This window comes from Xenopus tropicalis, chromosome 3 (genome assembly GCF_000004195.4).
Source record: "Xenopus tropicalis strain Nigerian chromosome 3, UCB_Xtro_10.0, whole genome shotgun sequence".
NCBI classification, from domain to species: Eukaryota; Metazoa; Chordata; class Amphibia; order Anura; family Pipidae; genus Xenopus; species Xenopus tropicalis.
The window spans coordinates 71,549,337-71,608,303 of NC_030679.2; the positions used below are offsets into that span (position 1 = coordinate 71,549,337).

The 58,967-nt window shown below is 39.2% G+C and overlaps 1 protein-coding gene across 1 annotated transcript; it reads left to right on the plus strand.

Annotated features, from left to right (window-relative positions):
- The first annotated feature begins 1,296 nt into the window (after nucleotides 1–1,296).
- Nucleotides 1,297–40,862, plus strand: mapk11 (mitogen-activated protein kinase 11). The gene is given in 12 exon segments (NM_001105284.1): nucleotides 1,297–1,420; nucleotides 16,336–16,465; nucleotides 18,394–18,452; nucleotides 19,763–19,874; nucleotides 23,998–24,027; nucleotides 25,632–25,679; nucleotides 25,780–25,894; nucleotides 26,704–26,775; nucleotides 29,046–29,125; nucleotides 30,694–30,772; nucleotides 31,831–32,004; nucleotides 39,325–40,862. Coding segments are annotated over 12 exon segments (1,086 nt in total). The 5' UTR covers nucleotides 1,297–1,307; the 3' UTR covers nucleotides 39,399–40,862.
- Nucleotides 40,863–58,967: the final 18,105 nt, after the last annotated feature.

The following is a 58,967-nucleotide window of genomic DNA, read 5'->3' on the forward strand; positions in this document are numbered from 1 at the left end:
TTCAGTCTTAGGTGGACATTTACTAATCCACGAATGCTCTGAGCGTATTTTCAACGACTTTTTCGTACCTTGCGCAATTTTTTCGTACTTTGCGACAAAATTTGTGCAACAAAATCATATTGTCGCACCGAGTACGAAAGTTCCGGATTCATTCAAGCTTCAGTATCGTGACTTTCCTTGGGCCAGGTTGGAGCTGCAGAGTGCCATTGGGAGGCTTCCAAAATCATGCACAGAAGGATCAAAGTCGGTTTACAATCATTCGGTACAAAAATGTTGTGACTTTTGGATCGCCAATACGATATTATTGTGACTAATACAATTTTTTCGTAAGCATTTTCGTGATATTTGCGATCTTAAGAAATTAGCGTATCTGATCCGAATTTTTCCCATTCAGGATTCAAACTTGTGATTTCATGAATGTGCCCCTTAGGGGTTGATTTACTAATCCACGAATCCGAATCCCGAATGGCAAAAATCAGATTGGAAACGAACATTTTGCGATTTTTCGTAAATTGTCGCAACTTTTTCGTAGCCATTACAACTTGCTCGTATATTGTCGCGACTTTTTCGTATTGAGCGCTCGTAAACGGCGGGCAAACCTTTGCGACTTTGAATGATTTTGGAAGCCTCCCATTGGACTCAATGGCACTCTGCAGCTCCAACCTGGCCCAAGGAAAGTCACGATACTGAAGCTTGAATGAATCCGAAACTTTTGTAGTCGGCACACCGGCTACGAAAAAGTCGCTACAATTTCCGAGCAAGTAGTAATGGCTACGAAAAAGTCGCGACAATTTACGAGCAAGTCGTAATGGCTATGAAAAAGTCGCGACAATTTACGAAAAAAACTCAAAATACCAATCATTACGAAAAAAACGCATTCGGACGCTTTCCGGACCCTTTCCGGACGTTTGTGGATTAGTAAATGTGCCCCTTAGTGTTTGACCTTATCCTATTGTATTAATGTATTGTTCTGCTATACAGTGCTTCATACATAAGTACATAAATACATTTATACAAGCTCTTATTCTGCTTTTAGTAAGTTTAAATATATATATATATATATATATATATATATATATATATAAAACCGTGACAGTCACACTACATTCCCATATTCATTAAGTGAACAATGGGTTGTACTCTCATCATTGTAGCCAGTATGGTGCATTGCCACAGAGTAACAGGGAATTAGGCCCTAGGAGCTCTCTATCAATCCACCTGCTATCCCTCCGGCTCTGGCTCCGCCCTTCTGGCCCGGCTCCTCCTTTCCTCCCAGCAGCGGCTCTGTGTTTGCCGGTCCGGACAAGATGAGCGGGCGCGTTGGATTCTACAAGCAAGAGCTGAACAAAACGGTGTGGGAGGTGCCGGACCGGTACCAGCGCCTTACCCCTGTTGGTTCCGGTGCTTTTGGCTCTGTATGGTAGGTGGCAGCGATGTGAAGCGGGTGGGGATTGGGCCCTGGCACCGTCATACAATGCATCAAACTGTGCGGTACATACTGCCTGCCTCAGCCTAAAGGCGCACTGGCGGGTTTGCTACTGGGCTCTGAGGCAGGCTGTACAGATGTTTTGTCTGACAACTTGTAGGCGTTTGCCCGGGCTGGGGAGAGCTGTAGTTCAGACGCTTCCTGGCCCTGATTATAGGGAAGCAGTGCTGCATATGCGTGCGTGGAGGTGCATACTGCGCCGCACCTTTATATGCTATGGGCCAGGTACCGCTCCGGGAGGATCCCTCGGTGCCGGCTCATCCGTCCTTCGTGCGCTTTCCTATCCGCCCATCTCTGGGGCACTCATCTCTGCTTTCTTCTCCTCTATGTGTCCCTATGCTGTTTACTCTGAGCGGTGGCATGATCCCTAGCTGTGCGGCAGTACTGGATGTACCTAGAGACCCATTTAGTCGCCCAGTCTTTGTTTGTGGCAGTCACGTGAAATGTTTGGAACTTTGGGCTGACAGAGGGAAAGCAAAAGGCAGCTGCTGCTGGAACCTTGGGGCACTGGAATACACACGTATGTTCAGGCTGGTGTAGTAAACAGTGACTCTAACTAATGTTCCCCTGTAGCATTTACAACAAGAAGGAAAGAGAGGGGGGCCAAGTTCTGAAGCTGTTAGTCAGTTAGTGTTTTGGTACATATCCTTATGAGACATGTTCTTGGCTTTTTTTGGTCACTGGGGCACTGGTATGTAGAACCACACGCATCTTTGTGCATGTTCTAAGGCACATTTGCATTCTAGATTAGCTGGTATATTCTGTACAGTGGCCTAACAAAGCTATGAAAAGGTTGCAGTTCTACCAGTCATGCTGGCTGCGTAATTATGATCAAATTATTTTAATTAGCTTATTACACATTCAGTTGAGATTAGTCACCCAACTTCATAAAGAAGCTGATTTGATGTTAAGCATACAGGTAGGTCATACATGGCCAGAAACACCTAAAGGTGGCCCTGAACGTCAGTGGAGGGTTGGAACGATCCTTTGTGTGACCGATGGTCGCACGAAAGATCGAAAATTGCCATGTGTGTGGGCAGCTTTAATCAGCAAGGTTAAAAAAGCTCATTGGAATGAGACTCTATGCCACATGTGTCAAACACAAGGCCCATGGGCCAAATCCGGCCCGACTGGCTGTTTTATGTGGCTCTGTTGACTGTGCCTGACCGTGCAACACCAATTGCCTGACTTTCACCTCTTCAGTCACAGTGGTGTTCCAATAGGCCGCTTTTGTTCTGCCTTGCAGGGTGCGTGGTGTGGAATGACGTAGTATGCACCACACACCCTGCAGGGCAGAACGGACTGGAGTGGTGCAGTCAGGCAATTGGTGTTGCATGGTCAGGCACAGTCACCAGAGGGACTGGAGTGATGCAGTTAGAACACAGCGCAGTCAGGCACAGTCACAGCGCCACTGGGACTGGAGCTGCATGGTCAGGCACAGTCACCACGAGCCACGTAAAACAGGCAAAAGCGTCCGCTTCCACAGCACTGCGACCCCGCGCTGTAAGTTTGCACCTAGTGGGTGAGTCCTGTCACACTGCTCCCACAGTTTGTAATTTAACTGTTTTGCTTACAGTTTGCATTAGCTTGTTATTTTCAGATGATGATTAATACACCAGGATGGCGTGTGATATGGTGTTTCAGGGTGAGGAAGGATTTATCCTTCTACTAAGTATCTTAAAAAATTTGGGCCGTGACTTAAGGTCCCCATACACGGGCCGATTCTAGCTGCTTATATCTGTCCCTTAGACTGATTCGGCAGCTAAACGGCCCGTGTATGGGCACTACCGACGGGATTGACCGACCGATATCTGGCCTGAAATCAGCCAGATCTTGATCGGGCAGGTTTAAAAATTTAGTCGGATTGGGGACTGCATCGGCTCGTTGACGTGGTCCCCAGACCGACTTTGCCTATGCCCGTCATAATTCGATCGTTTGTCCCCAGGGCCAAACGATCGAATTAGCCTGGATTCTCCCAATATCGCCCACCCATAGGTCTACTCCCATCACTGTGATCAAATCGGCTTGATGTCTCCCACCTCAATTCTGTCATATCGGACTGTGGAAGCGGCTGATATGATTATTATTTTTACTTGTTTAGTAATTTCACCAAACTAGCAGATCTTTCAGTGTATGCCCACCTTTAGTCTGCTGGCCAAGCCTGTAAATATACACATACCAGTATCCACTAGTGCCTCCCATGCACTGCTAAAGTGAGACTGAATAACATTTCACCTCAAAAGGGTTATACATTTCACACTCTTAGTGGACCAAAAGTCAGTGGCTCTGGCACCCTAACTAGTAAAATGGGAGCAGCAGATTAAAAGTGTACTCCACCCCATAACTGAATCTTTGCAGAATGAAAGAAAAAATGTAATAATCAACTTCCTACTATACAAGGTTTCAATGGATTTGTAGTTATTTGTTATAGATACAGGATATATTATCCACAATATTGGCAGGGATTTTCCAGATAAGGGGTCTTTCCATAATTTGGGTTACAAATCTATTTATACAGCTTAGGTACCATCAAGTACAAGGTAATATTTTATTATTACATAGAAAAAAAAATAGAATTATTTACGCTATATATGAGATGGCCTTCCTGAAATGTATTTGCAGTTAAAAGAAGTATTTGTCGCTTTCTGTTCTCTGTGTAACAGGAGTCGGCTTTCCTTTTTGTCTTTAAGCAGCTGACTTGCGTCACTGTTTCAGGAGCACAGACATATTTGCAAATGCCTTTAAAACATTGACAGTTTTTGATGAACATTTTTTATAGAAAGTTGCTTAGAATTTTTTCACTGTGCAAAAGACAGTTTTTTGATGCAAGACACCTTTAAGTTATGGGATATATATATACCATATGTAGGTTGGCAAAAGACAATTTTGAAATCGTAACCATCTTTAGGAAATGGCATGCAGGGTATTCCCTGCTGTTTTGTTTCAATTGTTTCCAATGTACCTAGAGAAAATATTCTGAAGTTTGAAAAATGTTATCATAAACCAGTACAGCCAGAATGGCTAGCCAGCAATCCATACAATCCCCTACCAGTTGATTCAAAAGACTTAACAGATGCTCCTTTTAAGATTAAGCAGGCCACGCATGGCTAATAAAAACTGCTGGCTTGTACCGTCTTGATTGAGTCAGCAGTTAATTGTCCCATGTAAAGGGGTGGTCCTGTCTGGTCGGTACCTATCTGAAAATCAGGTTTGGAAATTCAGTCGGGCGATGATTCTGTCCTCTCCTGATTGGTTTCTAAAGGCCCACATTGTGATCTCATTGTTGACGCATGGGCCACATGATTGGATCATCTAAATTTTGGCCACCATATCGAATCAGGTAGACATCCTTCAGTTTGGTGAGGTTGCAAAACAAGCGCATATTGCCATTTATGTCCCGTTTGAATAAACACCTAGCTGAAGGGTACTGGTACAGGAGGAGTTCTAGAGCATTTTGCACACCATTTTTTAATACTAGAAAATACATAATATCCTCCATTTAACTTTTATGCACTTCCCATGAAAGCTGTCTTGGACTCTTGTCATATTGGAGAGGTGCAAGTTGTTCCCTGTGTGCCATTGGCCTAAACTAGCTAAAATTATTGGCCTAAACTAGGTGGAATTGGTAGCCTCATTCTTTATTTTCTTGTCTTTTTTACAGGGAACTTTTTTTTGGGAGAAATACAATGTTCTTTTCCAGTTTTAATAGATGTTGCCCATGAGCTTGGCATTCAGGTGCAATTATTGCTTCAAAACATGCATTAAACATCTATAACTGCAAATACCATTCCTTTGTGCCATAATCACATTGATTATAAATCACATAGATTGTAATCATTATGCTCTTTTTTTCTGATATAAGTCAAGGAGACACAACTCCTAGAAATCAGCACAGTTCTTGTTATCTTGCTAAATGGCCAAACAATCAACTTACAATGACAGAAATAGGAGCCATCAAAGCGAGGACCACATCAATGAGCCGATGAGTTCCTTGATCCGATGGGAAAATCAAGCCTGCCTGATTGTCAGGCAGATGGACCCACATGGCAGAAAAACTGAATTGGTCTGAAGGACCCGATTTGGCAGCTTAAATCTGCCCGTGTATGGCCACCTTAAGGCTACTGGTACACATAATTATCTTTATAGTGTTTCTTCATTGAAAGATCATTTGTGCTAGACCTGCCATATGCATGGATTATAAAGCACTTGTTGGGCTGTCACCAAGTTTTCCCACTGCTGGATATTGTTTCTGTAATGCAGTGACCCTGTGCCTTGTGTTTTGGGAGTGACTGCATGCCTTTTTCACTGCCCTCACAATTGAGTCTTGCATGTTTGATTTACATTGGTCTGTAGTACCTGTGCTACATAAGTGTTTGGTATATCCTGCTTTCCTTACAGGGATTCTGTCTTGATTTTTATGGTGTACTTTTCATTTCTAAATTACACTGTTTACATAGCAAATAATTCACTCTACCATTTAAAATTGTATTCTTGAACCAACAGATGTATTTTTTTTAGTTGTAATATTGGTGTGTAGGTGCCATCTCAGTGCATTGTGCCCGAGTCTGAGCCTTCATATGAAGTCAGTGCTACACATTAGAACTGCTTTCAGATAACTTATTGTTTCTCTTACTCCCATGTAACTGGAGGAGTCCCAAGCTGGAATTGGATTTGGACTAAGGCCAGCCATATTCATTTAAATGTAAAAAAATCTGTTTGCTTTTTTGAAAAAACTGATTTCTATGCAGGATTCTGCTAGAGAAGCTCTATTAACTGATGTGTTTTGGAAAAAAAAAATTTTTCTCATGACAGTATTCCTTTTTGGGCTGGTTTGTCCAGCTAGACTGGATGTGGTTGCATATATGAAAAAAAAAATCACTTAGAGGGGCAATATATCTTGTCTGTAGGCCTCCTGTTGGGCAGCATTATTATACACAGTGTATTGCTAAGCAGGTGCACAGTTACAAATCTTTGAACAGATTTTCAACTAAAAGGAGGGGGTTATCAAGCCACCAGCACTGTAGATGTGCATCTATTTATCCAAGTGATTTTTTTTGTAGCCATTACATCATTTTGTATTCTGTCTTGGACATTGCTGAAATAGTTCCCTTGAAATCAGACAGTAGAATATGTTTTCCCAGTCTGCTAAAAACAGGGAACTAAAAACACTTGTACTTTGTTGAGCATAAGATGTGACAGATGTGTGAATACAGAGAAATGCATTTGTGTATATGCAGATGGTTATAGTTTATTTAGAAATAGCGTTGGATTTGTTACCCGGGTGCCCCGAGGCCACCCCCCTTACGTTGTTTCCTCTCTCGCGCGCATGCACAAACAGCACCTCCCCCACATGCATCCCCACGCAAGCGCAGCGCGGACATTTCATCTCGCATACGGAGCAGTGTGGAGAGGTCCCCATTGCTCCATATGAGAGCAAAATTAGAAATTTTTGGTGCGGCGGGGCGGCATGCCGCCCCTAAATTTGTGCCGCCCTAGGCTCTGGCCTTTGTGGCCTCTCCACAAATCCGGGCCTTGAAATACTTTATTAGTACACTCCCTTAAAGGAGAAGTAAAGGGTTAAAAGAGCGACCCCATAACTAAGAAAGGCCTCATGTCCCTGTAGCTGATCGCTACCTTTTTTTTACCTGGAAAGCCAGTATATTGCCTGCACTATTTGATTTTCAGAAACGCTGTATTTGTTCTATTGCGGCCGCCATGTTGGATATCCAACATGGCGCCGCATAAGGAAACATGCATGTGCAAACCTTCTCCCACCCCCTAGACGCGAGTCGCTCCCGCTTGTGAGATTGAAAGCGCGCTCACAGGGTATGTTAAATGCGCATGCGCTTACTCGGTAGCTGGTCTTAGTGTCCGTGCACGATGCATTCTGGGGGGAGTCTTTACACAGCTCAGCGTTTTTTCTTCCTGTTTGGCTTCTGATCATCTGAACAGGTGACATATGGGGAGACTTAAGGGCACTATTGAGAGAACTGAAGGTATGCCTGCAGCTTGAGATTAACTCTTTACTAGCCTTTCCTTCTCCTTTAGGGCTCTGGCACACGGGGGAGATTAGTCGCCCGCGATTAACTCCCTGTTCGCGGGCGACTAATCTCCCCGAGTTGCCTACCCCTGCCATCCCACCGGCGAACATGTAAGTCGCCGGCGGGATGGCAGACACGGCGGCGCGATTTCGCGCAAATCGCCGAAAAAGACTCGCGAGTCTTCCGGAAATCGCCCCGCCGCGTCTGCCATCCCGCCGGCGACTTACATGTTCGCCGGTGGGATGGCAGGGGTAGGCAACTCGGGGAGATTAGTCGCCCGCGAACAGGGAGTTTTATCGCGGGCGACTAATCTCCCCCGTGTGCCAGAGCCCTTAACCTACCGTATATACTCGAGTATAAGCCGATCCAAATATAAGCCGAGGTACCTAATTTTACCTAAGAAAACTGGAAAAACGTATTGACTCGCGTATAAGCCTGGGAAATGCAGCCGCTACTGCTAAGTTTCAATAATCAAAATAAATACCAATAAAATTACATTAATTGAGGCATCAGTGGGGTATATGTTTTTAAATATTTATTTTAAAGAAAAACAGTAAACTAGCTCTGTAAGTGGAGAAGAGGGTCAACAAAAACAGGCACTGGAGGGTCTGGTTGTAGGTGGCCTAATTTGCACACAAAGGACAGAGGGTGCTAGTCTGGAGGGACCCTTGGCACCTGACTCGAGTATAAGCCGAGGGTGACTTTTTCAGCACATTTTGGGTGCTGAAAAACTAGGCTTATACTCGAGTATATACAGTAACTTGTATTTAGTGTTCAGCAGACAACCCAGTCATGCAAGGTTGTAGCTAGCTTTCCAAATCTCTCTTTTGCTGAAAGAAGTTTTTTTAGCCCATGTGTCATAGGTCTGTAAATCACAGCAGGAGTGAGCTGTTCGCAGCAGGAAACCTGTTTGACATATTTGATGGTTTGTGAGGAATTCACAAACCATCAAATATTTAAAAATGCAGAAAACACCCGCAAAAACAGTAAACATTGCTTATTTAATTGAATTTATTAAAGGAACAGTAACACCAAAAAATGAAAGTGTATAAAAGTAATAACAATATAATGTACTGTTGCCCTGCATTGCTACAACTAGTGTGTTTGCCTCAGAAAGACTACTATAGTTTATATAAGTAAGCTGCTGTGTAGCCATGGGGGCAGCCATTCAAAGGAGAAAAGGCACAGGTTACTTAGCAGATAACAGATAAGCCCCATATAATGGGGATTTATCTGTTATCTGCTAAGTAACCTGTGCCTTTTTTCCAGCTTGAATGGCTGCCCCGATGGCTACACAGCAGTTTATTTATATAGTAGCTTTTCTGTAGCAAAAACACCAGTTTTTTGCAGAGCAACAGCACATTATATTTTAATTACTTTAAAACACTTTAATTTTTTGATGTTAGTGTTCCTTTAAACATCTGGTATAGTTAAATGTTTTTGTTTTTTTAAAAATTATATTAACAGTTCCTCTTTAAGGATTTCTTCATGTAGCCCGAGCAAGTGTCACAATACATTGGAGTAATCTTATAACCCCAGGGCTGGCTAATTGCATTAGCATCGTTGGTTAACATTAGTCAAAAAGCTAAACATAACCATACCATGACTTAGAGGTCTGTACCCATAGTTTTGATTGTGGAGCAGGTCTAAGCCAGCAATGCAGAAAGGAAGTTGAGTGTTTCCCAAGCAAAAAGGTGAGGAAATGCCTCATGCAGCATTCAACAGCCTGTCTTGCCTGTACTTAAAGAAGAACTAATCCTAAAAATTATTATGGCTAAAAATGCCATATTTTATATAGTGAACTTACTGCACCAGCCTAAAGTTTCAGCATCTCGGGTTGCAGCAATGATCCAGGTCTTTACAGTTGTCAAAACTTGGAAAATGTCTGCAACACTAACATGCTCAGTGCCCTCTGGGCAGCTATTGAGAAACTGAGCTTAGGGGTCATCGCAAATTATCGAGGAGAAAATGAGGTTGGCCTGTCATATAAGCTGATGCTACAGGGCTGATTATTACATTCTAATGCAAATTGCACTGGTTTCAGAGCTGCCGTGTAATGTGAATATCAATAAATTACTAATCTTCCATTTATTGTGAAATTTCATTTTGATATACAGTATATTGTGCATGGGTCCCTAAGCTTAGTAACTAGGTAAGAAAATGGGGAGCTACTGGGGCATCTTTGGAGGCACAGATCTTCCCAGCTAAAAGCCGTGGTTGCCTAGGGCTGCTACATAAACATAATGTACAACATTTCTTTACTTAAAGGAATAATGTCATGTTTTTTCAAAACACATCAGTTAATAGAGCTTCTCCAGCATAATCCTACATTGAAATCCGACACAGATTTTTTTTATATTTAATTTTGAAATTTCACATGGGGCTAACCATATTTCTAATTTCCCAGGGTCCCACAACCATGTGGCCTGTGCTCTGATAAACTTCACTCACACTTTACTGCCCCCCAGCAGCCGATCAGCAGGACAATGGAAAGCTAGCAAGATAGCAGCTCCCAGGAGGTATCAGAATAGCCCTCAGTAGTAAGAAATCCAGGTCCTGCTTGGGACTCCTCTAGTTACATGGAAGTAGGAAAAACAATAGGTTACATGAAAGCTGTTCTAATGTGTAGCACTGGATCCTTGTGAAAGCTCAGACTCAATGCACTGAGATGGCTGCCTACACACCAATATTACAACTAAAAAAAAATACATCTGTTGGTTCAAGAATACAATTTTAAATGGTAGAGTGAATTATTTGCTATGTAAACAGTGTAATTTAGAAATGAAAAGTACACCATAAAAATCATAACAGAATCCCTGTAAGGAAAGCAGGATATACCAAACACTTATGTAGCACAGGTACTACAGACCAATGTAAATCAAACATGCAAGACTCAATTGTGAGGGCAGTGAAAAAGGCATGCAGTCACTCCCAAAACACAAGGCACAGGGTCACTGCATTACAGAAACAATATCCAGCAGTGGGAGAACTTGGTGACAACCCAACAAGTGCTTTATAATCCATGCATATGGCAGGTCTAGCACAAATGATCTTTCAATGAAGAAACACTATTAAGGTAATTATGTGTACCAGTAGCCTTAAGGTGGCCATACACGGGCAGATTTAAGCTGCCAATTCGGGTACTTCAGACCAATTCAGTTTTTCTGCCATGTGGGTCCATCTGCCTGACAATCATGCAGGCTTGATTTTACCATTCTAAATGGTAGAGGGAATTGTTTGCTATGTAAACATTGTAATTTAGAAATGAAAAGTACACCATAGAAATCATGACAGGAGTGCATAAACACTATCTGAGCTTCCAGAAATAAATATTTTCTTTCTCTACACAAACATGCCAAATCCCCCCCCCCCCTTAAGCTTACGCAGTAGTGCAACCCTACTTTTGTTGCAATATCAAGTGATCTGGGACCTGAAGTTATCTCTCTGCTTTCCATAGTGGGTGGTGCACTGATTTTCTGGAAAGCAGATGGACTTCAAGTCCAAGATTTTTCACTTCACAAAGGAACAAGGTAAGGTGGGGGTTGCATTACATTGTAATTGTATAGTTGGCCATACATGGGCAGATTTAAGCCTACTATGTGGGTCCTTCAGACTGATTTAGCAGCTGATCTGCTTGTGTATAGGGCCATCTGACAGGTCTTCCTGACCGATACCAAAAATCGTCCAGATGTCGATTAGGCAGGCTTGATTTTTTCGTTGAATCAAGGACGGGGTTGGCTCATTGATGCAGTCCTTGCTCCAACTTCTTATCCCCTGCATAATGTGATCGTCTAGGCCTAGGGCCAAACAATTGTATTACCATGATTGGGGGAAGGACTTGCTTTTTTGGTGACCTCACCAAATGGAAAATTGCTCATGTGAGTATTCTGGGTTTTTTTCAGTCTATAAAATCAGGTATATTGGATTTATTTCAGGCAGGCCAGGTGCTGCTTATGCACCTTTTTGTACATAAGCCCAACTCAATAAGCTTATGTCAAAAAGGGGGTAGTTATATATCCCCTTGTTCAGCATTAATTTAGTGAGTAGTAGCTTTTTGCCTATTGTTTCAATTACAAATTAGCTGTTATTTCTTGGGATAAACTGATTCTTGGGGAAACTGATTTTTTGATGAGGTAATTAAATTACTAGAATGCAACCCCCTTCCTTTCCTCTTTGTAATTATAATTTTGTTAGGAGTCCAAAATTCAGAACATGGAATAGCTTCTGTTTCCTTGTTTGAACCTTTTTGCTTAAAGGAATAGTAATAGTAAATGTAATTAGAATATAATGTACTGCTGCCCTGCACTGTTAAAGCTGGTGTGTTATACAAACAATGTCTTCAGTGATTACTTAACAAGTCCAGTTGCTTTAGATTTATTTATACTAGATATACCATGGCCTGGATGAATGAAAATCTTCATAGTCATATTTATACAAACAAAGCTGCTGTTTAACCATGGGGGTAGCCATTCAAAGGAGAAAAGGCACAGGCACATAGCAAATAACAGATATTCTATAGAGATTATCTGCTATGTAACCTGTGCCTTTTTTCCTGCTTGAATGGCTACCCCCATGGCTACACAGCAGCTTATTTATATAAACTATAGTAGTGTTACTGTAGCAAACACACAACTTTAACCAGATCAGGGCAACAGTACATTATATTTTAATAACTGTAAAACACTTTAATTTTTTCGTGTTACTGTCCCTTTAAGAAATAAAAAATAGATTTTTCATAAATAAAGCAATAGGCAAAAATATTCTGCACAAGCCCTATTCATTGAACTCATGCTGAACAAGGGTGTATGCTACACTTGTAATAGCTATGGCATGCTGTAGTTTTATTATTGCTCTCCATTTGAAAGCTGAAAAGAGGCAGAAGGGGAAGGTAAAAAATTAAGAAACTATAAACAAAAGACAAATAATACTTAAAGGAGAGCTATATCCCCGGGCGCTAAAAGCCCCCTTAACTATTATTGCCTAGACCCCCTCACCTCTCCCTTATTGTGTAGTTTGTAAGTTTACACTCTGTCCCTATCGCTTAACCCCTAGCTAAAAATGCAGAGTAGCTAATCTCCCCGTGTGCCAGAGCCCTAAAGGAGAAAAGGCACAGGTAACTTAGCATATAACAGATAAAACCCCTATTATCTTCTACAGAGCTTATCTGTTATCTGCTATGGACCCTGGGCCTTTTCTCCTTTCTTCCACCCTGAATGACTGTCGCCATGGCTACATGGCAGCTTTGTCTAGGTAAACTATATAGTAGTGTTTCTGTAGCAAGCACACCAGTTTTACCAGTGTGGGCAGCAGTGCATTCTACTTTAATTACTTTAAAACAATTTAATTTTTTGGTGTTTCTGTTCCTTTTAAGGAGAAAAACCAAACCCTGTCTTCTTCCCTTTGTTTTTATGTGCACTGCAAGGCATATGCATAGTTTTGCAAAATCTGCTCTCTGTGTGCTTGTCCAGTGCATGTAAATGCCCAAACATACAAGGGACAGAAGTCATCCCCTGGTGTATATGCACCAGCAGAGAAAACAATCTGCATGGGAAAATTTGTTTTGCCAAAAATGAATACAAATATATTTTCTTGCACATTTGATAGATAATAAGGCAGCACTACAACAGTATCAGCAGCACTTTCTATGCACAATAGGAAGTGGCTAACCACTACTTCCCTAGCCCATGAAAGCTGGTCTCATGGTGGCAGATTTAACAACTTAGACTGACTCAAGATCAGGGGAAATGTCAGGGTTGGGCTCTGACACCTCGTTATAGAGTACTTTTTTGATGTTTGTTAAATCTCACAACACTTGGTAAGGAGATGAACAGTGATTCATAATGTTTAGTTCTCGAGCTATCAAACTACATTATCCGTCATTAAAGAGAGACATATGACATATGCCTTTTTTGCATCATGTCTTTGCATGCTTTTTATCATTTTAGTAGTATTTGCTCAGTGCTTTTACATTTGCATTACCTATCTTAACCCTCATGTTCCTTTATCAGAGGGCTTCCACAGTTGTGCAGCAGTAGTCCATTAGCACTAAAGGAGAACTAAACTCTAAAAAAAAAAAAAGGTAAAAACTAAGTAAGCTTTATCAGAAAGGTCTATGTAAATACAGCCATAAGCACTCACAGAAATGCTGCACTGACTTCTCTGTCAAAAGATTTCTTGTGTCTGTAATTCCTGTGCCAGAGACACGCAGCTCTCTGCTCTCTCCTTCTCCCCCCTCCCTCAAGAATGCTAAGAACTCACTCCCACCCCTTAGGAATGTGGATCTGAGCCAATCAGCAGGAAGCTGACTCATAGTCTAACTAACTGAGCATGTACACTTGGCCTGGGTCTCAGTGCAGGAGCAAGGCATTATGGGAACTTTCTTTACACAGCTCAGCATTTTTTCTTCCTGTTTGGCTTCTGATCATCTGAACAAATGAAATATGGGGGGACTTAAGGGCACTATTGAGAGAACTGAAGGTATGCCTGCAGCTTGAGATTAACTCTTTATTAGCCTGTCCTTCTCCTTTAAATGATAATTAGAAAAACTTATCCAGAAAAACCTCAGGTCCCAAGAATTGTGGATAACAGGTCCCTTACCTGTACCTACAATATATGTTTTGTCAGGAACATTTCGCGCAAATCGCCGAAAAAGCCTCGCGAGTCTTTTTCGTCGATTTCACGAAATCACGCTGCCGCGTGTGCCATCCCACCGGCGACTTACATTGTCGCCGGTGGGATGGCAGGTGAAGCCAACTCGGGGAGATTAGTCGCCCGCGAACAGGGAGTTTTGTCACGGGCGACTAATCTCCCCGTGTGCTAGAGCCCTTAAAAGCTAGCTTGCCCATTGTGTCAATGTGGCTAAATACATACAGATCCTGTTGGATATCCAGCCAACCCATAAATTGGCTAGCTCTGTTTTTACTGAAGGTTTCTAGTTACATTTTAATGTGTTATCATGCACCTATTAAAATGTAAAAATAATTGAGAGAATGTCTTAAAGAATTTCTTGCAATTAACTGGGATAGGTGCATGTAAAGTATTTTGTATGAGGCAATTCTAAAGGATCTGGCTGGCTAGGTATTTTCTGGTGGTCTCCTGCTGGACCAGTGATTTCCAGCAGGCAGCAAATTGCTATATGTGCCATTACTCTGATAGAGTTGAGAGAAACAGGATAGCATGAGACGACAGCTGGAGTGCTTCTGTGTAGGGGGTTTGTAGTCTCTGCCCCCTAAATTTGAATACCTAAATTGGGTAGACCAATAAGTATTTTTGAACAAAGCATCTCCTGTGTATAGGTGTTACCTGAAATACTTTTTCACTAGGAAGTTATAAAATATGAAAAGCATGTAGTCAAAGTGAAATGTGTGTATTACATCTATGTCAAAGGAGAACTATCTGCAATATCATTCTGACTATCTATATGTAAATCTAAAGTTAAGCTGCCCTATTGGAAATGGAGTGGAACTTGGACAAAAAGATCTGTAAATAGCAGCTGGACCTGATCAGCAAAAACATTTTTGTCACTGGCTGCTCCTATGTCTGTACTTTAGGGGAAGTGGCAATTTATATTTTATGTCAAAGTGGGCATAAATATACTTCACTGGCTGCACCATGCCCACCTGAAATTGCTTACCAATGGCTTGCCCAAGATGTATAATATAAAAGTGCTACTGCAGTGTGTAACCTACAGAGAAAATTGCTGTATTCATGACGGTGCCTTAAACTAAGCATATATTGATAATTTCAATCATTTGAAAAGGTCTTCAAATGGGTGGCTCTGTACCTGATCAGGCTGTTTATACACTGGGCCAGACTTAAGCCCTGTGGACCTATGCAGACATCTGTGTGCTGTTGCAGTTGTCATCTGATGGTATTTTCTAACCTGTTTGACAGCTATCCGAATCATTTTGTGGTCCTATATTATATGGAAAGACCCCATACATATGCCGGAAAGCTGGAAACTCGGTCAAGAGGGTCAGAGTAAGCAGCTTTTATCAACCCACGTGTGGCCACCGTACAAACCTCTGAGCCTGTACACACCATCAAGAAGAATGCTGTCAGAATTGTTGCTGTTGCACATTTACTGATGAGAGTAGCTGTTAGCAGTGTAATACAACCCAGACCCAAGTTCTTCAAGACTCACCACCTTTAGAATTGGGGCCCTCCTGCACCCCCATTCATTTTGTTTCTTCAGATATATGGAAATCTGGAGCTCTGAGGCAAAAATACATATACTAATGATATTTATGACCAGCTTCACAAGCAAGTATTGCCATTATGTAGTGTAGTGACCACAGTCTGTGGTCACTATAGGGAAAAATGGACATGCAGCAGATGTAAGCCATAGTATCCATTATATGGGAACCCATTATCCAGAAAGCTCTGAATTACGGGAGGGCCATCTCCCATAGACTCCATTTAAAGAGTATAATTCAAAATGTAAAAACATATTTTCTTTTTCTCTGTAATAATAAAACAAACCTTGTACATGATTCCAACTAAAATATAATTAATCCTTTATTGAAGGAAAAACAATTCTACTGGGTTTATTTAATGTTTACATGATTTTAAGGTATAGCGATCCAAATTACGGAAAGACCCCTTACCTGGAAAACACCAGGTTCTGAGCAATCTGGATAACCGGTCCCTTAGCTGTATGATTATTTTCTAGGTGCACGTATCCCTTTGGCTGCCTATGGGTCTGGTGTAATGCCAAGCCCTCTTTATTATTTGTTTAATTTTGTTATAATGATAACTATTACATTATTTTACTCTAATTTGTTACTTTCTGTGTATTTATTCCTTTAGCTCTGCATATGATACCAAGACAAGACAAAAGGTGGCAGTAAAAAAGCTCTCCAGGCCATTTCAGTCACTAGTCCATGCAAGGCGAACGTACAGGGAACTGCGGCTGCTGAAACATATGAAGCATGAGAATGTAAGAAACTACCTACACTGAGCAGCCTGTGACACTGTGTTAGTGAATATTGCACTAAGAACTGAGGGGTATATTCTACTCCTGCTAGACTGCAAGGAGTGGGATTCCTAATTGGTAGTACTGTGCAAGACGCTTACATTGTTGTTGTGTAACTTTCCAGATCCTAGTGGTGCCAAAGGCTGTTATTTGTGCTGAAGAAGTGATATAGACTCAATTTGCCAAGCCATAATAACTGTACATACATAGTTCTGTGTGCATATTGGCAGTATGTCTTTCTATATTGGATCAAGGTAATGAACCAAGGAAAAATTTCTCTATATGAGTTGCCATGGTAGCATTCCAGGCTGTATATTTCAGCAATGAATCTCTGCTTTTTATTATCACGACACATCCTACCTAATGGCATTTTACATTATATGATGATATTTTGCAGCAATATATTGAATAAAAACCTGAATTCTTTTATATTGGTTATAATTAATGTGAGGTGAATACGCATTCATTTTCTGTAACAAATGTGGGCAACTTTAGTACTTATAAATCTATAACTGAATCCCTTTTCTGTACTTAAAGATATATTTATTGCACTCTCAACAGCAAGGTTTGGGGCTGGGAATTTTATCCCCTGTGTGTACTGCTGTACACAAAACCCTTACTCCTCTTTTGAGTCATTAATGACTCTGTCATACAGTACTTGGGCACAGTGATGGATTGTGTACATTTTAAACTGGACATATCCAAAATTATGTGAATTATAGAATAATTTAATAATGTGTTTATAGTTGCAAAGCATGTGCCATTTCTATTAAATGTTTGGTTTCTTATGGAGTACCAGTAATCGTTAGGGCTGTGGCACATGGGGAGATTAGTCGCCTGCCATCCCCAATATGCCATCCCACCGGAGAGAATCTAATCGCCGGTGGGATGGTATACGCAGCGCCGCGATCACCGTAGTTGCCTTGAGAGGAAACTTCAACAATTTCGGCGCCACGTATGCGATCCCACCGCCGATATACATTCTCTCCGGTGGGATAGCATTTTGCGGAGATTAGTCGCCCCCGACTAATCTCCCCTCTGTCACTGCCCTTATCAGCTCAAAATAGGTCTCCTCTGTGAAAGTAAATTAACCTTTCCTCCCCTAAAGGCAGGTCACATTGTTATAATTAAACACTCGGCACATGCCGTAGCTCTTATAAAAGCTTTTAAAATTTCTCAACAGGAGCATATCTGTCTGATTTTTTATCTGTTTTAACTATAGGCAAAACCCAGGCCGACTTAGTACGACAAGTTCAAATTTGCTGTTCCTCCGCTTTCATTTTTTTGCATGGTCTGTCTGATTTCTGTGGACAGAAGTTGCCTGCATACAGATGGAGTCACACAATCCAGTTTAAAGCTGAACTTAAGGGTAGTTACATGGGAAGTTTTGTTGGCAACATGGAAATAGCATCATGCCAGGGTGATGTCTGAAAATACCTTTTCATTGGGATTCCCAGGAATCAACAAAAGTGAAACACTTGAAGATTGCAAGAATGCCTTAGTCTGCATTTTTGCATGATTCAAGTGTTTTACCATTGAAAATTACTGAAAAAGATGAGTACCAAGAAACAGATTTCCTCATGCATGCACAAACAGCTCCAAGTGTCAGTGCCAGTGTCACTTTAATATTTCCAGGCTAACTATATCCTTTAAACTCCTGAAGTCCCAGAAAAATACGCAAAGCTTAAAGAAAATTACTGGCGATTTTTCATTTAATCAAACCAAGTTCTATGTAATTGTTTTTTTAGAGCTCCTTCAGAAATGGCATTGTGGAAAATAATTGCATCCAATTAAATGCTGTCTAGAGTACAACCTTCAGCATGTGGGCTACACTACAGTGTTAAAAGATCTTAAAGCACATTATTAACCTACATCTCCTCTCTGCCATTCAGGTTATTGGCTTGCTGGATGTTTTCACGCCGTCTACTTCAGGAGAAAATTTTAATGAAGTGTAAGTATTGCTTTTACAAGTTGGCTCAGTAGGTACAGTCCAACAGCTTGAATGGTTTATTAGCTTGTTCTTCAGATAAGAATACATTTTAGGAGTTATTTGATAAAATGGTGAGTAACATACCAATGTTTGAGAGCATTTTTGCCCCCCTTTAGGAAAGTTGGTTGATTGCTCAGCAGGGCTCCTTGCACAAAAATGCTCATCAAACCCATTTTATTGTATCCTTATGCTAAGCCCATAGGTTCACTGACTTTAATGCCAACTCACCTAAAGGGAAGAAAGGTGAGTGACGTAGTTAATTATAATTGAAATATCCCGCGGGGTTCATGGTGTGTCATGGTAACTTTAACTCTGCACACGTAGAGGCCTCTGTTACATTGGTCTTGATCCGATAATGCACTTGTTACTGACAAATTATCCTCTATCTAAAATACCTTTTGTGACAAAACATTAAAGAAAAATATAATTAGTGCGTACCCTTTCCATAAACAGGAAGTCTTATTGTTGTGTAATGGCTTAGAAACATATATTTGCATGGTTTATTCTGCCAAAAGCACCTGCATTGTTTATATATATATATATAAATTCCGTAATTCAGAGCTTTCTGGATAATGGGTTTCCGGATAAGGGATCCCATACCTGTACTCTTTTAAAATACCTTTGTTGAAATATTGTACACTACAGGTAGATGATTAGCACTGGGGTATGCTTGTAATGCAGATACTAGAGAGTTTGTGTGAATACATATTTAAAGATTAATAGGCAGAGTGAAATTTGTGAATGCACACACAACCTTCGACCCATCATTCCTGTATGGGTATTGAGTGGATTGTGGGTAGGGTTCTTTGCCTCACTTCCCACCTTGCTCCTGATCTTGGATCTTGGTTTATGGTGGCCATTTGCTAGCTGATGAGTTCTAGATAGAGCTGTTGCGGGTCAGATTAAGTAGTGGATCTGAGCATGTAGAAATGTAGGTCTCTGATTAGACACACACAGGTCTCTGTCTCCTTTATCTCTACATGCATATAATGCAATTGGTTTTGATTTATACATGCAAAGAAAGATAATCCCATTAACTTTTAGTCCCTGAAGACCTAATCTGCAGATGTATTTATGCGCATAGTTTCTCATTGGAGGGGGGGTTTCATTATCCAATTGTATAAATATCCTTAAAATCTTATTTGGCCTGGTTCTATAATTAGTAAGTATGTACAGGACGTTAAGGCATTATCTAAATTAAAACCAAATGTAAGACTCTAATTGTGTTCTACATTTTATTAAATGTCTTTTATGCATATTTCATTTTTCAGGTATCTAGTGACAAATCTAATGGGAGCCGACCTCAATAATATTGTAAAGTGCCAAAAGTTAACAGATGACCATATCCAATTCCTTATATATCAGTTACTTAGAGGCCTCAAGGTAATACATGATATATTTTGTATTTCTGGCATGTATATTGTTGCACCTTATCGATTTCTGTATTCTGATATTCTTGGTGAATAAAAAAGTCATAAGCAAGTTTCTTTACATCTAAGCTCCAGGAAAAAAATGGTGCAAAACAAATGAAAAATAATGGTATAAGTTCCTTATTTTTGTGTAAGCTGTTTCCTTAAAGCATTTATTTTTCACATGACATAATCTAGAGGCTTTGTCAGAAGTAATAATAAATTCCATCCATCTCGCTCGACAGAAGGCTTGTGAGATTTTTTGAAAAGACGTAATATATGGACAGTTGGGTTTGTAACTGTGCTGTAATGTGACAGCTTAATCGTATTCATGCCTGGAATTGCCTTAAAAACCTTAAAATCTCTTAAAAGACTATAAAGATGTCAGAAAACAGATGGGTGCAGCCATATATGTAAAGTACTGGATATAAAAAGTCTACATACCTTTGCAAAATGGCAAGATTTTGTGTAATAGAAAAAGGAAACCGAGATAAATCCTGTCAGAACATATTCCACCTTTATCTATGCAAAGAAGTTAAAAACAAAACAGAAACCGTTTAGTGAGAAAAACGAAAAAAGAAGTCCTATAAAAATCTGGTTGCATTAGTGTGCACACCCCCTAAAACTTGGTTGAAGTACCTTTTGATTTCCTTACAGCACTGTCTTTTTCGGTAAGTGTCTATTAGTTCCGCCCATCTGGAATTTGTCAATTTTTGCTCACTCCTCTAAGCAAAAAGTTTCCAGATTTGTCAGTTTGCGAGGGTGCGCAGCTCTCTTCAGGTCACTACACAGATTTTTAATCAGATTAATGTCTGGGCTCTGGCTGGGCCATTTCGGAACAATGATCCTTCTTTGGTGAAGCCATTGCTTTCTAGATTTATGCTTTGGGTTGCTGTCATGCTAAAAGGTGAAGTTTCTCTTCAGCTTCCTAGCAGATGCTTGAAGGTATTTTGATAAAATAGACTGATACTTAAACCTATTTATGATTCCATCCATGTAAAGCATCAGTTCCAACTGATGAAAAGCAGCCGCAATATAGGATGCTGCCTCCACCATACTTTTACTGTGGGTATGGTGTTCTTCTGTTGATGTTCCATACATTTGGAATTATGGCCAGATAATACATTTTTCCACATGGTTGTGGGAGACTGGGTATACCTTTTTGAAAAGTTAAGCAGGGCTTGGATGTTTTTCTTTGTGAGTAAAGGTTTTTGTCTTGCTACCCTACCCCCAAACTCAGACATATGAAGAATACAATATGTAGGGAACAACCAGTACTTTCCAAGAAATCCTGCAGCTCGTTTTCACTGTGCTCCGTGGAATGATTAATCATTTTGGATACATTTTTGTACCCCTGTCCTGAGTGATAACTTTCAATGATACCTTTCATGTTTTGAAAGTTCTTTTAAAAGTTTAGCCAAACTTTATCTAAGCTCAATCAGAGCCACTTTAATCGATGTCAGGTGTATACTAACTACGGTTTGAGTAATGCACAGTAGTGCAACCAGGTTTGTGTATGATTTTTGCTTTTCCTTCTTTCGTTAACATGTTGCTGATTTGTTTTCAACTTCTTTATACAGATTTGGCAATAAAGGTAGAAAATGTTTTGACTTCATTTATCAGTTTCTTTTTTTATTAAACAAAAAATTGCCATTTTGCAGGGGTGTGTAGACTTTTTATATCCAATGTATACTAATACTAAAAAGGTAATGGAAGGGAAAATAAGATTATGAAAACCCTGCTTCTTCTGAAAGCTTTTTATATGCTGCTTGTAATAGCAAGTATCTTTACAAATAATTTTAACTTTTAGTATTATGTAGATATTGATTGATATACTTATTCGTATAACATGTGTATGGTTGGTTTTGAGCAGGGCTGGGCCAAGTAAAATGTCCGCCCTAGGCAATATGGCACGTACCCGCCCCCTCCTGTGTGTGAGCGTGAACATGGGCGCTGAGGAGTGGCTAGGAGACTACAAGGGAATACCCGAAAGTTTTTAGATTTTAGATCCTCTAGGGCCCTAACTAAGGGAGCCCTGGCAAAAGAAGTATATTCTCAGCGCCCCGCCCCCCACTGTTGCGCCCTTGGTACTTGCCTCTTCTGCCTACCCCTAGTTCCGGCCCTGGTTTTAGGACAAAGGGCTGTGTGTAAACAATTTAGCTTTTTTTCTCTTTTAAAGCATGTTGTTTTAATGCCCCAAACCATCCAGCATGCCTGTCTGTAGTAATTGCATAAGAATGCAAGAAAACATTTTCACCATTTTCAACTAAATGTGTGCTACATGTTTCATAGTCCATGCCTGAAAATAGTAAATTGTTCCATCATTTGAACCAAATAAGAAAGCATAAGGATTTTTTTTTTTTTTATGTCATGGCTGAGATTAAAAAGTAAGGTGTGGTCCTGCCCTTTCAGCATATTTCATCATTCCACATCCTGCAAATGCAGAGCTGTGCCTAGCATTGGTACCATCACTAGTATGCAATTACTGATAACTAAGCTCTCCCTAGATTTCCTGCCAACACCACTGCACATTTTTACTACTATATCTTGGCATTGATGCATGATCATTCATTCTGGGAAACTGTACTGTGTATATCATTATAGATCATGACTGAATATCAGTTAGCAAACTGTTGCAGCAAATAACTCTACCATATTACCTACTCTCTGCAAACAATAGGAATTCTGGGAATGAATTCCAAACTCTTAAAAAAATCCTATTTACATGGGTTTATCCTATAGGCTACAGCTCACCCACTGTGTTTGAAGCTGAAGCCAGAATAATAGCTGATCAGATTCCCAACTACAGACCGGTTTCGCCTTTCTTGAGGCTCATCAGTGTAGTGCAGGGTTTTCTGATCAGCTTAGGTAGAGTCACCGTGTGGTTCTACAAACAAATAAATAAGGTTGAGGAGACTGCCTCATACAGACAAAAGCCAACAAAAGGAATTCTGGGAATGAATTCCAAACTCTTAAAAAAAAATCCAATTTACATGGGTTTATCCTATAGCCTACAGCTCACCCACTGGGTTTGAAGCTGAAGGTTTCACCTTTCTTGAGGTTCATCAGTGTAGTGCAGGGTTTTCTGATCAGCTTAGGTAGAGTCACCATGTGGTTCTACAAACAAATAAATAAGGTTGAGGAGACAGCCTCATACTCTGCCAAAGAACTCTACCATATTACCTACTCTCTGCCAAATAACTCTACCATATTACCTACTCTCTGCCAAATAACTCCACCATATTACCTATACTTTTATTCATTAACTAGATTTGACTATATTCCTCTGCAAGTTGTCTGTACAAGGTGCACTGCACATCTAGGTGTTTCACTTATGTCCTTAGTATGTAATGTTTTTATGCTAAAAACACAATTTGTTTCATTTTAAAAATACGCATTTTCCGACATTTATTATGCATCGAAAACGTGAATGTAAAAATACGCCATTTAAAAGATGTCATGATTATGCAGAAGTCAATGGGTTTTGTTGTAGGCAAATTGTAACACTTTATTCTATTAATTTATGGTTTCAGGGTATTTTTTATTTGAAAGCGCACAAAAATTCTTACGAAAATGGAAAATTGAAGGTTTTTGCATTCTTTTTGCTCTCATTTTGCATTTTTATTCATTCTTGCGTTTTATTTTTGGATCTTTTAATCAATCCTGGTTTTGGTGGAAATTAGTTTATTTGTGGTTTCAATGGATGATGGTTTTGTTTTTATGCTTACTGCACCCTACTTGGTGTATAAACATACACCTTTTTCCCGAATTGCCGTCTGTGTCTTAGGCTTACATAAGGAGGCAGTCATGTGGGGAGTTTTATTGAAGGGCTAAGTGTTTTTAGTTATAACAATAGGTAGAAAACATTTTTTTTCATTAGCATTACTTATTGCACTTTTATTTATACATTGGTGTATATTGCTCCTTTTAAAGGCCTAAAAATGACTCTCATAGGCCAAAAATAATATAATAATAATATTTTTGCTTCTTTTTGATATTAATGATTACTGGAACATCCCACTCTTTTTATTTATATGTTAATAATATAATTACCCTTACATATACTTAATTCTTTTTTTTTTTTCTTTTTTTTACAGTATATACACTCTGCTGGAATCATCCATAGAGTAAGTAACATTTGCTTGTATGTTGTACTCAGTATCATTGCTTTTAATGTACCCTGAGTATAAAAGGAAAAAAATATAAATTAATGGTGCAATGGTTGACCCATGGGTTTACTCTTACATCAGACTGGTTAGGGTTGAAATTTGGGTGACCTCTGCGAATTCAGGTTGGGTACACTCTTCCTCTGCTGCCAAAGTTTCTTCAAACCTAAGGCATGTGCAGAATTGGAAGCGTACAGTGTGAAAAGATGCAGGTACTGGTTGGGTACAGGTCCTACAGGTGCAACATTTTGCAGGTTAAGGTTGTGCGGGTTAGGGTTGGGGGTGCGGGGTGTGGTTTTCCTGAAATGACTACTAGCAATCCAGCCTTAAAGAATGTTTTGTGAAGCTTAGCGATACTACCTTTAAAAGTGTATGACTTACTGAACCTTAAATCAATGTGGTGATTTAAGATGACTGAGCATAACAGTGTTTCACTCTGCTAAAGGGTATGACTTTTCAAATCATTGCTAACCAGCCTTTTCTAAATAATGGACTGCTTATGATATTATGAGCATGCCATAAAGACAATCATTAGAGACCTAAATCCCCACTATGGTTTATATTATGTGGGGGGCAGCATCATGTCCAGCTGTGGTGGCTCTGGGGCTGTATCCTGCACCCCATGAAACTTTTGACCTGCCAAAGAATTATACCTTTTTGTGTCTTATTTGTAATACAGATGGGCCAATGAATGTGTGAATGAATGTATATGGTGTTATTGGCACACTTCATGTCTGTATATAATATGTTAAATAACACTTTATCTGCTAAAAAGAATATACTCAATTTGTTTCAGTAGCAACTTTGCCAGTTTGCTTTGCATGTGTGTATATTTTCAATGTAAATTGCTAACCTAAGCTAACCTAACCTAACCAATCACAAATCTATCTACCTACTTAATAGAAAAGTCAGCAGCTTAGAACAACCTTATTATAGGTTGCTATGGAAAGGAGAGAAAAAAGGCATTCAGTCCTTACGTGCCCTCCCCGCAACACAGATTAGAGCAATGAACACTGTGTTTAGAGGCGTAAAAGGGCTGCGGTTTCTCCTGGGCAGGAGTACAGGCCTCTACTTGGTAATGCAGATATAATTGGGTATTAGATGACTATATTAAAATACAAAATTCAGCAATTATTTTTTGGGGGAAAGGGGAAATCTAGCACTCCCACTGCCTTTCATTTCTGAAAAGTGCTTTTGCAAAATGCTATTTCTAGCAGCTGTTATTGCAACCATTCAAGTTACAAAACAGACAGTAGACCCAGTGACTTCTGAGGAAGCCAAGAGTATGGAGGGCCTGGGTGTGGTACAGACTGATGCACATTATTAAAATATCATCTTCTGTAAGGTTTGGGGGATAGGAGGCATCCAGATTTTTATTGCAGGGTTCTCAAACTTCTACCAAACCACTGTTTTCTTTTCAAGCAAGGATGCCTAACTCTTGTGCTCTGGCTGAACTACAATTCCCACCATCATCTGAATGGGGGATACAGGGAATTTTAGTTTGGTGATAAGGGTATAATTCAATTAAATGAATATTAATGGCTAAAGCATATTTCTCTTTCTAGGACTTGAAGCCCAGCAATTTAGCAGTAAATGAGGACTGTGAACTAAGGGTAAGACCCATAAGGAGAAATTGGCAGGATTTGTGTTCTTTCTTGATATGAACAGCTAATTGCTGGCAGGAAATTGCAACACTTTTTTCTTCTTCTTGAGATTCTAGATTTTGGCTTGGCACGGCAGGCAGATGATGAAATGACTGGGTATGTTGCAACAAGGTGGTACAGAGCTCCTGAAATCATGTTGAATTGGATGCATTATAATCAAACAGGTAATTCATTAAAGCGGCACTGATTAGATAAGCTGTAATTAGGCGTTCCGCCTTCCCTTACTATTCAAACTGAAGTACAAGAAGGTAAAGCTATGCCATCCTGGCTCAATTTCCTTCAGATATCTTGGTATATGAGCAGTAAAGGGATCCCTTGAGTCCAGCATATTATACTACTTCTTACCCCAGATTAGTCATTTTAATAGGGTACTATTACATCCCGGCACAGTAATGAGAGAATTTTATACTGTATAACATACTAACCGCAAACTCTATGGGGGGGGATATCACAAAAATGTTGTAAAAATGACATATTGGCACTGACTCCTTCACAGACCAATTTTTCCACATGGGTGTGGCTAATTTTGTGTAATATGTAAGACCTTTTTGAGAACTAGTCATAACCACAACATTTTTACAGACATTTTTTACACTAAAATGTGTCCGCCATAACAAAAGTGTCAAAAAATGTTAATTTGGCTTAAGTCTGTTTAGAGAAAAAAAAATTTGGTGCACTAGCAACATATTCACAGCACAATAATGACAATTGTTTACAATGTATATCATAGGGATGCACCAAACTATTTTTGGCCAAAAAAATATAAGGTACCTTTTGTTAATTTGACATGCTTTCAACAGTTTTACAATTAGGCGACCGACGATTTAAGAACTGTGAACTTAGACACTTTTGTGAATCCCCCCCCCCCCCCCCCTTTGTCTATATTGTGAACAGAAAGAACAGTTCTATAATAAGTGTGAAATTGTTAGAATGACCTCCTTCTGAAGCAGACAATGCTTTTGTTTTTTTGCAGTTGACATTTGGTCAGTTGGATGCATCATGGCAGAGCTACTGAAAGGCAAAGCTCTCTTTCCAGGAAATGATTGTATCCTTCTACTTCTATCTTTTCAAACTAAAAATATCAGATATGCTTATTCATATAGTGTGTATGGTTTTGAAACTGTTCTGTTTCACCTTATTATAAAACCTCTGGCATTAACTCATTAACTTAAGCTCAACTTTCCTTGTGTATATACTTAACAATTAGTGAGCTAGAATATGGATTTGTGCAAATTCCCATCACATTCTTGCCTTTTTCATTAGCAGCAGAAAAGATTGTGGCAGCTTTCCTATACTGTGGGCGGCATAGACAGTGCCTTGAAAGGCCCTAGCTTGTCAGGATTCAGGAGGAGTGGAATGATGTGAGGCATATTTTAAGGTATATTGAGGACATTTAGGCAAGTGTCAGAGTAAAGCATTTTTGTATGCTGAGAGACAGAAATACATTGCAGTTACACAGTGTAAAATATAGGGAAAGGAGAAAATAGTTTGGGGTAGAGACAAGAGCATAATGTCAGGAGTAGTTATAGGTATGTGAATGCATACATATACAATATATTTTAATAAATTAATCAGAACTGACATTCTAGCTGTTGGTGAAGGTTAGCATATACTGCACTGACCTAATATGTATTACACATATACTCCTGGGCTAAAAAAATGGGCATAGAACATAGAGATTCTGCAGTGGATTTCAGGGTTAGTAACTATCCCCTGCTGACTGGCTGCCTGCATACTTATACCCTGTTGTTGAACCTACACTTGCAGATTTTGTCTGCAGTAAGGAAGCCTCTCTGCACCACAAATGATGCTTAGAGTATTTCCAGGTGCCATGGAAAAGCACCACACTGTTTAAAGGAGAAATTACTGAAAGGTGCCAAATGTTAGGTACTCCCTAGTGATCGGGTAGGGCCCTCTAATCATATTTTTACTCTGTAAACTTTGTTTGTTAAATTCTTTTAAGACCCCTGTTCCTGTTAACTTATGTGATACCCCAGGCCATTGGTTGTCACTGGGAGATGCCCAACATTTGGCACCCCCCCAGCGATTTTACTTTTCCTTTAATTTAGAACATGATACCACCATGATCCATTCCAGGCAATATCTCAATGATGAAATAGTTTAGACAAAGTATTTATTTAATGTGTGAGGGGAATCCATATGTATATTATACATTTGTATATTTGCACATATACGCACAGTGCAAGAAGGGAGATGGTTCAATGTACTTTTGCCAACATTTCTTTTGTCACAAAAGGATACTCCTGTAGGAGAATAGATTTACTTGCTAGTAAGAACTTGTGTTCCCAGAAGGCAATAAAAGGTTAAAATCTCCTTGTTTCCTTTTTTTATTTATAGAATATTTGACATTTTGTTGTTTCCAAACACTACTATTACATGTTCCCTTGTAAGCAAATTACCCCTCTTCAAACAACAGAAAGGGGACAATTAAAACCAGCCTTACCAGTGTAATTAATGTACAGCCACTCATCTAAATAGGAAAAAGATGTCAAATATGTTCTGTATAGGAATAGTGATAATTACTATATGGAGTGTCTAGGTTTTTCATCAAGAAATGAGTAGGGGATAAAGTCTCATGAGGTAAAGAGGTATGTTTCATTGACTTTTCATGTTTTATTATCTGTGGTCTGTGGGCAGAATATACCTTTCTTTAAATATCTCTATTCCTTCCCTGTACCTTTTCATTGACTGTTCATGGTTTATTAACTGTGGTCTGTGGGCAGAATATACCTTTCTTTAAATATCTTTTTCTTCTCTGTAACTTTCATTGACTCTAATGGAAAACTGTTCTGCCCATGAATATCCTGGAAGATGAAAATTGTGCAGGTAACTGGGGAAGACAGTATCTCTAGATTGTCTGAGCTTTCAGATATTTTTTTTTAGCATTCAGTACTGCCACTTGTTTGTTAATTTTTTATTATAAGTTTATTCAGTACTGCCTTCAGCTAACAACTGACTTTAAACAAGTTGGCTGCAGTGTTAATAGTCAAACACAGGTATTTTTAGTACATTCTTAAGGTGGTAAAGTGTTGCAGAAAGGTTGCCATACTGGTCCAGTCTGAGGAAAGCAAAATCAGGTCTCTATGGTTTCTTACTCTGCTTGTGTGTATGATCCCTAGATATTGCTGCAATATGAATTGTTAACAGGTATGGATTTAGCTATGACACATTGTTTTAATAAGTTTTGCAGTCATTGCTTTGGGAATGAGCTGGTCATGTAGGTAATTATCTGCGTGAATAGAGAGTTAATGGAAATAAAGAACTGGCCACAGAGGTTTTCCTAAATATTTACAGACATTGATCAATTAAAAAGGATAATGGAAGTAGTCGGAACACCCAACTCAGAATTTCTCCTGAAAATATCATCAGAACATGTAAGTAGGTGCTGCTTTGTACAATAACTGCTGAAAATGGAAGTGTTAATTAAAGGTCATGCAATATTTACAAGAAAAAAAATGTGCAAACTGACTGCTTATTCGAGTTAAAAATTTTTTTACAAGCACTTAATGTTATTCTATGTTATTAATAGGGCATATTTAGAAGTACAGCCCAGCTGTGACATATGGCTTTGGGTGAAAAAACTATGGGAGATATTTATTAATGTCACTGCAGCTATGGAGCTTAGACACCATTTAAGTACAGTTAATCTGTCACACTGCACTAATAAGAAAAAAAAAAGTCCAGGTGATATAATGCTTCATAAAATATATCATTCCAGCTTTACCTTTTGACACTGATAGCACTTATAAACACTGTTTAGTTATTGTGCTGCACTTACAAAATAATATAACTTATTCATGCCATTCTCCCTGTGCCATGGGCATTACATAATAGTTACAACCCGAGAGAATGGGTGCACAATATAGTATGCCATATTTTCCTTAATGTTTTTAGGAATGAGTCTGCTTTCTTTACCTAAACTAAAATGTTGGATAAGATTATTTTGGGCCATTTTGTATAATTTCCACCAAATAATTTTCAAAATATGTAGGGGCCACTTGGTCAGTATTTGGAGAGTAAATTAAGAGGATGGGGAGATTGCTACGTTCCTTAGTGTTTGCTAGTTCTTGCTAGAGCATGACATCTTCTCTTAAAGGAACAGTAACACCAAAAATGAAAGTTTTTTAAATTAATTAAAATATAATGTACTGTTGCCCTGCACTGGTAAAAGTTGTGTGTTTGCTACAGTAACGCTACTATAGTTTATATAAATAGGCTGCTGTGTAGCCATGGGGGCAGCCATTCAAACTGGAAAAATGGAGAAAAGGCACAGGTTACAGAGCAGATAACAGATAACCTCTCTAGAATACAATATTGTTTTATCTGTTATCTGCTATGTGCCTGTGCCTTTTCTCCTTTGAATGGCTGCCCCCGTGGCTACAGAGCAACTTTGTTTATATAAGTTTCTGGGGAAAACACCCCAGTTGTAGGGCAGCAGCACATTATATTCTAATTACTTTTATACACTTTCATTTTTTGGCGTTACTGTTCCTTTAGTAAACATATGCCACTTACTTTGCTATTTTATACATAAACCTCATGCTTTTTGACCCTCATCACTGCTGTAGTTTAATAGTTATTTTTATAAAAAGTCCGCTATGGGAAGGTCTAATGCCATCAGTGTTGTGGATAGCTGATAATAATGCTATTATAGAGGTGTAACCATAGAAGAGCATCCTCATAACTTGTTCCTAGCTGTACAGAGGTATAGCATATGCCCATCTATACACCATTCAGCAAGAACAGTTTAGTGTATACTGTAGCAATTTCATCATATACAGTTAGTTTATACTGTAGGGATCACTATATATACAGAAAAATAGATTAGAATAGTAGATTTAACCAATTTTACTAGTTTTTCCATAAAATAGGGTATTTTTTTTTTTTGTATGCTGTAAGTGTCCATATATTAAATACGTGTAAACCCTCTACTTTTATGTAGGCCAGAAGATACATTGAATCATTACCTTATATGCCTCAGCAAGATCTGAAGGAGGTATTTCATGGCGCCAACCCACTGGGTATGTATATTTCATCTAAAAAATATTTAACCATGTATTGCGGATGTACAGTTGAATACTATGCCCCATGTCAAAGTCCACTTACTTGAGGATAAGACATGTTGCCTGGAATCATTCTGTTTTCAACCACACTTTCTTTGTAATAATGTGGATGATAGACAATATTTTTTTAATACAATTCTGTTGAAATGCTTTGCATGACGGACAACTGTAAAGAACATGTGGGTTTAAATAGAAAAAAAAGTTGGGGAACAACACAAGCTTAAAAGAAAATTTCTAGGGAGTAGCAAATAAGAGCTGTGTGGCTTTTTTGTAATATGGATTGGCAGACTACAGGAGACTCTGTTTGGCAGTACACCTGCTTTGTGGCCACTGGGAGCAACATCAAAGGTGTTTGTGAGCAACATGCTGCGGATCACTGCTCCATACTCTACAGTACCCTGCCCTCTACTCAGCGCTGCCTCGGGGGTCCTGGCCGCTTGGGACAACCAAGTTGATACTGCCCGCGCATCACTAGTGCAGAAAGCCCAATAGCAGAATCAGAATTTCGTCTCTCTAAGTTACGATGAATGGCTTTTTGCCACCCCGGTAACATGTCCGGCCCTGCCGCTTGAGGCGAGTGTCTGAATTCATGGGGAAAAAAAGCTTTAGGGTTAAAAACATAGCATCTTGCACCCAAAAATTGCACTTTACACACTGCACTGGCTTAAAGTCTATGTTGGGAGACCCTTGTGAATATGTCTTCCTTGACTTCTTTCTAAATGATTTCAGGCACCAGTTGCGTTTTGTCACTGTGATTATTTAAAGAATTGAAACCACTTCATATAGTATACTGTTGCCGATAGCAGGCCTAATTAAAGTTTTCAGATCACAATCGTGTCATTTCTATAACAAACTGCAGATGATAATTAATTGTGGAATTTCCATAGCAGCAGTAGTGCAGATTTTTATCACCATAATTGCAAATGCATCTAATTCAGTGACAATTTGGAGAATTGCATAATGGAGACTGGGGGCTGAAGGATAATCTTTTAAAAGGTTTTCTTTTCTTCTTAAAGCGATTGATCTGCTTGAAAAGATGCTCATTTTAGACAGTGACAAGAGGATAACTGCTACAGAAGCCCTGGCACATCCTTATTTTGTACAATATCATGACCCAGACGATGAGCCTGAAGCTGAACCTTATGACGAATCAACGGAAAATAAAGAGCGCACTATAGATGAATGGAAAGGTAAAGTGGGAACATTGACTTTCAGTTTTTTTTTTTTTTACTTTCTGTGTATTAGCTTAATTTGTTTGCCCTTCTCTAAAAACAAAGCTTCTGTCCCAGCTGCATTTGGAGTGCATAATGTTGCCCTCACCTTGTCTCACAGAACAGACAGAGCTCTTGGTTGACTGCAGAATATAACCGAATGAGTGCTAGTCATCCATACACTTATATAAATTGATAAGGTAGCATACATTTTTAGTTCAACAGAAACAGCTATACCCCCATCTGCTGACTCCTTATGATGAAAGTACTATTTTAAAGGATTACTCCTTTGTTATGTTATAGTTTGGTTCCTTGCTTCAAAATGGCTTTGTTTTCCTAATTTGAATCTTGTTCTGGATCAAAAGCTTATTTTTGTGCATGCTGGTTAATTTGTTTTTCATATTTGCTGTCATTGGTCAAAAACCTTTCAGGGACCTTCTGTAATCTTGTTTTGCATCATACAGCTGAACACCAGATCTGTGCTTTACAGGGATACTGTCATGATTTTTATGGTATACTTTTTATTTCTAAATTCAACTGTTTACATAGCAAATAATCCACTCTGCCATTTAAATTTTTTTCTTAACCCAACAAATGTTTTTTTTTTTAGTTGTAATATTGGTGTGTAGGCAGCCATTTTAGTGCATTGTGCCTGATTCTGAGCTTCTGTTTTTTTGAAAAATGGATTTCAATGTAGGATTCTGCTGGAGAAGCTCTATTAACTGATGCGTTTTGAAAAAAAACATCTTTTCCCATGACGGTATTCTTTAAAGACCATCTTAAGCCTTTATGCCATTCTCCATCTTGGGCACTGAACCAGTTGCTTAGAAATGTAATGGCTTGACCTTCCTGTATCAAAGTTCAGCAAAAAACCTGAAAGTCATAAGATGCTTTTCTATTGGTGTTTATTGAACAGACCCCAGCTTTTGCTGGGACAACACATAGTCTGTAGAGCACATGTTTTAGTCTTTTTATTAACTCATTGCCGTTGTTGCAGTACCAAGTCTTTTTAATATGAGGCTGTAAATTACTCTTGTTTCTGTAAACATTTGAAAAGTGTTCAAGAACAATAGTTGTAGGAGTGCCTTACTGGAAGCTAAACTTGAGATAAAACACCTCTCATGTAGCAATTATAAATAAAAGAAAATGAAAAGCATCAGTTATATAGTTCTCCCCACAGGGTTACACTAACCTTGACAAAAAGAAGTGGTTTGTATTTTGCTAAAGAGCATATGTGCTGCTGTAATGTTTTATCCTGCTTGCATTGAGAACCGTTTCACAGGTAAGAGCTGGAGCACCGCATCTATCAGCATGGATTTCTTTGGCTTGTGCTCCCAGCTGTGCTCTAGAAGTCAAGTCACAAGCGAATTGTTCAAATCATTTTCTTTTGATAATAAGTAATGTTTGTAATTTAGAAAGGTTTCCTTATTAATTGTGCCATGCTTGCACAATGTACGCTAGAAACATTAAGAGGTAATTGGTGGAACTGTGGTGTATACGCATTTTGTTCAATTTTTGTCTAACCATTTTTTTCTGTCCTCATAAAAAGTAATTGTTACTAACAATGAAGCCAAAGCACATGCTGTTCCTATGTGTATGCACACTTTATAACTTTTGAAATATTTATCAATAGCTTTGCAGAACTTAAAGGGCTAGTAAAAGCAAATCAAATGAAAGGGCTTTGTAAGCTTTGAAATATAATCTACTGTTACCCTGCACTGGTAAAATTGCGTGTTTGCTTCAGAATCTCTAATATAGTTTATATAAATAAGCTACAATGTCGCAGAGGGGATGCAATTCAAGTTCCAATAGAGCTGAAAGGCATACATAGCCCATAACAGCAGTTTAGGGATACAATTGTGATATTAATAAGGTCATATGTCACTCAAGGCTCTCTATACTTCATTGTAGCCTTCCTAAAAACAGTGGCTGTTTAGGTCACACTACTGGACAGCTCTGATTCCCTGGTCAGCTCTTTATGCTATTTTCTAGCATTTTTCTTGTTCTCGCTTTCTGTGCCACCAGTACCAGTAATCAGGGCTGTGGAGTCGGTAGATAAATTCTCCGACTCCTCAGTTTCTGATACGTCCGACTCCACGACTCCGACTCCTCTGTTTTTAATATGCTAATGTATTTTATACATCCAGGAAGGGGCAGGGGGGAAGGGGCACTTAAAACACAACTGAACTGATAATAAACTGATAGACAATTTTATCTATACTCCTACTCCTAATGATTTCCCTAGAATCCCATAGTCATGTTTAAAGTTTAAGCTAACATTACAGCTGAATTACAGCAGTTTTTCAAATGTTTTAAAGCTTCAGTCTTAAACTATTGACTACCCATTCCCTTCACGTATACAAGTATTTCTAGTCCTGCAATTTTTTTTTACTTAATTAGTTATCAGTGAGAGTTAGGCTGGGTTCCCAGTGGGCATTGTGTTCCCTGTAACAGAGGAACATGACGCAATGGAGCTGCCGCACCTTAACTGTGCGTTACGTCCCATTTAGTGAAGCATACAGTCAATGAAAAGCTTCATGGTCACTCAACGTGTTCGTTTATGCTTTGTGCATTGGGCTTTATTCTTATAGCAGAGAAGTAATTAATTATGTTTGTGAATTGGGACATTTAAACTTGCTTTATTTATTTTTTTTTATTCCCATTTAAATTTAGTAGGAGTCTGAGTCGGTTCATTTTTTGCCGACTCCGACTCCACAGCCCTGCCAGTAATTTTATCAACCAATGGAGCAGGATTTTACTGGTCAATGTATCTTCTATTTTGTTGACCTGTGTTATTCTGTAAACTCACAGATCAGAACTCTGCTTTATTCAGTGAGCTTTTAGCACAGAGCAGTTGTGCCTTTACAGCTGCTTTTTAGATCCTGCACAAACTGACCAACAGTAGAAACAACAGAGAAGCCCTCTAGTGGCTGGAGGTAAAACTCACCACATCTAAACTGCTGATATGGGCCAATCTCCCCCTATCTATCTGGGACAGAATCAACCTGCTAAAGATGATATTCCTCCCTAAATTTCTCTACATTTTCCATAACTCACCTATTTTCATTCCGCCTAAATTTTTCACCTCTCTAGATAAAACACAGTCTGCCTTCTTATGGGCCAACAAACCTCCCAGATTCTCCAGAGCCAAGCTTAGAGCACCAACTACAGAGGGTGGCCTAGGTCTTCCACACTGGCAATTTTACTCCCTAGCCGCACAGGTTTAATATGTCCAGTGGTGGTTCTCTCCTGATCTTACCAATCCCAATGTTCCACTACAGGAAACCCTAGCTAGCTCAATGGAATCACTGAAATAAATCCCATTCCGTAAACTATCAGATATCCAAACCAATCACCCAGTCATCGTGACACCCTACAAAGCATGGCAAAAGATACTACACCTATACAAACTGAAGCCCCCAATCCTGTCCCCAGGCCTGCTATTGTGGGGAAACTCCTACTTACCCAATTTTCAACAAATTGCCCCATACCGAGTGTGGACTCACTGGGGCATACATACATTGGGAGATGTGACCAATGCTGGGGCCCTGTTACCTAGAAACCAGATCAGATATACAGACACAGGAGAGCTGCTACCCTGGTTCTCATACCTACAACTCCAACAAGCCTTCCGACACCAGTTCCAGAGAACCATAGTCCCCTTTGTGCTCACAAAGCTTGAAACCACCCTTCGAAAACCCTCCTCTAAAAAACTGATCACTACACTATACTCCCTGCTCCTATCTACCCTCCAGTCTCCCTTTCTCACAGCTCAAAAAGCTTGGCACCAAGACATACCGGAGCTGCACAGGGAAGATTGTGAGGAAGCGATCTGATCTCTACAAGAGACAGGTTAATCCAGTTCAAAATCATACACAGGCTCCATTTGACCCCTCTACGTCTATATCGCATGAGAATCTGCAACTCATCCCTGTGCCCTAAATATGGTGCCCCCAAGGCCAACTACTTTCATTTACTGTGGTCATGCCCACAAATACACCACTTTAGGAATCAGATCCTAGACCTTATCCAAAACACAACATCCCTACCTAAATACTCAATCCCAAGGTTTGCCTATTCGGAATTGTGTATGAGATTATTCCCACATCAGCATCTTGCATCCTCTATAGAACACTACTGTTTTATGCTAGGAAAAGTATCTTCCTTCAATGGATGGCACAATCTCCCCTGACAATTAACAGCTGGCTCAATATACTTAAAGCCCTTCAGCCACTGATACAACTCACCAAAAAGCAAGGGGATGCCCCCAAAAATATGACAAGGTATGGGGAACATGGGTTGAAGCCATGGAATAATGCCACAGGATCTTACCGGGGAACTTGAACCTTCACCGGTAATCCCAACCCCTCCCCTTCTTTAACAGAAGTTGAACATTACCTCGAGTAGGATACCACTTACTACCTAAACCAATGTACCGTATATATCCTGAACAAAACATGCTTGTAGAACCAATGTCAATGTTTTATGTTGTTATTTGTTATAAATGCATAAATAAACACCTTTGGAAAAAAAAAAAAAACTCGCCACATCTGCCAAACTACTGTCTGGTTGCTAGGGTAAGTTAAACGTAGCAGTAAAAATCCCAAGCCTGACAAACTAAAATTTATAAATAATTAAGAGTAATTAAAACAAAGCATTAGTTACAAATAGACTTTGAATACTGTCTGCATCATGGTAAAATGGTGAATTAACCCTTCAATAAAACCTTTTATATAACACAACACATTGGGCAAAATTCCTAGATTAGAGAGTAAATTGCATTTTTGAGATGATGTTGACAGTTTTTACTGGTAGAAATGCACAAATTACTTTGGATGGCATAAGGTGGATTTGTAGAAAACATAAAAACACTATATTGCCAAAGATATTGCCTGTCCAATATTTTTTTTTCCAAAGCGAGGCTATTAATATGAAGTTTGCATTAGTGGGTCTGGACACTGAGGTTGAGAATGAGGCCTGGCTCATAGCTGGCATCCCAGTTTCTTGTGCAGGTAAATTGAGGTCAGTGCTTTTAGTATTATTTTTCCACTGCCATTGCAGCAAACCCCTTGTTTATGGAACCAGGATTTGTGCATGGGGGGCATTAGTGTGTAACAGGAAAGGGCTTTTCTAAAACTGTTACCACAAATTAGGAAGCACCTTTCTGTCCTGGACTCAGGCCATCTGGCTTGTCACACTGCTAATCTGTGGATGCAGCTGATTTGCTGGGCTGGGAGCAATGCAAAGCTCTGGTGAGCCAATGCAGATAGTAATTCCAACCCACCAGAGCCTGATAACCATGTAAAACTGAGCCGCAGTCACAGCTCGGCATTGGGACATGCAGGAGACTGGCAGGTTGGGTAACTGGTTTAGGCAACTATGTCAGTCATCCCTGGTCTGGCCAACTTGAATATATTGCAATATATGGCCAAAATCCCATTTTGTGTAAATAGGGGGCATTTTTAGTAACTTAAAGCAAAATGTTTTAATGTCCTATATATATTGATAAAGGGTGAATGCAGAGGATCTCGTGTCTGTAATAATTTTGTGGTCACAGCCTCATTCCATCCTGCATATAATGGGCCAGCTTTATTGTGTTCCCTTCCCAGCTAGTCAGGTGATTTCAGTGGTGGCAACAATTTGGAGACTTAACCTTGGAAGGAAAGTTGCAGATAAAACTTAGTCCTGTAAAAAATGTATAATGAAGCAGTACAAGCAATCCCTATATATGCATAATAAAATGTGTATATATTGACTTGTATCAAGCAGTTTTCCAGGCCTGGGTGACTTCTCAAGAAAAGGTTAGAAATCGCTGGACATCTAAATCATCAGTTTATTCTTGGGGACTGATAAAGGCTACTGTAACACCATTAGAAATCACTACAAGAGACAGTGGGTAGTGGTTTCGGACACCTTATCCGGAAACCCATTATCCAGAAAGTTCTGAATTATGGAAATACCATCTCTCATAGACTCAATTTTAATTAAATCACATTTTTCTCTTTAGTAATAAAACAGTACCTTGTACTTGATCCCAACTAATATATAATTAATCCTTATTGGAGGCAAACAATCCTATTGGGTTAAATTACTGTTTAAATGATGTTTTTAGCAGCCTTTACAGAAATTACAGAAAGACCCCTTATCCGAAAAACCCCAGGTCCCAAGCATTCTGGATAATGGGTCCCGTACCTGTACAACAAACAATACTTAAACCCTCAAGAAGCCTATATTCACCAACTGGACATCTAAAAGCCAAGCAAGGCTGTGAGAAAAAGGAGAAATCCATTTCTGTGTGTATGTTTGTACAAATATAAATACACTCCAGTCCACAGGTCTGTACTGTGTTTGAGAACTGAGTAAATTAACATAATATTTTTATTCTGTGAGAGAGACAAGTGCATTTATTATGTTAGCCTTCATTAGCAAAGCAGCCTAGTGTTCTGCATTAATCAGCTGCTGATCACAGCGCTATCTATATCTAGACATTTCTAGGCCATATGATTTGATAACCAGAGCAGAGTGTTCCTTGCTTCTTCTTCACCCTCTGTGTAATTATCTTAGCCCATCTTTTAGTCATCTGCCATATGCTTATTTTAGTCACGAAAATCACTGCTCGACTGGCTTCTTTTAGTGAAACACATCTACACTTTCAAGCCTGTTTACTACAAGGTTTAATGCATTGTGAATTAAAACCATTAAACGCAAGAGCAAGATTATACCCTCTAATCCCTCAGTATCTTACTGAAGCATTTCTAGGAATTATTGTCCTGCCATGTTTTGTGTTTAACAGGTTGCCTTTTCCTACACTGTAGCTAGGCCATTAGGCTTATGGAGTACATAAAGGGACTGTTTGTCTGTTGTTTTAGGTGTATACTGTCCCAAAAAAATGACTTATTATATCTATTATATACCTATTATATCCTCTAAAAATTGTCTGGTTTATAGCTTGAAGACACAAGTCTATTCTTCCAGAACAATACCTGTGTCAATATATATTTCGATATTTAGATATATAGATATTTATTTTGCTAATACTCATGATTAAGAAACCTTTTAGCACTCCAACAGTAAGTGGCATACCTGCACATACTGACATCATTCAGAAGTGTAGTTTGTCAGTAATTGGACTGTTGTTAACTAATTATATTTGCTTTATGGCACGGTTCAAATGACCTTTGTTTGTTCAGTGCAGGACAGTGCTTTGTAATGTTTTGGATCTTTAGGTATTTGATAAGGATATTCTTACTGCCTTACACATGATAATATTTCTGATTTTTTTTTTCCTTTTTCTTTCAGAAATTACATATGAAGAAGTCATTAGCTTTAAATCTCAAGATGTTAAAATTGATAACTTGGAGATTGAACAGTAAGCACAAATTACCTGGACAATTCCGCATCCTGGAACTTATGGCTTAACTTGGTTCAGCTGACCAAAGACACAGTCTGCTTTGTAATCAGTTTGTCCCCTGCCTTCAACATGGGGAAGCCTTGTTTTAATTTATATCATTCTTTTTATGACTGCACCTAAGTTATAGGATAAATTATTAAAGGAGCCATTAGAACCCCTGTAGGAGAGACTTTTTACAGATCCAGCTTCCAGCGCTGCCTGTACCCATCACAACATGATATTAAAGGCTTGTACTGGTAATCTGTGATAACAATAGAGACCATTTCGATAAATTACACCTCTCTGTTTTAGACCAGTCTGAGACATCCAGCATTCGCTTATTCTGCTAAACAGTAATACCAACCGCAGCATCACTCTCCTCACTGAACAGTGCAATTGCACAAGACACCTGGGGATGTTAAACAAATTTCCTGCCTATCACCTTATTGTGTTCTGTGCCACTTTTCTGCCACTAGTGTGTTATGTGCTTTCCCAGGCTGTGACACTTTTGTTCCCAAGTGTCAGAAGAGGGAACCGTTTAGGCTGTCACCCACACATTGATTTTTGGTAATTTAATGACATTTCTTTCCATTTTGTTTTGCTTCGTTGTATATTAATGAATCAAACATGCTATAGTCTGTTGCAGATGTTCCAGAAAATCATAATACTGTGTGTAATATACAATTAACCATAAACCCCCACTCCACACACACATCTTTTTACATTGAGATCGATTTATAATAATGACTGAGAAGCCAGGCCACAAGATCATAAAATGAGACCCTAAAACAACTTAAAGGGGCAAGGTGAAGGAGAGAGATGGGATAACAAGGGGTGGAGTCTCAGAAAATGATAAAATTGGTCCCATTCAGCTCAGAATGTTGTCAACTTCACTTGTCCTTGCTTTTAAAGCACCTGATCCATCTTGTAAAATCACTTAATAAGGTTGCATTTGCAGTAAGGACAGGATAGAATGAAACAATTTCTATATCTACATATTATAAAATAAAGTACCACAAGATATCAATACCTGTAAATACATTCTTCACAGTGGTTCAGTATTAGGGCGAGTTTCATGTTTTAAATGTTTCATTGTCATACCATGAATCCTATTGCATGTACAATTACAGAAACTTGTTTCCCAGGGGTGTGCGTGTTCTTGTGCATGTTGTCATTAAAAATACTAAGCCAAAAGACTGATGAAGGGATCTAAATGTAATGTATACAAAATATGTGCAAAAGATGTCTAGGTGAAAGTGTGCTCTGCAAAATGAGATTGTCTGCCTGCTTATATTTATAGCTGGTGCCTTCATGGGGTGAGAGATATGATAATGAGATCAAGCTTTCCAGTTCTGTCTGTTTACAGTTTATCTGGGTGCTGATTTCAGCTAGGAGACGTCAGCAAATCTTATCTTTGTCCTGCTGCCAATAAAAATGATGCTTTTAATATTTTGACTTATTTTTGTTTTTATTTCTGTACCCATAAAATTAGGTATATAAATGTACAAATGCCAACTCCTCCCAACCTGTTCCTTTCTCTTAGTGTGGATAGTTGACATTTACCTTCAAATGAATACAGGCTGGACAAGGGCAGCCTTATATATAATATATATATATATATATATATATATATATATATATATATATATATATATATATATATATATATGGTCTTTATATTGATGATAAAAAAAAAAAAAAGTCCGTGCTATGTGGGTTAACTAGCACCTGCTAAAAGTGTCCCCACTGTGTGTGATGGAAAATGTTACATTTGCCACCCTCTACTGACAGTCACAATATGGTACATTATACAGTCAACCAGCTTGCTTAGTTACTACATTTAGATGTCACAGTAACAAAATAGAGCAGTCAGTGTAACATTACAGTGAAATGTTTTGGTGGTACACGCTGTTATCAGACATAATATAGTGCAAGGAGCCAGGATTCACCAAGAATGTCTTCAGATTCTGAATAACAATATGGGGTCTGCTGTCAGAATTCTGAGTGGCCTTCCAGCCCCTCCTAAGGACTGCTGTACTCCCTGTCAGTAAGACCCTCTTCTACGTAACAGTATATTGTGTGCTACCAAAGTGTTAGGCGGCAGATTTTTTTTATAATGATCTATTTTCTGTGTAAAAGCTAAATTGGGTCATTTCAAATATGAGAGAACTTGTGAGAATTGGTAGTTTAACTGACCTCTTTTCTGTCCATAATTAAGTTTTGACTAAATAAGTTTTTTTTTTTTTATTTCTAAAAAAAAAAAAAATATGCTTACTGCATATCTTATTATCTAATGCACACAGAAACAGCAGGCATATGTAAGTAAGCAGACAGCAGGTAAGCCAGATAATTTACTACTACAGATGCAGAATGGCATAAAAGCTAGACATAAAGTCCATAATTTTACAGTGCATGCATTTTAATACACTTGATTGGCCTTGATGATTGTGTATTTGCAAAACACTTAGGGCTCTGGCACACGGGGAAGATTAGTCGCCCGCGATTAACTCCCTGTTCGCGGGCGATTAATCTCCCCGAGTTGCCTAGCCCTGCCATCCCACCGGCGAACATGTAAGTCGCCGGCGGGATGGCAGACGCGGCGGGGCGATTTCCGGAAGTCGCCGAAAAAGACTCGCGAGTCTTTTTCGGCGATTTGCGCAAAATCGCGCCGCCGCGTCTGCCATCCCGCCAGCGACTTACATGTTCGCCGGTGGGATGGCAGGGCTAGGCAACTCGGGGAGATTAGTCGCCCGCGAACAGGGAGTTAATCGCGGGCGACTAATCTTCCCCGTGTGCCAGAGCCCTTATGGTACACTATTGAATGAAGTAAAAGTACTCAGGGACTGTTGTTTACCATACAATAGCATTTTCTGGGACATAATTTAGCTGTAATGTGTGCCTTTTACACAATGCCCTTTTAAATAATAGAATCTGTATAAGCATGCAGAACACATTTTAAAGACAATGCCGTATTATTTTGTGACATGCTGTAACATTGCTTAAATCTTTTGCAACATATTAGTTTCCCTAACAGTGCATACATTATTATAAGATGACTTCAAGGCCACTGGCCTCTGTCTCCTATGAGCCACATCCAAATAAAAAAAATCCTTATGGTGGGGTACCACAAAATTGTAAAGTTTCCTGGGGATGCCAAATCATTGTTGTTCTCATGTGGGCTACCATTCAGCAGCATCCTCTAATTGCCTGTATATTCATGGCCCTATTGTATTGCAGCACAATAAATACCCACTGTGCTCTGGACAGCCAAGTAGCATAGAAGCTTCTAAATATGGGTTTGATTTATCATTTTGAACCTGAAAAGATCATACCTTTATGGAAAAAAAACTATTATTCATAAACTGTGTGTAATTTACTGCCAATTTCATAAATCAAAGGAAAATATCTAAGGCTATACATACAGTAGCACATACTGAGCCACATACTACATTTCCTTTATTGCTTGTTCACAAAGATATTGACATTTGGTAACTGCACTGAACCAAGCACGTAGTTTGGAATTCAGGAATACCTATGGAATACTGTACAAAAGGGATCTCAGCTAAATTAAATCTGAGCCCTTTCTACAAAGAATAGTTAGGATAAAATGTTCTTTTCTTTTTTGTAAATTGTTCAGTGTTCAATCAAATCATCTACGTGATTTAATAATCTACTAAATCCCCCGAAATGTACGGCCTTCCTTGCCTTGGTTTTTTCTTTTTTTTTTTTTGCTTTATTGTAAGAGCTAAACTACATGGGAGATTTTGTAGCATGGTGGCGGATTGACAGAACGTTTACTACAAGTTGGATGTATTTGATGGGTCAAAGTATAATGAGAATGATAATATTTGATATGTGTACTATATGGAAGATTTGCCATCTATGGGACACATGATGGTCTGACCCACAACATCTGATTAGAATCTCCTGTGTAGGTTAGCCCTAATACTGCTTTTTGTTATAAATTAATATAAAACTCTGCATAACTTGCTGGCACTAAATAAATGATAATGATGTATCCATGATTTACTTAATGAAGGATTTGTATATTAAACAAAACCCTAAAAATGAATATAGCTAGAAATGCCATATTTTATATTATAAACTGCACTAGCAAATTATCAAGCAGAAAATGTGGGTTGTCTGTCATATAAGCTGTTGCTACAGGGCTAATTATTCAATTCTGTTGCAAATGCCCTGGTTTTAGATCTGTCATGTAATGTGAATCTGAATGAATTACTAATCAGCTTTTTACTGTTACATTTATAATCTATTTATGCAGTATATTTTGAGTCGGTCCCTAAGCTCAGTGACTGACAGCAGCACAGAGCATGTGTAGGGAATCAGCAGAAAAGAAGATGGGGAGCTACAAGGGCATCTTTGGAGGCACAAATCTTCCTTGCTAAAGGGCTGTGGTTGCCTTGGGCTGGTACAGAAACCCAAAACATAATGTACAACATTTCTGCCCTACTTCAGATACACTTTAGTTCTTCTTTAAAGGGAAACTATGCTACCAGAAAGAATATTTAACCAACAGAGTGTGATATGTTAAATGATGTGGCCTAGCATGTACTGTATGTGTGCCTTGGCTTGTTTGTGTGCATTGTGAATCCTAAGAGGTGACCCAATAGCACATACTACTAAAAAAGTATAGTATATTTCTATGAAAATGGTTTATTTAGCTGAAGCAGGATTTTACATACAGTATGAGCTTGTTTATGCAACCTACATTGTTTGGGGGTATAGTTTCCTTTTCAATAAAAAAAGGAAGTGATGCCAAAATGTTGCACTTCAGTGTGTAGTTAGAAAGTCACAAAAGTACAGGAAAATTGTGTAAGAAACCTGTGAACAGAGTTCAATGTCTTTTGTTAAATGCAATTGTTGTTACTACAGGAGTTTAAACACAACCTTGTATTTTGTATGCAACTTTGATTTACAGTATTGTTTCAACTGCTACACTGCACAGCACAGTACATAATCTGTAAAAAGCAACACTGATGAACATTTTTAAATAACTTTTTGAGGTTGTTTGCTCTAGAAAAAAAGGTGCTTACAAGGAGACACGATTACTCTGTACAAGTACATAAGAAGGTATAATAGGCAGACAGGGGATGTTCTTTGTTCCCCATAGAAATGATCAGTGTACCAGAGGCCACCCCTTTAGATTAGAGGAACGGAGCTTCCATTTGAAGCAGCGTAGATGGTTTTTCATGGTGAGGGCAGTGAGGTTGTGGAATGCCCTTCCTAGTGATGTGGTAATGGCAGATTCTGTTAATGCCTTTAAGAAAGGCTGGGATGATTTCTAGAACAAACATAATATCCAAGGCTATTGTGATATAAAAATCTACAATTAATATTGATGTTGGTATATAGGGTTTATGTATGTGAGTGTATAGATAGGTCAGTATAGGTGTGTGTGCTGGGTTCACTCAAAAGGACTGAACTTAACTGTTTTTTTTTTTCAACCCAACTTAACTATGTAACTATAAATATATATAACATATATATATATATATATATATATATATATATATATATAAATAATAGTTATTGCTGTTCATTAAATGCTTAGCCTCATCTTTGCTAATATTGAGACATACAGTATATAGTATATAGTATAGACATGACTAGCATCTGCTACTTCGCCGTCTGGGTCTCGGCTGTACGTTGAGCACACACTGATGGTCCGGTAAGTGCTCCCGTGGTCTTTACAAAACTAGCATCTGCTACTGCCTGACATGTTTTGGGTGAGCCCACCCTTAATCATAGGTATATCTTTGCTAATGCTTCTGCTAATGTGTCTCCTTGTAAGCACCTTTTTTTCTAGAGCAAACAACCTCAAAAAGTTATTTAAAAATGTTCATCAGTGTTGCTTTTTACAGATTATGTACTGTGCTGTGCAGTGTAGCAGTTGAAACAATACTGTAAATCAAAGTTGCATACAAAATACAAGGTTGTGTTTAAACTCCTGTAGTAACAACAATTGCATTTAACAAAAGACATTTAACTGCTTAACATTCCTGGACTACACCTGGTGAAGCTATTATAGTCCCCCACACATATACACGATTTAGCAGCTAAATTTTGTATTAGCCATCTTTACTGGGAAATGCATTGATTGTTACTACAGTATATACATCAGTTTCCTAAATTCTTTTTTCCCTCTCTACTTGTTTCACCCACCCTGCTAATATTAGAAATAAAAAGCTAAACAAACTGTACAGTTTGTTTTTCTCTTTGATATATTCCCATATCACTGATCTGTTTGTGCTGTGAGTCAGTATTAAGTCTGGCACCTGCACAAAAAGAGGGTTTTTGTCCTTTTGAACAAATACAAGATCTGCTTTCTTTCTAACAAATGGTGTTCCATGTTCTGAAACACCTTCACGGATAGAGGTAGTCTCATTTGTAGGGAGTTAATAAAGCGCTACATACTGTATATATGATTGCTTATCCAGTCTCTTATACAGAAACCTGGATCAAGACCATTTTGAGCAAACATTTCCAATTAGCTAAAGAAAGTTCATTCAGCACTATATATTTAGGTGTAATAATGTCATTGCAGCTCCCCAAATTGATCCACTCTGCCAGATCTGCCAAGTAAAGCCAACAATTATGTAGGGAAGCACAGAAAACAAACCACTGGTGCAGTACCTTCAATAAAGTGGATTCAATTGCAAATGTGCCTATATTATTGCTTCATTCCCTTAAAAATGTGAGTGCACATTTTTTTTTCCATGAAAACCCTTGTAGGTGATCTAAATATCACACTCTGGCTGAATCAACAACTCACCAGATACATATATAGCCAGGCCAAACATCAATCTTTCATCAGGGGCCTTCTGTGTATCCTGTGGCTACCCACTGAAAACAAAGTGAACCAAAATAGTGTAATGAAGTTTTAACAAGAAATAAATGCAAAACCAAATGGTAAACTCACAAACGGAGATTCATATAATAGCATTGAATAAAAATCCTGGAAACTTCTAAGATCCTCTAATCATCATCCTAAAATCACCTATACCACATGACTTTAAAATGATGTCTTTTTGTCTCCTATCAATGATGCAAAGTATCAGGCTAATTTCACATTGGTTCCCCAACTGAATCATCGTTGTACGCCTCTCCTATCCAATATCACTTATTCCTGTGTGTCAAGTTTTTTATTGTAGTTTTATTTCCTTTTTCTCTGTAAGGGCTCTGGCACACGAGGAGATTTTTTTTCCCCCCAGCGCTTTGGCGACAAGTCGCCACAACAATACACACGAAGAGATTTCATGCGAGTTGAGCTCCAGGCGATCTGCTACCCATGGTACCACTCAACAGTTAACCCCCCCACATGTTTACTCAAGTCGCTCAGAAAAGGGTCTGTGTGCGATTTGAAACAGCAGGCGACTTGAAGTCTGGCGATTTCCATTGGTTTAGCATTGGCGTCTTGTCGTTCGTCTTGTCGCCCAATCGCTCTTTTAAAAATCGCCGGCGACAAATCTCCTCATGTGCCAGAGCCCAAAAGGTTGAAGACACAAAGCTACAATTAGCAGCTACTTGTCACAGCTACAAAAATAGACAATGTTGAACAATTACTGATAATTATTTCTACTTGTGTTTTAGCAGGGGCAATTCTCAGTGTTGTCTATGGCAGAGTATTTTCTGGTTTTTAGTAGCTGTGACTAAGTAGCTCAGTGTGTCTTCGCCCTCACAGTACCTTATACTTGATTGTAACTAAGCATAAATTCATACTGGGGGCAAACAATCCTATTGTTTTTTTATGTTTAGTTGTTATGTAGAGCACCCGTAGGCGTTAGTGTTAGCACACAAGAATGGCAAAATGCAACAGGCACAACCTGACTTTATTAACCTATAAAAAGAGCTATAAAGAAGAGTTTGTTAGTAAAATGGGAAACAATAATGGGAAATGATACTAAACAACTCGCTAATGCGTTAATAACTATGATAGTGCAGCAAGGATAGTCCCCAGCATTACCCTCTCAAACAGTGGTGTGCACCCCTAAGTTTACCAACATGTTCAGGTGGTTCAAGAACCTACTCGGAATGAGTCTATTTTGGACCTGGTAATATCTAATAATACTGAACTTATCTCTAACATTTGTGTGGGTGAGCATTTGGGGAACAGTGATCACAACATGGTCTCCTTTGAGATAATGCTACAGAGACAGCTCTATAAGGGAGTAACTAAAACGCTCAATTTTAGACGTGCAGACTTTGCCAGTTTAAGGGCATCTCTGCAATGTGTCAACTGGGAAAGGCTTTTCATGGGGTTAGACACAGAAGGAAAATGGAACATCTTTAAAACATTGCTTTGCAGGTATACACAACAGTATATTCCCCTTGTAAGCAAGGAGAGGCATCGCAAAGCAAAACTCTTATGGCTGAATAAAAGAGTTAAGGTCGAGGTTGGTAATAAAAAACGTGCTTTTAAAGCATTCAAGTTAGCTGGGACAGCGGAAACTTTCATCAGGTACAAGGAAGCAAATAAAGCATGCAAAAAAGCTATCAGGCAAGCTAAAATAGAGATGGAAAGGGATATTGCAGCTAGGAGTAAAAAGAATCCAAAATTATTTTTTAATTATGTGAATAGTAAAAAAATGAAGCAAGAAGGGGTGGGAACTTTATTATCACGGGGAGGTACGTTGGTTGATGAGAACGGGGAAAAAGCTGACATTTTGAACTCTTATTTTTCATCTGTCTATACATCTGAGGAGCCAGATAATGAAGGCTTCCCTTTTAATATACCCAGTGCTAGTAATTTAGCTACTGGCGCATGGGTCACTCAGGAGGAAATTCAAAAGAGACTTGAACATGTAAAGGTAAACAAAGGTCCAGGACCGGATGGGATTCATCCCAGGGTATTAAATGAGCTGAGCGCTGTGATTGCCAAGCCTCTTCACATAATTTTTCAGGATTCGTTGAGGTTTGGCATGGTGCCGAGAGACTGGCGGATTGCTAATGTGGTGCCGTTATTTAAAAAGGGATCTCGTTCTCAGCCTGAAAACTATAGGCCTGTTAGTCTGACATCAGTAGTAGGAAAGCTTCTGGAAGGGGTAATAAGGGATAGGATAGTTGAATACATTGCAGTTCACAATACTATTAGTTTGTGCCAGCATGGTTTTATGCGTAACAGATCTTGCCAGACTAATTTAGTTGCCTTTTATGAGGAGGTGAGCAGGAACCTTGATGCTGGAATGGCAGTTGATGTCATCTACTTAGATTTTGCTAAAGCGTTTGATACAGTACCGCACAGAAGGTTAATGATCAAATTGAGGAATATTGGCCTAGAACATAATATTTGTAATTGGATAGAAAACTGGCTGAAGGATAGAGTACAAAGAGTGGTGGTAAATGGAACATTTTCTAATTGGGCCAGTGTGGTTAGTGGAGTACCGCAGGGGTCAGTCCTTGGTCCTTTGCTTTTTAACTTGTTTATTAATGACCTGGAGGGGGGCATAGAGAGTACTGTTTCTATTTTTGCTGATGACACTAAATTGTGCAAAACTATAAGTTCCATGCAGGATGCTGCCGCTTTGCAGAGCGATTTGACAAAATTGGAAAACTGGGCAGCAAACTGGAAAATGAGGTTCAATGTTGACAAGTGCAAAGTTATGCACTTTGGTAGGAATAATATAAACGCAAACTATCTACTGAATGGTAGTGTGTTGGGGGCATCCTTAATGGAGAAGGATCTAGGGGTTTTTGTAGATCACAAGTTGTCTAATTCCAGGCAGTGTCATTCTGTGGCTACTACAGCAAATAAAGTGCTGTCTTGTATAAAAAAGGGCATTGACTCAAGGGATGAGAACATATTTTTGCCGCTTTATAGGTCCCTGGTAAGGCCTCACCTTGAGTATGCAGTGCAGTTTTGGGCTCCAGTCCTTAAGAAGGATATTAATGAGCTGGAGAGAGTGCAGAGACGTGCAACTAAACTGGTAAAGGGGATGGAAGATTTAAGCTATGAGGTTAGACTGTCGAGGTTGGGGTTGTTTTCTCTGGAAAAGAGGCGCTTGCGAGGGGACATGATTACTCTGTACAAGTACATTAGAGGGGATTATAGGCAGTTGGGGGATGTTCTTTTTTCCCATAAAAACAATCAGCGCACCAGAGGTCACCCCTATAGATTAGAGGAACAGAGCTTCCATTTGAAGCAGCGTAGGTGGTTTTTCACGGTGAGGGCAGTGAGGCTGTGGAATGCCCTTCCTAGTGATGTGGTAATGGCAGACTCTGTTAATGCCTTTAAGAGGGGCCTGGATGAGTTTTTGAACAAGCAGAATATCCAAGGCTATTGTGATACTAATATCTACAGTTAGTATTACTGGTTGTATATATATAGTTTATGTATGTGAGTGTATAGATTGGTTAGTATAGGTTGTGTGCTGGGTTTACTCGGATGGGTTGAACTTGATGGACAATGGTCTTTTTTCAACCCTATGTAACTATGTAACTATGTAACTATGTTGCCAGCTGGATATACACCCTGTTCCAAATTATTATGCAAATTACATTTTTTTCAATTACCAAAATAATTGATGTAAATAACAGTCAGCATAATTCTCATGTTATCAACTATTATGAGTACAATTCAAATTTTATTGAACAAACCTCCTAATGATAACAATATTTTTTTAAGAATAAAAAACTTGAAATGCACTGTTCCAAATTATTACACACAGTAAGTTTCAAAACACTTTATGTGTTTTGTAAAGAACTGAAAATTGACATTTGTTGTGTTTGCAGCATATTTACTGAAATCAAAAGCTATTTCAATCAAACTTTTTACAACATTTTAACTTTTTAAACATTTTAACAGATCACGTTACATTTTAACATAGGAGCCCTTATTTGCAGCTTCACAAGTCTTGCATCCATTGAACTTGTGAGTTTTTGGACAGTTTCTGCTTGAATTTGTTTGCAAGATGTCAGAATAGCCTCCCAGAGCTGCTGTTTCGATGTAAACTGCCTCCCACCCTCATAGATCTTTTGCTTGAGGATGCTCCAAAGGTTCTCAATAGGATTGAGGTGAGGGGAGGATGTCACACCATGTCTTTCTCTCCTTTTATCCCCATAGCAGCCATTGGTGCAGAGGTATTCTTTGCAGCATGAGATGGTGCATTGTCATGCAGGAAGATGATTTTATTACGGAAAGCATAGTTCTTCCTTCTGCACCAGGGAAGAAAGCGGTAAGTCAGAAACTCCACATACTTTGCAGAGGTCATCTTTACACCTTCGGGGACCCTAAAGGTGCTGACCAGCTCTCTTCCGAAGATTCCGGGCCAAAACATGACTCCACCACCTCCTCGCTGACGTCGCAGCCTTGTTGGAAGACAGTGGCCTTCCACCAACCATCCACTACTCCATCCATCTGGACCATCCAGGGTTGCACAGCACTCAGTGAACAGGACTGTTTGAAAATGAATCTCCATGTATTTCTCTGCCCAATGCAGCTGTTTCTGCTTGTGAGCATTGGTTAGTGTTGGCCGAATAGAAGGTTTATGCACAGTTGCAGACTCTGGAGGACTCTACACCTTGATGTCCGTGGGACTCCAGAGGCACCAGCAGCTTCAAATATCTGTTTGCTGCTATGTAATGGCATTTTAGCAGCTGCTCTCTTGATCCGATGCATGGATCTGGCAGAAATCTTCCTCAATGTGCCTTTATCTGCACAAACACTCTGTGCTCACAAATCTCTTAATAGTGTAATGATCACGCTTAAGTTTTCGTGAAATATCTGTTTTCATACCTCGTCCAAGGCATTGAGACACAATGCCATCCATGATTTTAATTGAAAACCAAAAAATCTAATCTTTGTGACACTTAAATAGAATTTGGATAATAATTTGGAACAGTGCATTTTACGTTTTTTATTCTTAAAAAAAATACTGTTATCATTAGGAGGTTTGTTCAATAAAATTTGAATTATACTCTTAATAGTTAATAACAAGAGAATTATGCTGACTGTTATTTACATCAATTATTTTGGTAAATGAGAAAAATATAATTTGCATAATAATTTGGAACAGGGTGTAGTGTGTACCAGTAGGGGAAATACCAGGTCCAAACATTCTTAATAATACATGCCATACCAGTCCTAGGTTTTAAATGTCAGGCCATGTTGCCGTAATGAATACATAGGAACATACTCTGTGGAAGACACTCCAGTCACACAACAAATTACATGTAGCTGTGCGTATTTACAATGATAATATTATGTTACATGTTCAAAGATACATGAACCCATCTTGCAGAAAAACAAAACCTGCATGGAAAAACCAATGGTGTAGCACACAGAGTAGATGGATTCAGTTACAGAAAACAGTCTTGCATTATTTCTTTAGAATTCTCATCTACATCATACCTGTGTTTCCACTAACTCACAGCATAAATTTGGTCACTGTAACAAGGGTGCTGAAGCCCTTAATAACACGCACGGTAGAGTTACACAACTAATCCACAATGAAATTAAAACTAGTTGCGTATTAGTTGAAATTAAAGTGATCCACCATACACACAAGCTTACAGTTTCTGATCACAATCCTGATCATAAGTAGTTTCCTCTCCCCCATATGTATCCCCTAAAACCCTCCTAAGTAGAGACTTTTGGCCAACTAGTAACCTTTAACCATAATTTCCAGCACTAGCAATGAAAGGTTGGGTTTATGGGTGAGATAAACACTCAGAAGTATGAAACGCAAGCACTCTCAAGGAAGCAACAGTTAAGGACAACAATTACTTGTCTAATGATACGAAACGCATCAGGAGATATTTGCTTTTAACTTTATGAATAAACATTGTTTTATCTTCAACTGTGGCTTCCTTAAGAGTGCTTGCTTTTTACTATTTCTGACTACTTATTTATGGTGATACTGCTGGTGATTATCGGCTAGGCAGGTCAAATACCAGCCAGGTGCTGACCCTAACAGAAGATGTTGGGAATATGTGTAGATGATTTTATTATGGCTTTTTGTACCACAATAATGTTTATGGTATCTCTTTATGGGCACAGCTGTTTCTTTTATTTCAGTCAGCGCTGACTTGTTTTTGTCTTTTAATATACAGTCATCTTAATTATTATAAATATCTTTGGGTTAGTGGTAGTGAAAATGAGCTATGCAAGTACAACCGGAACACAGCTTCCCATCTGGTTCCTCTTCTTGACTGGAATCAACACTTTTGTGCTGTACTGTTGAAATTACCTTACAAAATGATTTTGTTTGCCACAACTCTTGCATTACTTCTTAAATTATGTTTGGGTTCTCTTTATGGGTTTGGACATAGTTTGTGCTGAGCTTTAACCTAACATGCATTTACTCCAAGATCACATGCACCATTTTATAGTATCAAAGGCTACTTAGTGCATTGTCGCAAGCAAAAAAAACATATATCTTGGGGTTTTTAAGGGTGCTGAGCTTGCTTATGCCAGGAAACGTGATTGGTTTACTACCCACTGCTGGGTAAAAGCCCTCCTTCCTGTCTCATTATTGGAGAAACTCTCAACAATGCAAATATTTTGCATTGCAAAGTCTTTTGTTTTGTTTTTTAAAAAAATTATGCTATATAGCGATGCTGTTATTGTAAAAATGTGAAATCCAATTGTCAGGTTTGTATATGCAGTATATCATAGTTACATAGGGTTGAAAAAAGACCAGAATCCATCAAATTCAACCCTTCCAAGTAAGCCCAACACACCCAAACCTATACTGACCTATCTATACACTCACACACATAAACCATGTATACCAAATGTCAATACAATGGGGCAGATTTACCAACGCACGAATTCGAATCCCGAATGGCAAAAATTCGGATTGGAAATAAAAATTTCGCAACTTTTTCGCCGCCGTCGCGATTTTATCATATTTTGCTCGACTTTTTCATCGCCGTCGCGACTTTATCATATTGAACGTAAACGGCGGAAAACCCTTTCCGACTTTGCATGATCTTGGAAGCCTCACAGAGGAATAAATGGCACTCTGCAGCTCCAACCTGGCCCAAGGAAAGTCACGATACCGAAGCTTGAATGAATTTGAAAGTTTCGTACTCAGCGCGACAATACGAATTTGTTGCAAAGTACGAAAAAATTGCGACTGCAACGAAAAATTCACACAAGATATGAAAAAGTTGCGACGAAATTGTCGCAAAAAAACCCGCACATTACAAAAAAAACGCATTCGGACACATTCGAAGCGTCCGTGCCTTAGTAAATCTCCCCCTATCTGTAGATTTTAGTAACACAATAGCCTTGGATACTATGCTTGTTCAAGAACTCATCCAGGCCTCTCTTAAAGGCATTAACAGAATCTGCCATTACCACATCTCTAGGAAGGGCATTCCACAACCTCACTGCCCTCACCGTGAAAAACCACTTACATTGCTTCCAATGGAAGCTCTGTTCCTCCAATCTAAAGGGGTGACCTCTGGTGCATTGATCATTTTTATGGGAAAAAAAACATCCCCCATCTGCCTATAATCCCCTTTAATGTACTTGTACAGAGTAATCATGTCCCCTCGCAAGCGCCTTTTTTCCAGAGAAAACAACCCCAACCTTGACAGTCTAACCTCATAGTTTAAATCTTCCATCCCCTTTACCAGTTTAGTTGCACGTCTCTGCACTCTCTCCAGCTCATTAATATCCTTCTTAAGGACTGGAGCCCAAAACTGCACCGCATACTCAAGGTGAGGCCTTACCAGGGAATTAGACAACTTGTTATCTACAAAAATCCTCAGATCCTTCTCCATTAAGGATACCCCCAACAACTACCATTTAGTGTATAACTTGAATTAATAGTATTTCTACCAATATGCATAACTTTGCACTTGTCAACACTGAACCTCATTTTCCATTTTGCTGCCCAGTTTCCTAGTTTTATCAAATCGCTTGTAGTTTTGCACAATTTAGTGTCATCAGCAAAAAGTGAAACAGTACTTTCTATGCCCACCTCCAAGTCATTTATATAACATAAACAAGTTAAAAAGCAAAGGACCAAGGACTGACCCCTGCAGGACTCCACTAACAACACTGGCCCAATTAGAAAATGTTCCATTTACCACCACTCTTTGTACTCTATCCTTCAGCCAGTTTTCTATCTAAGTACAAATATTAAGTTCTAGGCCAATATTCCTTAATTTTATCATTAACTTTCTGTGAGGTACTGTATCAAATGCTTTAGCAAAATCTAAGTAGATGACATCCACTGTCATTCAAGCATCAAGCTTCCTGCTCACCTCCTCATAAAGGGCAAATAAATTATTCTGGCAAGATTATGCATAAAATGCTGGCACAAACTTATAGTATTGTGATTTGTAATGTATTTAAGTATCCTATCCCTTATTACCCCTTTCAAAAGCTTTCCTACTTCTGATGTCAGACTAACAGGCCTATAGTTTTCAGGCTGAGAACAGGATCCCTTTTTAAATAACGGCACTACAATAGCAATTCTCCAGTCTCTCGGCACCATGCCAGACCTCAATGAATCCTGAAAAATTTAATAGAGAGGTTTGGCAATCACAGAGCTAAGCTCGTTTAATACCCTGGGATGAATACCATCTGGTCCTGGACCTTTGCTTACCTTTACATGTTCAAGTCTCTTTTAAATTTCCTCCTGAGTGACCTGTGCATCGTAGCTAAATTACTAGAAATGGGTCTATAAAAAGGGAAGCCTTCATTAGCTGGCTCCTCAGTTATATAAACAGATGAAAAATAACAGTTCAAAATGAATACATATATCAGTTATCAGTATATACAGTGGCTTGCAAAAGTATTCGGCCCCCTTGAACTTTTCCACATTTTGTCACATTACAGCCACAAACATGAATCCACGTGAAAGACCAATACAAAGTGGTGTACACGTGAGAAGTGAAACGAAAATCATACATGATTCCAAACATTTTTTACAAATAAATAACTGCAAAGTGGGGTGTGCGTAATTATTCAGCCCCCTGAGTCAATACTTTGTAGAACCACCTTTTGCTGCAATTACAGCTGCCAGTCTTTTAGGGTATGTCTCCACCAGCTTTGCACATCTACAGACTGAAATCCTTGCCCATTCTTCTTTGTAAAACAGCTCCAGCTCAGTCAGATTAGATGGACAGCGTTTGTGAACAGCAGTTTTCAGATCTTGCCACAGATTCTCGATTGGATTTAGATCTGGACTTTGACTGGGCCATTCTAACACATGGATATGTTTTGTTTTAAACCATTCCATTGTTGCCCTGGCTTTATGTTTAGGGTCGTTGTCCTGCTGGAAGGTGAACCTCCGCCCCAGTCTCAAGTTTTTTGCAGACTCCAAGAGGTTTTCTTCCAAGATTGCCCTGTATTTGGCTCCATCCATCTTCCCATCAACTCTGACCAGCTTCCCTGTCCCTGCTGAAGAGAAGCACCCCCAGAGCATGATGCTGCCACCACCATATGTGACAGTGGGGATGGTGTGTTCAGAGTGATGTGCAGTGTTAGTTTTCTGCCACACATAGCGTTTTGCATTTTGACCAAAAAGTTCCATTTTGGTCTCATCTGACCAGAGCACTTTCTTCCACATGTTTGCTGTGTCCCCCACATGGCTTGTGGCAAACTGCAAACGGGACTTATGGTTTTCTGTTAACAATGGCTTTCTTCTTGCCACTCTTCCATAAAGGCCAACTTTGTGCAGTGCACGACTAATAGTTGTCCTATGGACAGATTCCCCCACCTGAGCTGTAGATCTCTGCAGCTCGTCCAGAGTCACCATGGGCCTCTTGGCTGCATTTCTGATCAGCGCTCTCCTTGTTCGGCCTGTGAGTTTAGGTGGACGGCCTTGTCTTGGTAGGTTTACAGTTGTGCCATACTCCTTCCATTTCTGAATGATAGCTTGAACAGTGCTCCGTGGGATGTTCAAGGATTTGGAAATCTTTTTGTAGCCTAAGTCTGCTTTAAATTTCTCAATAACTTTATCCCTGACCTGTCTGGTGTGTTCTTTGGACTTCATGGTGTTGTTGCTCCCAATATTCTCTTAGACAACCTCTGAGGCCGTCACAGAGCAGCTGTATTTGTACTGACATTAGATTACACACAGGTGCACTCTATTTAGTCATTAGCACTCATCAGGCAATATCTATGGGCAACTGACTGCACTCAGACCAAAGGGGGCTGAATAATTACGCACACCCCACTTTGCAGTTATTTATTTGTAAAAAATGTTTGGAATCATGTATGATTTTCCTTCCACTTCTCACGTGTACACCACTTTGTATTGGTCTTTCACATGGAATTTTAATAAAATTGATTCATGTTTGTGGCTGTAATGTGACAAAATGTGGAAAAGTTCAAGGGGGCCGAATACTTTTGCAAGCCACTGTATATGTTTGGGTTGCTTGCTGTTACCACAAGATTTTAAAATGGTATGGTTTAATAGGAATTTATACTGCTATGTTTGTTTATTTTCAGCCAAGGGAAATTATATAATAATACAATTTTCTATGAGATACCTTTGTGTACAGTAAACAAGAATATATATGGGACAACTGTATTTTACACCTTATTGAAAACATATACATTGTTCTCTGAAAACTGTCATTGTTTCTCATTCAGTATTTATCCTCCTGTCAGGACTGACAACGGTGTGCTTGCTTTGTTTGTATGATGGATATTGCTATTATCTGAGCAGAAAAACAGAATGTACTCTCTAGCTTTTGAATACATTGTTGTAAAGGAACTTGCAAACTGTGCCAGATGATTATTTTGCCCCTGGATGGATAAGAGTTAATAGAGATAATAATTAAGGCTAATGGGACTGTAAAGTTAAAGATAAAATAAGTGGGGATTGCTTATGCATTATCAACTATAATATGATGGAGGATAATCATACTGCAGATAAAGGATTGGGGAGGGAGTGCGGGGCTACCCAATTGCAGGACTGTAGAAATGACAGGTTATTCGCAGCTAAGCAATACCTCACAACTATATGTGAGTGCTGCAGCCCCTTAAAAAAACTGCAGCAGTCAAAACTTCCTTACCTCATCTTTGTCAGTCTGCAGCAACCAAACATTCCTCATGTACTAATTCAGGCAAGTTTATTGAGAAAACTTTACAGCAGTTTCAGCATACATACATCACATTATGAGGCAGAGTTACACAATTTAATAAGGTTCTAGTATGAGACATATTTGCAGTGACAAAAATTGTGAGTTATGTTGCATTTGAAATTACATTATAACCTTTTCTTTTGTATGCTTTTCCCTTTACCCTTCCATTTCTAACCGTTTCCCTCAGCGTATTATCACATATTGCAGTTTACAAACATATTATTTAGGATGCTTTAATGAAATACTGCCTATTACTCTTTAAAGGACAAGGAAAGGCTAAGTCACTTGGGGGTGCCAAAATGTTAGGCACCCCCAAGTGACTTAAATCGCTTACCTTGTACCCCGGGCTGGTGCCCCTGTTAGGAGAAAACAGCACCAGCCCGGGGTACCTGTCGAGATCGCTTTCTCCTTCCTACTCGCGCTGCAGCCAATTGTCCCGGACAAACGCATGCGCAGTAGAGTGAAAAGCCGACTTCTCTGTTCAAAGTTAGGCTTTTCAATCTACTGCGCATGCGCGCAGCGAGAAAGGAACAAGGAAGCGATCGCTGCTACCCTGGGCTGGTGCTGTTCTCTCTGTACAGGGGCACCAGCCCGGGGTAAAAGGTAAGCGATTAAAGTCACTTGGGGGTGCCTAACATTTTGGCACCCCCAAGTGACTTTGCCTTTCCTTCTCCTTTAAGTGGATTTTTCTAGCCATTTTGCCCATATTTTTTCGTGTTTCTTGGGAGCACCTCTGGCTTTATATATTTAACTTTTCAATGCATGTAAAACATTAATATATTTTTAAATATTTTAATATATATATATATATATATATATATACAGTGGAGGAAATAATTATTTGACCCCTCACTGATTTTGTAAGTTTGTCCAATGACAAAGAAATGAAAAGTCTCAGAACAGTATCATTTCAATGGTAGGTTTATTTTAACAGTGGCAGATAGCACATCAAAAGGAAAATCGAAAAAATAACTTTAAATAAAAGATAGCAACTGATTTGCATTTCATTGAGTGAAATAAGTTTTTGAACCCTCTAACAAAAAAAGACTTAATACTTAGTGGAAAAACCCTTGTTTGCAAGCACAGAGGTCAAACGTTTCTTGTAATTGATGACCAAGTTTGCGCACATTTTAGGAGGAATGTTGGTCCACTCCTCTTTGCAGATCATCTCTAAATCCCTAAGGTTTCGAGGCTGTCTCTGTGCAACTCTGAGCTTGAGCTCCCTCCATAGGTTTTCTATTGGATTAAGGTCCGGAGACTGACTAGGCCACTCCATGACCTTAATGTGCTTCTTCTTGAGCCACTCCTTTGTTGCCTTTGCTGTATGTTTTGGGTCATTGTCGTGCTGGAACACCCATCCACGACCCATTTTCAGTTTCCTGGCAGAGGGAAGGAGGTTGTCGTTCAGGATTTCACGATACATGGCTCCGTCCATTTTCCCGTTAATGCGAAAATGAGAAAAACACCCCCAAAGCAAAATGTTTCC